Source organism: Neolamprologus brichardi, chromosome 22, assembly GCF_056152115.1.
Source record: "Neolamprologus brichardi isolate AB-2024 chromosome 22, ASM5615211v1, whole genome shotgun sequence".
Taxonomy (NCBI): Eukaryota; Metazoa; Chordata; class Actinopteri; order Cichliformes; family Cichlidae; genus Neolamprologus; species Neolamprologus brichardi.
The window spans coordinates 30,529,466-30,590,413 of NC_142124.1; the positions used below are offsets into that span (position 1 = coordinate 30,529,466).

At 41.3% G+C, this 60,948-nt stretch overlaps 2 protein-coding genes across 2 annotated transcripts; one reads left to right on the forward strand and one right to left on the reverse strand.

The window, feature by feature from the left end:
- Positions 1-27,306: 27,306 nt before the first annotated feature.
- med10 (mediator complex subunit 10) lies at positions 27,307-30,108 on the reverse strand. The gene is made up of 4 exons (XM_006806655.3): positions 29,849-30,108; positions 29,678-29,761; positions 28,431-28,533; positions 27,307-28,023 (listed from the first exon to the last, which is right to left on the reverse strand). The coding sequence occupies exons 1-4, from the start codon at positions 29,968-29,970 to the stop codon at positions 27,928-27,930; spliced, it is 405 nt and encodes a 134-aa protein (XP_006806718.1). The 5' UTR covers positions 29,971-30,108; the 3' UTR covers positions 27,307-27,927.
- Positions 30,109-32,571: 2,463 nt separating this feature from the next.
- Positions 32,572-49,363, forward strand: ube2ql1 (ubiquitin conjugating enzyme E2 QL1). The gene is made up of 3 exons (XM_006806656.3): positions 32,572-32,790; positions 33,481-34,444; positions 45,971-49,363. The coding sequence occupies exons 2-3, from the start codon at positions 33,698-33,700 to the stop codon at positions 46,100-46,102; spliced, it is 879 nt and encodes a 292-aa protein (XP_006806719.1). The 5' UTR covers positions 32,572-32,790; positions 33,481-33,697; the 3' UTR covers positions 46,103-49,363.
- Positions 49,364-60,948: the final 11,585 nt, after the last annotated feature.

Consider the following 60,948-nt stretch of genomic DNA (forward strand, 5'->3'; position numbering starts at 1 on the left):
GAGCACGTGAGTGCCTGTGTGTGCGCGTACCCGTATGCCTATGTGAGTGCACGTGACTCCCTGCCGGTAATAAAAGTCCATCTCCCTTCCAGACCACAGTTATCCAGTTACAAATGTTGAGACCCCCACCTTGGTATCCTCTGGGGAATTTCCACTCAGCATTAACTCCTCTTTGTCTTACTTTCACAGTTCAACTGGGGGAGGGTCTCCTACAATCTACTCCTAAGTTCATGACACAGTCAGGCCTCCAGGGCAGTGTCAGTGTCTCACAATTCTATATCCTATCTAACACATTCCTAAACTCTAAAATAAGCTAAACATTCCTACAGACTATAATCAAGTCAGTTTGTAAAAAGGGTCGCCAGCACCTTTACTGCCTCAGGAAACTTGCTCATTTCCACATTGACCAAAAAATTGTAACTTTGTTTTATTGTTCTTTTATTGAGTCTGTTTTATCCTTTTGTTTGGTGGCGTGGTTCAGTCAGACCTCTGTCACAGAGAAAAACTCTCTGAATCAGACAGTGAGACGGTCCAGTCGTCCGATAGCTGAGCCACAGTGTTGTTTAGCCTCCCTGTACTCTAAACAGGTACAGAGGATGGCTTTATCAGTCCTTAAAAATGGTTCCCATCCTCTACCGGGTGAATTTCAGCTTCTTTCCTCAGGACGGAGGTTTCTATTTCCGAGATGCAGGACAAAGCGTTATAAAAACAGCTTTGTCCCTGTTGCTGTCACTGAATTAAATAAAAACTATTTTTGTTTTTGATTCGAAACATTAAATTACTATATATGTGCTACAGTGAGGTTTATATTTATATTAGGTATGTGTGTTTTTGAAGGGATGCCAAATGCTATCATTTTTCTGTAAAGCAAATTTACCTTGCCTGTGGGTATAAAGAAAGTTACCTTGAACCTTGATGTTTTTTAGGCTGTTTTTTCAGGTAAGCAAAAAAACAAAACAATATATCAAACAGATGATATGGGCACTATCATCAAAATGCCCAAGTGGAGGATATACCTCCTGCGTTAGCTTAGGGAGTTCAGCCTGCCTCAGGTGGTGTTGCTCCATTTCTACTCTGCAATAATCCATTCTGTTCTCTGCTTATTCATCAATGTATGGTTTGAATAGGCCGCCAAACATGACAAGAACAGACTACAACGGACCATGAGAAACACAGAAAAAATATCATTGGTGTCAACTTGCTCTTTGATTCAGGATTCGTACAAATCCAGTAACTAATTATCTTATTTAGTCCATAATTTATATCTTTGCATATTTGCATCATAAATGTTCTATTCATGTTGTTTTTGTTTGTGTCATATTATCACTTTTGTTTGTCCACTCTGTTGGAGTAGACAGCTCCTGCTGGAGCCCAGTTCCTTTGCATGGTCTCCCCAATGTCTGCACGGGTTCTTTCCAAAGACATGTTAGTGGAGCGCAGTTAGTGCAGTTGTTACGGTAGCTAGACTTAGCAAAAGTACAGACATCCTGTACTTAAGTAGAAGTACAGATACTAGTGTTAAAATACACCAGTAAAAGTTGAAGTACTGATTTACTCAAGTGAAAAAAGCACTGGCACTGAAATGTACTCAAAGTCAGAAAGTAAAAGTAGCTCTATGGATGTGTCTACCAGCTATTTTTATGTGAAGCTAACTCAACCTTGTACTATATTAATAATGTAATAATAAAATAGTATGACTAGATAGGAATATAAACTTTATTTTAGTCTGAATGTTAATTCTAATAAAACTATTTAGCTTGAATCTGTTAAGCAGAACATCAGCAAAGAAGGAGCATTTTAAAAAACACTTTTCTGCTGCCATGATAGACGATGACTTTGCCTCTAAACAGGAAAATAAGCAGGGGAAAGGGAACCCTCAAATCAATGGCTTAGTGTGGAGAAGAGAATCACAAATCACAAGATTTTCTTAGTCACATTATTGTCTCCCCAAAAACACTTTAGTTGTACTTTGTGAGATGTTGAGTTTTTCCTACCTCTGCTGTGTTTTATTTAACATCCGACATGCTTTGTGTGCTTCTGCAGCATTTATTTATATGCTAGTGTTTTCCTAAGGTGCAGCATGTTTGATAGCTCGGAGCCTCCAAAGGTGAATTATAGGTTAATTGGTAATAAACGTGAATGTTAAGGTGAATGCTTTCTGTCTCTCTGTGTTAGCCCTACAGTAGATTGATAATCTGTCCTGGGTTCGTCTCTCCTCAAGACACCATGAATCCTCTGAGACTCTGAATTGGACAAATGGAAGAAAATGGATGGATGTTGTGAAGCAGCTCGTATGTTAGAGAGCTCTATGGTTTAATAAACCTTGTCACTAAACAACATGGGTTTACCCCCTGTGGCCCTCAGTAAAACTGAGTTTGACAGTTCAATATTGCATAAACCTACTAAGGATCCTATATCTGACTACGCTGTCACACACTGTTGATTACTTTTCAGTTTCAGATTAAAGATACGGGCCTTTAATAAAATCTGCCGTTATCTTATTGCACGCATTACCTGGATTTGAGGAATTGTTGCGCTCATGCTGCTGAAATGTTGATGTTACATGAAAGCAAATTACATCAGCTGTAGCCCGAAGGTAAGAGAAATCTGTTCGGCCCGTTTAAGAGCTACAGGTTCGGTGCCTCGGTGTAAAACACCAGCCTTCATCTTTCTCCGGAGCAGCATGGAGCCTGCTAATGTGAAAAAGGATGGCAGTGAATTTGAAGCAGGCTGCTGGAGAGCAGTGCACATCCTCATTATCTCTCTCTGGAGAGTTGTCTATCAATGCTCTCAAATCTCATTTTCACAACAACAACACTGACATGCGGCTCCTTACAATTAGCACAACTCCCCCACCAAGGCCAGCACTGGGAATGCTAGTGAGACTAATGCTAAGATGAGGTAAACAGGGTTTCGCTTGATCAATAAAGATTAGCCTAGTTTTCAACAAACCAGAATGAAGCCATGGCCCAGACACGCCTTCACCCAGTTAGCGTGGACTTCTGCTATTCCAGGAAGCTCAATGACGTATTTCCAACACGGGATGACTTTTTCTCGCTATTCATGACATCACCGTCTAATCCATTTTCATCCTGCTCTATTCCTGTCAGGGGAACGGCGTGCCGTAAAGGATGACCTCTGTGTAAAGACTTGCCGGCGGTCCTTTTTTTAGATGCAGACCTCAACGTCCAGCACATCATTGTGTTTGCTGGGATTTTCTGTGAACCACCAACTCAGGTCAAAGCTATTTCCAGTTGCTGCTTTCATCACCTGAGAATCTGATATTTTGTTGGAGGATTTATTTGTTTTTTTACATTATGATGAGAAACAGAGGCCAACAGATCAAAGATGGAGCTGCAGCAGCCAGCGGTGTCAGATTAAAGGATCACTTTTAATAAAAGGAATCGGGCTCTGAATAAATTTTATTTTGCGAGCGATGAATATTTATAATAAGATATTTGTGCAAAGCTCTTTTGTGCCTGTGTGTGTGTGTGTTATGGGAGAAAGGATTACAGTAGTCTCGACTCTAAAGAAGGCAGAGAGGCTGATATGAATGAGGTGTAGGAAAAAAACAATAAAACAAAAGGAACATCCGTAGAAAATCACCTGTGTTTAACACGAGGTCTTCATACTGTATTCGATCAGGAGCAGTAAAACCTACAAACCTAGGGAGATTTATTGCCTTAAATAAGCTCATGGACATGGATAAGAGCGGCTGAAGACACACTTACCGTGGCTCTGCTCCGGCTTTTTCATTGTGTGAAAGCATGAGGAGGGAGAAAGTGGGTTACGGGGAACGAAAGATGAAGGCAGAGGGTCTGAAAAATTAAATGCAAAGCTGTTAGGTCTTTGGGAAGAGATTAGTCCATATTCCCCGCACGCTCGCACATGAGCTCGGTTTAAGTCAAAGACATTGCATGAAAATTATTAAAAGGATGAATATATTATTGCACAAACACTTCACATCTTTTTGCCCCTTTTGCCTCAGGGTCCTATCTTTTGTTTTTAGCTTACCAGCTTTGGTTTTAGTAATTTACTTTTATATGCTGGTTGTGTGGAGCATTTTCTAGTTTTCCCCTCATCCCAGCCCCTAAAGGGGCACACCAAAGATCTGGTTTCTCTTTTCATAAAGCTGAAAGACCCACAAGGGGGAAGTTAGAAGAATATACCAGCCACGCGGTAGCTCTTTGAGGCTGCGCTGTGATTTTTGAGCTAAAAGCCAAAGTCGCATTAACATGGTCACAATGACAATGCCAGCATGATTACTTTAAGCAGGTAATGTTTGTGAGCGTCACCTTTCCAGTGTAGCAGCTTTTTGACCGTGCTGCCAGCTGACAATTCTCCAGTGTCAGCAGGGATAGCCGGGTTTGAATAAGCAGGTAAGAAAATGATTATGGTGTCAACGCATAACGGCAAAATAACTTCCTGTCAATTTATCACAAAGATAAAGGGTTTTCTCTGTTTTCTATCTTTTCTCACTCTTTCTCTCTCTCCTGAGAACCTGCAGCTCATCACCCTCATCTTAAAGATCGGTTGTTGCAGCATTTCAATAATAATATATGATATATATCATTATGTGAAAAACAGAGAGGGTGAGAGACGCGACAGTCAGGTGGAGAGTGCGTCTGTCCTCAGTAGACAGTAGACAGCCATGTGTGAGTGCATCGCAAATACACATAAATATGCCCGACACCCGTAAATGAAGCAGCATCTGGCTGCAGTTTAAAGACTTTTTTGTTTTGGTCTCGTCTCAACTTTGTCTTGGTCTTGACTCGGTCTGTGTTGGGCTTGTCTTGGTCTTGGTTTAGGCGGTCTTGACTACAAGTCTACCAACTGCAAGTAGCTCAGGTGACCAGCTGGTTATCCAGAGACTGAGCGTGCAACACCTTCAACCTCTGGGCGACCACTTTCAGTCACAAAGCATTTGCACACGTGGAAGGCAACCTGGCTCTAAACAAGCAGAATTACCAACACCTTTGCAGTCAGTCTGAGGCAGCCTGAGCTGATGACACAGTAGGGCTCGACTCGGCTGGTTGCCAATGGTTGCATTCTGGCAATATCCCTATATAAAAGCAAGGTTGCCAAGCGTCTCTGTCATTTTGCAGTTAAATTGGCATCCTGCATCAACTATGTTAATATTTGTGGAAGAAATTCTTAATTTCATTTTAAAGTCTATGATGTTCTGACTCTGAATGGAAGAAGTTAAGTTGAATTTCTATTTGTGAGTTTCTGTGAACGTAGAGAGTGACAGGGTTGCAGTTTTTGCTCTGTTATGACTGTTAACTGCTGCAATTGTTTTCCTTAGTGTAACTGTAGCTTTAGTTTTAGAAACATCTTGCCACTCTAAATGTAATGCTTTACAAATTTTGTGTTTCACAGCTGTTTTCTAGAGCAGGGGTGTCAAACATAAGCACCAGCGACCAGAATCGGCGCGCCAAAGACTCCAATCTGGCCCAGTGGACGGCTCTGGAAAATTTGAAGGAGTACACCAGGAGCTACACCAATGTAAATTTAATGACAGAAAGTTCCTGTTTTTTCATTTTTCACTATATGAATTTAGTTTCGTTTGGTTTTGTTTGTTTTTTTACAGTGGGTGCGCAGAAAAAAAGCACATTTTCTTTCAGTTAAAAAATGTTATATGTTGTATTTATAGGGCAGTCTGTAATTAAACCAGAACGTTTTTTGTAATTTTACACATATATAATTAGGGATGAGTACCGGTATCCGGTGCCATGATGGCACCGGTTCTGACATAAACGGTAGTAACCAGACGGAAAAGCAGCGCACATTTCGGTGCTTTATTTTTCCTGAGCTGTGATACACTTTGAATTCTAGCCAATCATTTTACGTTTCCGAGGATAGTAGGCGGGTCCAGGTACGTACGTTCTTTTAGAGCAGAGCTACAGATTAAAAATGCCCAAGGCGAAGCGGTCAAAAGTCTGGCTGTACTTCACAGCAAAATATGCAAACTCAGCAGCTGCAACAAGTGCTTTAAGCTGATACTGTGATACTGTGCAAAGGAGGTAACACCTCAAATCTGATGAAACACCTGGCGACGCATAGCGTTTTTTTTAAAAGCCGAGAAATGCACCGTATTTGATAGCTTGCTGCGAGACCTCACACCGAGCGCATCTACTGCAGGTGTGGTGCCTGTTATCGGACCCGGAGTTAGCAACATCCCCCAAAAACCCGAAGAGGAGAGTCCTGGCCCCTAGCCCTGCCAGTGTAGCAGAAATGATGAGGATGATGATGCAGCAGCAGCCGTTCTTCTCTGCGTGAGTAGCTTAATGTTGTTCGTGTGTAATTTACGTTGAGTAGGCTAACCACGTTATTAAATTAATGTGTATAAGGTGAACTAGCAAACACCATCATAGTTACATGCAGCTGTCTTCTTGTTTGATGGCAGATACTCCCTTCACCCTGGACAAAAGGGCTAAAATGACCAAAGAAAAAGTGGAAAACAGTTAAACATGAGAGGTTTTTGGACAAAGTTTGTGTTTTTTCCATTGTTTAAGCACTGCTTCCAGCCAAGTGATACCATATATGCCCTATAGCTGCAGAAAAGGCTAACATTGTTATCTTTTTACAAAAAAACAGCTGAACATGAGAGGTTTTTGGACCAACTTTGTGTTCTCCATTCTTTAAGCACCGGTTTGAGCACCGTTTAAGCACCGGCACCGTTTCAAAAGTACCGGTTTGGCACCGGTATCGGATAAAACCTAAACGATACCCATCCCTATATATAATGTAGTTTCACCGGTCAGGCCCACTTAAGATCAAAACAGTATGTCGCCAACACTGTAAAATGAGTTTGACATACCAGTTCTAGAGGCTAACTATCAATCAACTTACCTTTATGCTTCAAAAGCAGGTGAATTCTCTTTTCTCCCTTGGAGTAAAATTTAATGAGCATGTTTTTGATGGGGTTTTTTTCTTTAAAATCTGCTTCACCCACAGGGACCTACCTTACACCACCTCATTGCTCACCTTTCTCTGCTTGTGCCCCCTCTGGAGACAAAGAGCTGACGTTGAAGGAAAGTCAGCAGTCGGCTGTAAATATGGCCAACTCACGACCGCGCACTTGAATGTAACCCCCTCCTCTCCGTCCCCACACCCACCTACCTCGTTGTACTGTGATACTCAAGAGACCGAAGCCCGAGCAACTAGGCAATTATAAATTTCCTCACCGTGTAATTTTGTCACACAGGTAGACCTGGCAGTCAGAGCTGCAGCGACGTGCACACACACAGTCACACACAAGCCTAATCTCTCCTTTTAATGCACTGAGGTGACTGGTGTGCAGCAGCCATGTGAGGCAGCATCGAGGCCTACTTTCATCCTTGTCTAAAAGGATTGTTTCGGGCATGAATCATGACCGTGAACAGGTGTTGCTCCTTCTCTCTGCTGCTTTGCTAATTCACAGTCATCACTTTCTCCAGGCAGCACGGAAACGCTCTCAAAGCCGCTGCCATACATTCAGGAAGCAGGAATAATTTATACCCATTTAACCATTTCCAATCTGCAGCCCTGCGTGTGTGTGTAACTTATTTATGAAACCGAGTGAATGCGCTCTCTGCAGAGTGTTTGGATTTGGGCCTAAAATGTGAAAATGGTGCAACTAACATGAAATAATCTTAAATATTCGATGACCCTTTCTTCAACTTCTTTTCTCAGATCCAACTGAGTTTGGCTGTATTTCACCTCGGAGCTCACAGAGGTTCCTTCGCATCACAAATCTTAATTCCAGATTAACTTGTCCACCCGCTCAACACTGCCATAACACACGAATTATGACTCTAAATGTGTCTGCTCCAAAAACACTGGTCTCCCAGCTGTGAGGCTGAGAGAAACGCTACACCCAGCCCTGTGATGTGGTGTTATGTAACTCCCCGCCAGTGTTGCCAATGATGGTCTGACAGTCAGGACAAGCCAATAAGCTGCTTGCCCTACGAACACAAGTTAACTGGTCTAAATTCGACAGGCTTAGCTGATACGCTGACTGAAAGCAGTGTCTGGGGGCTGATTGGAGACTGTGTGTTTTACTCTGGGCGTAGGTTCACTCGGGCTTCAGCCACAGTGTAAGAGTGTACCGAGGGGGGTTGGATAACAGCAGGTGTGGAGGGCGATGTGCATCCGCCGTGAAGGTAACACGCAGCAGGATTTAGGTGTTTGTTGGCACCTGAGTCTGTTGGGCATCTCCGGTGATACTATTATGTGACATGGTGACAGCAGCGGTGTTACCTCCCTAAGCTGCTGCATTTCTGAATGTCTTGGTTTGATTCCAGGCTAAGCTCTTCTTGGTGTTGTCCTCCCAAAAAACATTCTATTTCTGCATCAATCTGCACTCAAGCTACTAAAAACAACTCAGTGCTCAAATAGGAATTAATGCTTTGATTGTATTTGCAAGGAACGAGATATTTAAAGAACAAATGTACTGCAGAGTGTGTCAGAAATCAGCTGGAGGGAGAACTAAGAGGTCCCACTAAAGAATAACTAAGTCCAGAAAATTTGAGAAAAAGACTGGTAATACCAGGCTGGACCCCCTTTTCCTGTAGAAATGCCTTAGTTCTTTGTGGCATGGATTCAACAAGGTGCTGGACTCGTGCTTTCATGGTGTTTACGCCAAATTCTAACCCTACACTCAGAATGTTGAAGCAGAAATTGTGACTCGACAGACCAGGCAACATTTTTCCAATCTTCTATTGTTCAATTTTGGTGAGCCCACATGAACTGCAACCTCAATTTCCTGAGAGAAATGGCACCCGGTGTGGTTTTCTGCTGCTGTAGCACATCTGCTTCAAGGTTCAATATGATGTGCCTCTTCTACATACCATGATTGAAACGAGCTGTTATTTGTCTTTGATATTTGAGATCAAAGACAACACACAAACCCAGTACCATGACAATAATTTCCCAAATTCTAGAAACCAATGTTATCTGTCAGATTTTTTATTTGAATAATTAAATTTTACATATTGCAGTCGACAAATCAACTTCAAATTAGTAACACTGAAAAAAGTATTAAAGCAATCAGTCTGGATCACTTGAAGACTTGTTACATGTTACTTAATATGGTTACATTTAAGTGAAAAGCCGACACCAGTTAAGGTGAATTGTGGTTATTAAGCAGTTCAAAATACAGAATCCGGTGAAGAGGAAGCAAACTGAATCGAACTGTCAGGAAACACACGGGTAATACAACATTGGGGCGATCGTGGCTCAAGAGTTGGGCGTTCGTCTTGTAATCGGAAGGTTGCTGGTTCGAGCCCCGGTTCCGACAGTCTCGTCATTGTGTCCTTGGGCAAGACACTTCACCCGTTGCCTACTGGTGGTGGTTAGAGGGCCCGGTGGTGCCAGTGTCCGGCAGCCTCGCCTCTGTCAGTGCGCCCCAGGGTGGCTGTGGCTACAATGTAGCTGCCATCACCTGTGTGTGAATGGGTGGATGATTGTGTACAGTGTAAAGCGCTTTGGGGTCCTTAGGACCAAGTAAAGCGCTATACAAATACCATTTACCATCCATGTCGCAACAAGAACAAAGGGAATACTGGAGCTATATTTACACAAACACAGGCGGGGGAGGGGGCATCAGGGGAAGTGGAAACAGCCGAGGAACAAGACACAGGTGAACAGAATCAGGAAATCAGACATCAGTGGAAACGAGAACCAGACTGAAGACACAGGAAGCAGCTACTGCCTAAATAAGACATAACTAACAGAGACCAGACACACAGATACACCCAGTATCTTTTTAAAAAGTGACTTCTTAGGCAATAAAAATGTTTTTTGAAAGAAATGTGACTCTTAATCATTTAACCCTTGCCTACTTGAGCCTAGCAGTGGGATTGAGGAGAGGTTGAAAACAGAGCTGTATTGGAGTGCTAGATCGATTCGTTTTATGAAGTGTTTTGGTGTGGTTAATTATACTGTGCAAGAGGGTGAAGCATCTAAAAAGTGAATCCGGATGTCGATGTCCAGTGAGACAAACAAACGAAACAAAATCTACTGTTTTAAATAAGTCTGTGGGGAAACGATTATTTGGTTCACTTGATCCCAGTGACCTTATGATTTTGGTCACTACATTCAAGGCTTTAGTGGGGAAATTACTATTTAAACAAAGATGATAAAGTAGGTAATATTTTAAGCGTGGGATCATGAAACTAATGTGTTAGTGTCCCTCAGTTTGTCAGTCAGTTCCACCTCTTACATGTCTAATTTTAAAACAGCTGAAGGCTTCACAGCAGGACTCCACTAACCAGTCTGTGATATCACGATGGCTAAGTTCATCCTTTATATATATAGTCTATGCGGTTAGCACAACGCAGATGAAGCTAGAAGTGTGTCATTCAATCACTGTGTGAGGAGAAAAAAAGTAAAACGAAGAGGCAGAGAGTAAGAGTGGGAGATCGAGAGGAAGGATGGGGGACGATTATGATTCCTATCTCCATTCACTGCTATGGATTAAGTCAAGTGGAGGTAGTAGGTGGGTCCAGGCAGTGTGGGTTTGACTCATCTGCGAGGTGGCGTGTAATGTGTGGGCACCAAACACTCTGACTTTATCAAATAGCTCACGTAATTGTAGAAACCAGAGAAAGGGCCTTCAACCAGCTTTGAAAACAATGTGTGAGTGTGTTGTTACGAAACGAGGAGTGTGTATATGTGTGTGTGTTGTGTGTAAGCAGAATCAATGGGTGGTGATAGCTGCCACTGCTGTTTTATGATACCAGTGTCACATACTGTAATAGACCCCCAACTAGGCTTTGAATTAGACCGACGTGAGGATCCTACCCCGTCCCGAGAGGCACACAAGAGCTCCGCGGAGTTCACACGCTGCTTCACACTTACATTCTTTAGCCCACGACGGGATCAGACTACTGACAAGTGGCTGTGCTTGCAAATATGAACATATATACACACGGACGCATTGAGGAGGTATGCAGAAAAAAAATGCATAAATGCAAAACAATCTTGTGGGGTAAGAACACACACCCGTCACAGACATTGATTAATGAGCTTTTGTTGTTGCTGTGTTGCTGTTTAACACAACATCTGCTGCCGCGGGGACTTCGGCACAAGACGAAAACAATATAGACTATTTGGCTCATTACACAGTGACCGGTCATATTAAAGCACACACGCTCATACACTTCTGCCCTTATTATGCTAGTGGCAACCTCAGTTTGTCCTCAAACCACCTCCCTTTCTACACACACACTGACACCTGAGCCCTGCCGTAACGCACACCCACCCCCTCCCCCGAATGACTGTACTGTAGTGTAGAATGACAACATCACTTTTTGGTTTTGACCTAAACTTTGGTTTCAGCTGAACTTATCTCGGCTCATTACCATCTTATAAAGAGCTAAAGGTTAAATACAGTGAATGCTAATCCTGGTGTCAGTGCACTTTCTTCTGGATTTTTGTTTATTTATTTGTTTTTTGGAAACAGCTCTGCTCTCTTCCTGTCTTTAAATTCCTTTCTCTTCACCTCTCTGGATGTACAGGGTGGACTGGGTCATAGTCAGCTGTGCGTGGGTGAAAGTTTGTCTGATGTGCATGTGCCCAGGTCACATGCGTTTGTGGAGTACGTTAGCGTACAGAGGAAGGGGTCACCCTGCTTGGCATTCATTTATGTGATGACCTCAGCGGGGGTCACATCAGAAGACCGGAGTCGAAGCCAAATGCTAAAACAAAGGCGGGACGTGGCTGCGGGTTTTATGGCGCCTGGCATATGTGTGTGTGTGTGTCCACAGGGATGATAGACACACCCTGAGGACAGCAGAGGTTATGTGTAGCAGCTGACTACAGGAGAAATTATTCAAGAAACAAATTAACATTTCACTCGACCACTTGGGACGCTTCCTGTTAATCTCGCACAGCCGTCATAAAAATATTTTCCTCACAGTATAGTTTCTGTGTTACATACTGTTATAATACAGCTGCATTTCATCCTGGTTTTCTAAAATGCTTCATCTTCACTGCTCACAAAAAACAGTGATTGCTGTTTCCTGCCCTGCTGGCTGCACATTTACTGATATATCTTTGATTTCAGGGAGTGCTAAAAGCAGCCACGCAGTTATAAGAAAGACACTAGCAACTCCACCAATGACATATTTGTAGCTTATGTTTGTATTATTTATGATTTTCTAAGCAATATAATGTATTATCGATTGTTTATGGCTGATGGTGTCCATCAGCAGCTGTACTATGAGACAGCTGTCACATAAATGGGAATGAAAATGGTCTCCCTATAGACCAGGAGTGTATTATTCAGCATGGGCTACGTTCACTCTGGTCTGAAGTGGGCTGGACCAGCAAAACTGTCCCTTTCTGGGAGTGTAAAGGTGTTTAACTGCATATTTAATCCCATTTAAAATCATAAAGAAGAAACGTAATTTCTACAGTACATGTCAGTTTAACTACATGATATAGAAATGCTGCTGTAGTAAATAAAACAAATCTTTCAGCCCACATAAATACAAAGTTCTTGTGACTCACTGTGATTCACATAAAATGTCCTTTTCTACAGTAGATAATGGAAAAAATAGGAACTTTTCTCTGTTTTAATTGTTATTGTTTATCTTTTACATAATTACTTTGCTGCATATATATAAATGGTTCTTATCAGCAGAAAAAGCTGTAAGACAGCTTCTAGAGAAGGGGTGTTAAAGGTCCCCAGACTGTATAAAGTTATGGCGGTACAACTTGGAGTGGTTGTACGCTGGGAGGAACAAAAAGCAGATCCATGGCTGAGGACTGCAGGGTCTGAGACTGGGTGTATGGGTGAAAGAAGTCAGACAGATGGGAGGGATTTGTAAGTGAGAAGAAGGATGTTGTAAGTAAATTAGTAATATGTAATGCTGGAGGGTCTAAACCTAACCAGAGAGACAGCGAAGTGAATGTAACACAAGCCAGGGTTCCAAGATCCACAGTTTTAGGATCCCCAGATCAAGCCCAAAGGCTGGGGAGCGAAATATAGGACGGGCATGTCCTCCATGTATCGTCAGGGCCTGTGAACAAGTCAAAACCTAAATGCACGCACAGCACAAGAAAACAACAGCAGCGCTAGTGATCCATAACAGAAGGAAAAACGATGTGTTGAAGATGTAAGCGGGCCGTGGGATGTCATTATTTTCTTATTACTGAGCAAGCATCTCTGCGCCATCAGCTGGAAGCAGATGAAAAATTAACTTATTGGACAGCATGTATTAAACCTGCCCATCAGACTGAATTGCTCATTAACTGAAGGTGCTGGAACATAATTCCAGATTGTTCTGGGGCACTTTAGCCCTTGCCTAGTAGTTTTTGTTTAGATTAAAATGGATCAAATAACATTTTTGTGGTTAGTTTAGATTGTTGTAGCACACAGGACCTGGCGCACATGGCGTTGCAGTGATGTTTATTTGTACTGTTCTGCTTTTTGTAGACCGTGCACAGCTTTGCAGCTGCCTTATGTTGCTCACTGCATCATACACAGCACTCTCCGCCGGGCTGCTGAAACAGGCAAGGCGTAGTTAGTGTGATGGATAACAGCTGTGCCCACCAGCCTCCCCTGGCACTGTCCATTGAACCCACTGCTCCACCCCTCCCCTGCAGATGAGCCACAAACCACACCCCACCACAACTCTATAGCTACAGGTGAATATAACCATTATTACATACATACATAGCATCGATTCAAGTGCTGTAATAGGATACCACTATTACAACAAGGTAGTTCATAATAAGTCAGTCAAGACAGTGGAAGCATGTACACAGCAGCTCAGCCACACAGCGACAGACTGGGTGAAATTACAGAGCCCAGTCACCATGTGTTGAGGCACGTAACGCGGCTGGAAGCTTCATGGTATGGTTTTCATGGCCAAACAGCTTCTGTGTAATGTGTCAATGGCCCAGTACTTGACCCATATAGTCTAAATGTCACTATAATGTCAGTCACAAGAAAGCCCAACAATAATCATACCCCACTTTATTGTCTATTTTTCTTTACGTGGTACCTTAATTTACTAAATGAACTCCATCTTCAGCTAAAGAAGACTCAAAACGTGTACTCAAGATGATAAACCCATGAGAGAAATGGTTACCAAAGTCATAGACCAGAAGACCAAAGGAAACTTCCGCTGCTGCAATTAAAACTTTTCCATGGAAGCTTCAAAATGTTAAAAAAAAATGACTTACTAACGCAAAATATTTATTTAATATTGAAATATTAGAGTTAACTCTGCCAATCAGGAAGCTCCGAGGAACGTTATTTCCTTCTTACCCAGAATCAGATGTTGAAGACACATGTGACACATTCGTTGTTACCTTCTTTGTTACCTTCTTTGTTGCCTTCTTTGTTGCCTTCTTGGCTCTAACAGCAGGTTTCTTCTTGGTAGACAGGGTCCGCTCTCGTATCAGGTCTTCTCTTCCGATGTCCACCATGTGGTCCTCCCACGACTTCATCTCATTCTTGTAGCGAATCTTGTCATCCTCAGCGAGCTGCGCGTAGACCTGTTTCTGATGGCTGAAGAGATTCAAAGACTCAAAATCGCTTTGCGACAGCATCAATGAGTTCCCAAGGTTTAGCAAACGTGATTAAATGGGCACCAGGTTCTCCAGATTTGACTGTCTTCTATCATAAAGGTAGAAGGATCATCTTGAAGCTGATTCTGTCTGATACCCAGGTGTTTGTGGCTAGTCTGTGCTTTTCATCACTTCCACTTTCCCACACTGTCAAGTTCATTGCTAACATCACTGCTCTAGTCCAAGCTAATCCAATCATCTTTCTGCCCACCAATCTTCAGGCCAATCAGCTTTCACTCCACAGTACTGTCACTGCTCATCTGTCATTCTCCTTTGCAGACTCCCTCAAGCAGCCCATCTCCACCTCTTTCACATTCAGCCGTGATGGGCCATCAAAGTCCAATCACCAAATAACTTGGCTGAATTCTGTTTATCGATTAACCCATCCATCCATCCTAACAATCTCTCCTTATTGAACTTTTATCTTCTAGTTAACGATAACTGCATAAAAGGTATTGAATCATATAAAACTGTTGGACAGCTGATGCTTTCCACCTTCTGTCTCTGCGTAACAAAGAAATGGCGTTCCTTCGCAGAGCTTCCTGTATGGAAGAGCTAGCTCAAAATATCGAGTTATTTTCTCAAAATTTCAAAAGATGGATCGAGACTTTCCAGACCTGCACAACTGGTCATCAATCAGAAATCATCTCTGAAGCCTTTTCACAGCAAAAATGTAAAAACTGTCACGTCACAGAAGGAGCACAGGTGCATTTGGGTTAGCCATTTCAAAGATCCTGGCGTGCCGTGCTCCGGCTAACTGGAACAATTAATTGGACTGTGCCCTCGCTGATGTCTTTACCTACAGCTGTGCTGCTTCAAGAGCCAAAATGTCTGCTGTGAGAAAAGGTAAGCTCCATCAATTTAATGCAGCCACCCCCTTCCAAAACACACAGTTTATGATAAACAGAACCTTCAGAGCTTTTCCTCAACATCCTGAAAATTCACAGCCCGAGGCTAAAACGGCCTCTGGCAATGGTCATCATCGCGACGGTGTGAGAATCTCCACAGAAAGCCTTCCCATGCCGTGTTTGAACAGAGAGAACAGTTTTAGATGCTCCACTCATACGATAAACGGTGCACCGGGGTGGGGAGGGGTTCTCACACAAGTGGATTGTAAATCTGAACCATGAATATGATGCTCACTGAGTTGAGTAATCACACGCTGACAGCAGGTGATGAAACTGATTGATTTGCTCTTTTCAGAGTGTAATGAGCAACATTTAAACATTACAGTGGGATGACACTTATTCCCTCTCTGCACTGCTGCCATGCCCGGCGGATTGTTGTGTGCCACACACATAGGGAAATGAAAAGTCGCTCGCACACACATGCATCTTACACACACGCTGCTCGTATTTTCACCTCTAACATTTAACAGCAGGGGAGAAAGAGTGTGTGTGTGTGTGTGTGTGTGTGTGTATGTGTGTTGGGGGGGGGGTTGGCTCAGATAATTAAACCAGAGGGAAATTCTAAATTCTCTCCTCCCCTCTCTTCTCTCTTGCTCTTTTTTCCGCTTCTTCCTTGCTAGTAAATCAACCTGGCCACAATTTCTTTTGAAAAAAGAAAAAACCTTAATGTACACACAGAAGCAACTGGGACACAAAATGAGTGAAAAATGAAAGGTTCTCCATCTATTCAGTTCCATCTTTTATAGCATAATAATTCAATGAGTGACAGTGTCATGCAGCACACATCACTGGGTAACTTTATGGATTTCATTTGGTGTCTTTACAGCCCCATAATTGAACACATGCGCACACACACATGTGCACATTCAAGCAGACACTAGCAGCCCCTGAGTGTGGCTGCCGGTGCTCATGCCACTATGAGCAATAGCTCAATCTCTGTAGATTCTCAGTAGTCGTGTTCCTCTGCAGCCTTTGTTTGCTGTGTCTCATTACAATCTAAAACACAATGAGGCCTCGCTCACCTCCTCGACTTGACTCACACTCTGTATGTGTGTGTATTTGTGTGTCTGCGTGGACTTAAGAGATGTTTGTAAAGCGGTATGGAGGAGCGTGGCTGTCCCGCTGTGTTTTGCAGTTCATATCTGAGCTCTGGAGGACTTTGGCATGAATCGCCACGATGACAAAAGACTTATTACCCCCAGCACAAGTACACATTTTTAACATTTAGCAGACAGCGCTGGCGCACGCTTCGCAAAGGCCATTGTCCAGGGAGAAGAGGGGCACAGGGTGGGTGATGGCAAATGGGAGGGGTGTTTCCATGGTGACCAGGGCGACAGAAGGAAGAGGGGATCCGCCTCCTGACCCTCGGTGAGAGGTGAATGTCTCTAAGCTGAGGCAAGACAGGCAGCGATCACAATAGCAGCGAGAAGAGCGAGGGAGAGGGCGATCAACAGCCATGTAAGCCCATCGTGGCCGTGGGGCGTGTAAGCTTCGGCGCTCAGTCCGAGGCACTTAGCATTAGCATCAGAAAGACATTATGCTAATAGCATCAAAGGCAGCAGCCTCCGCCTTTGTGTTTCCTGCACCAACTCAAGGGCACGGGAGGATTTTACATTTCAACTGCCTTCCCAGCCCTGAACACACAAAGCAAAAGAGAAAAATGTGACACATTACAGAAATGATGCAGCACAACCAAGCCTCTGCAGGCCTCAACAGTCAACAGGTACAAGGAGACAGGGCTGCACAACAGATGCTAAATGTTCTACAGAAGAAGACGGAAAAGTGATTCGAATTAAGATGAAGAAATGGAAAATGGATTTTAAAATCTCTAAAATTTCAACTTGCACATGGTCACTTGATTCTTTTCTTTTTCAGCCATTCTGATTGGCTGTTTGGGATCATTGTCTTGTTTAATGATCCAGTTCTGGTTAAGGTTTAGTTGTTGGACAGATGGCCCCATATTTGACTCTAAAGTACTTTGCCACATAAAGGAGTTCATGGTAACCTCAACGACTGCAAGGTTCCCAAGTCATCACCCTCCACCGCTGTGAGGTCTTTCCTCCTTGATTTAATTATGTAAACGGACACATGAATGCTTCAGGCTTGCAAACAAAGCTTCAGTTTTTAGCTGTTTTTAGAGTTCCTAACACTTGCTGATAATGAGTTAACCGAGTGGGTTTGATGAGCAATACATGTCTCCTCTTAATTTCTTTTGGATTGATTTTTGTTAAAACAAATAATGACAATGGTGTCATGTTCTGTAGTTCATTTAAAATTCTATTCATGTAATTTGAAGAGCTGCTGAAGCTCAGATGAGTGTTTATTGTTTCCTGATAAGACAAAATTCTTTTAGCATGACTCTGCATCACTTTGTTTTTGTCTATTTATGATTCAGATACTCAAAAATGTGATGTCATCCAAACAATTTGCTGAGGTTAAACAATCTGGTATTCCACAATAAAGCTGGATTTAAAAGCTGAAAAGCACATTTTCTGTGTTGATGACACTTTGTAAGAGTTGATTAGTGATTGGTTGAAAAGTTGACTTAAGCAAGATGACCACAAGTTCACCATGTTCACCATTTTTATTTATGTGGAGCCACTGCAAAACAACAGTCAGCTCAAGGCGTTTTATTTTAAACTCTACCACCCAACAGTCCCACAACCCCCTATGAGCAAAGACTTGGTGTAGTGGGATAGTGGGAAGGAAAAACTCCCTTTTAACAGGCTCAGCCTGGCTGCAGTACTGTGGCGGTTTCTACTTTCTTTCATTCTCCCACATTACTGATTGTTCCGTGTATTTTTGACGCTGCCCCTTGTAACATTAACATATAGTACATCTGCAAAGACAAGACACTACCATGTGGTACCTTAACTCTGTATGTGTTTCATCTCATCTCATCACAGCACAGAAACAGCTTTAGTGAAGGTTACAAATGATCTTCTTATGGCCTCTGACAGTGGACTCATCTCTGTGCTTGTCCTTCTTGACCTTAGTGCAGCATTCGATACTGTTGACCATAATATTCTATTAGAGCGATTAGAACATGCTGTAGGTATTACAGGTATTGCACTGCAGTGGTTTGTATCATATCTATCTAATAGACTCTAATTTGTGCATGTAAATGGAGAGTCCTCTTCACACACTGAGGTTAATTATGGAGTTCCACAGGGTTCAGTGCTAGGACCAATTCTGTTTACATTATACATGCTTCCCCTAGGCAGCATCATTAGAAGACATAGCATACATTTTCACTGCTATGCAGATGACACCCAGCTCTATCTGTCCATGAAGCCAGATAACACACACCAATTAGTTAAACTGCAGGAATGTCTTAAAGACATAAAAACTTGGATGGCCACTAACTTTCTGCTTCTCAACTCAGATAAAACTGAGGTCATTGTACTCGGCGCTGAAAAGCTTAGAAATATGGTATCTAACCAGATTCTTACTCTGGATGGCATTACCTTGGCCTCCAGTAACACTGTGAGGAACCTTGGAGTCATTTTTGACCAGGATATGTCCTTCAACGCACATATTAAACAAATATGTAAGACTGCGTTCTTCCATTTGCGCAACATCTCTAAAATTAGAAATATCCTGTCTCAGAGTGACGCTGAAAAACTAGTTCATGCATTTATTACTTCCAGGCTGGACTACTGCAATTCATTATTATCAGGATGTCCAAAAAACTCACTGAAAAGCCTTCAGTTAATCCAAAATGCTGCAGCAAGAGTACTGACAGGGACTAGAAAGAGAGAGCATATTTCTCCTGTTTTGGCTTCCCTTCATTGGCTTCCTGTTAAATCCAGAATTGAATTCAAAATCCTGCTCCTCACATACAAGGTCTTAAATAATCAGGCCCCATCTTATCTTAATGACCTTGTAGTACCATATCACCCTATTAGAGCACTTCGCTCTCGCTCTGCAGGCCTACTTGTTGTTCCTAGAGTATTTAAAAGTAGAATGGGAGGGAGAGCCTTCAGTTTTCAGGCCCCTCTTCTGTGGAACCAGCTTCCAGTTTGGATTCGGGAGACAGACACTATCTCTACTTTTAAGATTAGGCTTAAAACTTTCCTTTTTGCTAAAGCATATAGTTAGGGCTGGACCAGGTGACCCTGAATCCTCCCTTAGTTATGCTGCAATAGATGTAGGCTGCCGGGGGATTCCCATGATGCATTGAGTTTTTCCTTTCCAGTCACCTTTCTCACTCACTATGTATTAACAGACCTCTCTGTATTGAATCGTATCTGTTATTAATCTCTGTCTCTCTTCCACAGCATGTCTTTATCCTGTCTTCCTTCTCTCACCCCAACCGGTCGCAGCAGATGGCCGCCCCTCCCTGAGCCTGGTTCTGCCGGAGGTTTCTTCCTGTTAAAAGGGAGTTTTTCCTTCCCACTGTCGCCAAAGTGCTTGCTCATAGGGGGTCATATGATTGTTGGGCTTTTCTCTGTATCTATGAAGCGCCTTGAGGCGACATTTGTTGTGATTTGGCGCTATATAAATAAAATTGAATTGAATTGAATTGAATTGAATTGAATCTGTGCAGCAGTTGGTTAACTGCAACAGTAAGCTAATAGTGAACTTCTTTGTAACTTGGTCTGCCCCCATCCATGTAATTTGACCAGAGCTCTCATCCTCAGGACCTGTTTCCACAGCTGATGTGACAACTCTATACTTTTCTCCATAACGGCTAGAAGTATTATAATAATAATGGATTGCATTTATATAGCGCTTTTGGGGACCCCTCAAAGCGCTTTACAATACCACTATTCATTCACTCTCACATTCACACACTGGTGGAGGCAGCTACAGTTGTAGCCACAGCTGCCCTGGGGCAGACTGACAGAGGCGAGGCTGCCATATGGCACCATCAGCCGTTCTGGCCAACACCAGTAGGCAGTAGGGGAAGTGTCTTGTCCAAGGACACAACGACCGAGACTGTCCGAGCCGGGGCTCGAACTGGCAACCTTCCGATTACAAAACGAACACCCAACTCTTGAGCCACGATCGCCCTACTCTACTAGGTAAGAGTATAATAGGTCAAGAAGTGTGTGTCACTGTTTCATACTAAATACTAATAATACTTTCAGTGAATAAAACTGTAGTGTGAATATTTTGGATGGACTGTTGTTCAAAGGGTACTAACACCACTAACACAGTGAAGAGCTCCGCATCAGTGACCTGCGCTAATCGAGATGACCATCCACCTTTTATGGCCTTTAATGGCTTAAAAAAGCATGAATTGGGTCAGTTTGAATTCATTTTACATTTTCTCTCATTTACACAGTAATGAAATGAGAACGTTCTTCTTCTTATATCTTCACTGGGTTCCTTGGACTTACCTGATGTTCTGAGTATTGGTTAATCCAGTTAGTGCTGTCAAACAAATCCAAGTTTTTCATGCTTACAGAGAGAAACTGCCAGTCGTAGTCAATCACGATCCCCTTGACCTATGATAGCTTTGACCTTGTCAAGTAAAGATAATGTAGAACTCTCAGCACCTCTTACTCTCAGTGTATGTATATAGCTGAGCCTGTATAGTGTGGATGTGTGGATTATAGAAAATCTTAAATAAATTAAATATTGTGCACCAAATTCTTCTTTTTTAAAGTCATTAAAGATGTATGTTGTACAATCACTCTTCAAATAGATTATTAAAGGCTCTAAATTACTATGATATTCACGCCCATGATGAGTGCATATAAGCCTCTGACCACAGCTGCAGACTTTAAGAAATTGTTGCTTTATCTTGTGATGGTCACCGACTCTGCGTCATTATTTAACACCTTACTTTGACCAACATTCAGGTTTTCAAGGAACCAAATTAAGTATTTACAGACTGCAAAGGCCACAGAGAATGTGATATGCCAAACACCCTAACAATGCAATACCTGCAGGACTAAATCAAAGGCACGGGGCACTGACCGCTTAGCTTTTCGAAGGCAGTTTGTTGAGCATCCTATTTACACCATGAAATTGGAGGGCTGAGGGCTCTTCCAGGAGACAAAATAAAATATCACAGGCTCTGGCAATTACACTATTTACTCCACCCAGAGTGCTACATGAGCAATGTCCTCAGTGTTAAAGTACCATTTCAGGCTGTGAGATGACACATGGTAACGGGGGAAGAGGATCCACCTCCACATGAATCATTTCAATAAACCCCTCTCATATTCTTAAGACACACAGCTGCTCCTCTGCTAATTCAGAAAGTCAAGCCATCAAAAATACAAAAACTAATGTCCGCTGAAAAAGAGGGAAGACAATTTGCAGGAGAAGACCTTGATGCAAGAAAAAGGAGAAAAAGTCAATTCCAGTGAGTCATCCAACACACGTCAGTATTTCACAGAGACATATTTACAGTACAATAATCTCTGCCTCTGCTTTCCCCCTTCTCTGGTTAGTCAAACATCACGACACGCATACGCTCACACAGTGTCACCCAATGAAAGAGATGTCAAGGTGCACAGACACAAACACAAACTGGATTTTTTTAAAAAACCATTTAATTTAGTTTCTCGTCTCTCCAAACTGCCTCGTTATTGGATTGAAAAGGTGCCCTTGACCGCAGCCTCTGCAGTGAGGATGTTCGTCATCTGTGCACACAGAGAGTGGGGCGAGAAAAAGAGAAGAAGAAGAAGAAGCCTGAAACAAAGAGCGGAGGAACACAGGCAGCTGAAGGCTGCTCAGTGATGATCAGCGTGCTTTGAGTGACACAGTTTGAACGTCATTAACGTGACGTACCTGAGGTTGTTGCACTGCTCTAGTGACTTTGAGCATAAATAGAATTAATCAAGAAACACTATATAATTAGTGCTCCGATTACCTTTATGAATACTTGATTTGATTTGATTTATTGATTAGCATTCAAATATCTCAGTGAATACAGAATAAAGATTACCACAAAGCAAGAAAGCACGAGACAAGGCTAATCAAAAGGTATTGGCTGAAGCATTTGCTTATTACGCTTTAACAAAAGATCTTTTAGCATGCAGCTCCTGTACACAGGGCTCGAAGCAAAGCATAAAACAAAGCAAAAACAAACAAACAAACAAACAAACAAAGATAAGTAACTACATCAAAGCAAAACAATCAAGAGTTCCAGTATTATTATTTTTGCTCTTTTCATTCTTGATTTATATATTTTTCTAATACTCTATTTTTAAACATGTTTTTAAACAAGGAAAATGAACTCCACCTTTTTAAATCACTGTCATAACTATTCCACAGGTTAACTCCTCTAACAGAAACACATCTCTGCTTTATATTTGTCCTTATCTTGTTTTTTTTAAAAAGAAATCTGTTCCCCTTAAGTCATATTGACTCTCTCTGACTTTGAACAGCTTCTGAGTACTGGGGCAAAGCAAGTTATTTTGTGCTTTATACATTATTTGTGCCATTTTATATTCAACTAAATCATAAAATTTCAGGGTATTCAGATTAATAAACAAAATGTTAGTTGGTTCTATATAGTTTGATTGATTTATAATTCTTATAGCTCTTTTTTGTAACTTGAAAATAGGAAGAGTATTTGTTTTGTATGCATTACCCCATATCTCCAGATAGTAAGTCATATATGGAAGCAACAGAGAACAATAAAGTGTGTATAATGATTTCTTGTTCAGGACATGCTTTGTTTTGTAGAGAATATCGATTTTTTTTGTTTTCACATGGTTTATATGAGACTTCCAACTCAGCTTATCATCAATCATCACTCCAAGAAATTTATTTTCGTACACTCTTTCAATTTCAATTCCATTAACCCTGATTTTAGATACATTTTTCATTTGTCTAGTGCCAAAAATAATCAATTTTGTTTTCTTTATATTCAACTTACTTAACTTATTTATATCAAACCAGTTTTTTAATATATTTAATTCCTTTTCCGCTGTAGTCAGAAGCTGTTCTGGGTTTTTACCTGAGCAATACAGAGTGGTATCATCAGCAAACAATACACATTTTAACAGTTTGGAAACACTACATATGTCATTTATATATAATATGAATAATTTAGGGCCCAGCACAGAGCCCTGAGGAACACCACAAGTTACCAACTGCTTAGATTTTACATTATTGATTTCGACATATTGATATCTGTCATCCAGGTAACTTTTCATCCACTTGTATGCTATCCCTCTTATGCCATATCTCTCTAGTTTATTCATTAATATAGAATGATCAATTGTATCAAACGCCTTTTTTAAGTCTATAAAAACACCTTATTATCTATTGCATTAGGTATCCCAGTTTCATCACTGCCATCGAACTGGACCTTTTCGCTCTAAAGCCATATTGGTTATCACTTAGGAGATTATGCTTCTCCATATATTTATCAAGTCTATTAACAAATAACTTTTCTAAAATTTTTGAGAACTGTGGGAGCAGTGATATTGGCCTGTAATTGGTAAACTGACATCTCTCTGTTTTTATGGATTGGAATAACTTTTGCTATTTTCATTTGTGAGGGAAACCAGTTCGAAAGGACCGATTACAAATGTGTGCGAAAGGTTGCACTATATATTCTATAATACTTTTAACTAATATCATGTCAATACCAAAACAGTCAGTGGACTTTTTATTTTTAAATGTTTTCACAATGTTAATTATTTCTCTATGAGTTGCAGCACCAATAAACATGGAGGACACAATCTGAGTAATACGTTTATTTAGGTCGTTATTATTTCTTGACTCTGGAATTTCTTTTGCTAAATTAAAGTCAACATTTACAAAGAAATCATTAAATTCATTTGCAATGTCTTTAGTTTTATCAAGCACAATATCTTTGTCTTTTTTAAAATAGTCTGGATAATTCTTATTTTTTGAGCCCTTCTTGATTATACTATTTAATATCCTCCATGTTTCTTGTGTGTTACTTCTGCTTTGCTCCAATAATGTGTTAATATTCTTTCTTACTTGTTCTTATAATATTTACTAATCTATTTTTATATAACTTGTACTTTATTTCAGCATCTTTTGTCCTCTGTTTTATGAATCTCTTATAAATCCCCTTTGTGATCCATGGCTTCTTTGATCTGTGATGCTTTCTAGTGATTTTCATTAAAGGACAATGTTTTTCATATAGTGAAATTACAGTTGATAGGAATGCATCACATGCACTATTTGAATCTTCATTTGCAAAAACCTCATTCCAGTTGTGTTCCTTTAAGTCCACCTGGAGGGCAGCAATGGCTCTTGTTGTTCTAAGTCGTATCATATTGAATATTTGATTCTTTTGTTTAGTTTTGATCCCAAAATAATTTTGAAAAATTGCAAAAACAGGAAGATGATCGCTTATATCAGTTATAAGAAGTCCACCTACTATTTCATAGTCAATTTTATTTGTGAATATATTATCTATCAATGTAGCTGTATCAATTGTTATTCTACTTGGTTTTATAATTGCAGGGAAAAGGGAGTTACTATACATCTGTTGTTTTCTGATGTCCATTTGGGTTACTGAGACAAAGCCTGGGGGATAAGCCAGGTTTGGGCCAAATTGCATTTTTGTCTTATCTTAAAGAAATCCAGTTTATGAATAAGGTCTCTGTTATGAGGAAGCAGTGCATGATGTGCAGGAGTGACAGGAGTGTGTGACTCGTATTTCACCACAAGTGGTTACTGGTGCAAAGGGCTTACACAGCCTTTTCCTAATCAAGTAGTTATTGGTGCTAAAACCTCAGGAGAGAATGAAAACCGAACCAAAAAGCAAGTGAAAATGAAACAAAGCAGCAGGTTGGGGGGAAAGTGAAAGCAAACAGAAGTGACCCTGCCAGGACCATCTGACAAAACTGCATTATGTGACATCCGGGGATGAGAAGGTGTTGCCTCGTTAGGATAGGCTGGGTCCTAGGACTTGCTTTCAGCATATCTCATAAAATGAGAACAAGCTGTGATCATGTGGTGAGAAATATTCATTATTGGGAAGAAGACTGTGAACTGTGGGGAGGGACACGTTTCAGCTGTTTGGGTCTTTGGCTGCTCGCTGATTGGTGGCGTTCAAGTGGACTGTGTTTTGAATCTGGGCCTGTTTGGATAAACTCAATAGATGAACACTTTATAATACGGCCCCTGATGTAGGGTGTAATTCCCTTATAATTAAATCAAATTTCACTGATTTTATTTTAAATTAAAATTTAACTATATTTACCTACAAAAGTACAGTAGTAGTACAGTAGAATAAGGAGGTAACACTTCAGGTTTTTACAAGAAACAAAAATAAAATTATGCTGTAAGTACATTTAAGTAAATTTACTTACTAAATGGGTACTATAACGAGTACCATTAAAGTAACGAATGTTAAACAATGATGTAAATGTGCGAGATTCATCCACTCTATATTGCGGCGTACTTACCAGGTAAGATGGGGAAATATTGTTTGTTTTTTCTGCAAAAATAGAAGAAATCAAGAATTTGTGTCTCCTTTCCTGTTAAATATCTTAAGCTATGCAAAACGTACTACTTATGCATGTATAGTTACTTAGACATTACTTAAAATTTTAACTAATATTAGTTATATGGCTGAGAGCGACCGACCCGCGGCATTTTGCTGCATGTCTTCCCCTTTCTCTCTCTGCCCCTGCTTTCCTGTCCTCTCTCCACTGTATCTATCAAATAAAGTTGACAAAGGTCAAAAAGGGATTAAAAAAAAAAGCATGTGTAGGTGAATGTAATTATACTTAAATTGCAAATAAAATGCCGTGAAATTCCATTTAATTACATGGGAATTAAGCCCTTAGCCACATTTCTTCTTTTATTTAAATGTAAAAAGTAAAAAAATAAAAGACCTGTAATAACAGTTTCTAACCTTGGACACATCCATATCAATTATAAGTGGATCTGTTTAACAACACAGTTTACTGTGTTAACATCCGTCTACTGTTGTGTTAATACTGGCTAAACAAGGCATAAAGTGACTAATGCTTTCCTTTGTATTCTCGTCGTTTGTTACTGTTTTTACAATATCCTCAGCAAACACGTGTGACATTTCTTCCTGTTAAAAAGGAGTTTTTCTTCCTACTGTTGCCAAGTGTTAGATTACAGAGTTGCTGTGCTTTGGTGTTATATAAATAAAGCTGAACTGAACTGAATTAACAATGATTATTTGCGATGAGAAAATTGCATTTTGCATAGTCATTCTTACAGTAAATACAACAATCTTAAGCTGAGAAACCAAACAGAAATGGGTTCTCAGCATAACAATACTGCCTGCCCTGAAAAAGTGGAGGCTGAGTCCTCAGTAAATGAGACACGTGTTGAGAAATCTGCAGGGATGGCTGGCGAAGAAGGAGGGCTGGCAGTATTACCCCGCAGCATATATCACAAACCAATAACAGAGCTCATTTCCTTCCTTCAGCCTCAGAGTATTGGCCTCCAGGGGCACAAGGGCGTGACGCTGTGGTTAAGCCCCAGCAGGAGGAGGCGTGTCGGGCTGCGACCTACCACATGACACACCCCGTCTGTTTCTACAGCATGTCTACGTGAGTCAGACACTCCTATCCAGGCCGTGTAGTTGCATAAGATGCTCTGGAAGTGATACTTGATATGACTCCAAAGACGTCACTGATACTTTAACAGGTGCACACACGTGTCCCACTGACATAATTGCTCACATTTTAGTACTTTATTGCAGTCCCAGGATTTTAAGCCAAATTCCACACAGCTGATTGATTAGATTAATGAGAAAATTTCACTAAAAAAAAAAAAATGTATTCATGACACTTAAATTTATCAATAAAGATGCCTTTATTTCAAAGATAAAAACATAATTTGCTCCAACATTTTCTGCAAAATTATGACCCAAAATGTCTCAAACTAACAAAACAGACAAAAGACGAAAAATCCAAAAGGATCATTTATTTACAAATGTTATTATACAAAGTTACAAATACAGAGCAGACTCATTTCTGACCATCCTAAGTGATCAGGCATACAATTACCTTGCATTTGCATTCCGTTATCACGGCCAGTAGAAACCTGAGCTTAATACAAATCATCATGAACTGTGTGTGGTACAAAGAGATGTTGAACAATGTTTAGGATGCTTGTAAAACATAGAGAATTGAAGTATAAATAGACTGTATGTACATCTGATGGGATAAATTCCCTAAAGCAGAGTCAGGCAGGAGGTTTGGAAGTGTGTTTATTTTTTCTGGAAAAATATTAGGCTTGAGAATAAATGTGTACCTTTGCAGCAACTGATTCTTTTCCCCTTGCCTTTGATTTGTAACGTGAAGTTTAAATGTAAGGAAAGGACGGGGAATGGCTGAATCAAGGTGCCGAGCAAACATTACACCCTCTCCTTCGGGATCGGTGACAGCATCACATCATACATAAAGTAACAATTAGCATTCATGCGGGCAGCCACATCCTGCATGGCAAATCTTCACTCCGGCTTTTCATCTCAACAGTCACAGGTCGGAGGTCGGAGGAGGGGGTTGGCATGGTACAGTAGTCACTAGGAGGGGGCATCTTCTCCATGTATAGCCTTATACTTGGCCATCTCCTCTGGAAAAACTTTGCTGAGCTCGGAAACCAAAAGGCTCTTGAACTTCTGTAATAAAACAGAAATATGACAGTGGAAGTTACTTTAGTGTTGATGTATAAATACTTTATGTATAAAGAATAACTAGTGAGTTACAATCCAACAAGTACTGCCCAAAGTAAATCTGTCTCGTGTCTTTTTATGTGAACAAATAACTGGGACAGAGTTTTTACTGAAGCAGAAAAAAAAACCTTTTAAGCACTTTGTCCAAGGATACTATTTTATCACGATCAACAAGGCTGCCTTAACAGACAGCAGTATAACAAGTACAGGGTTGTTTGTGCAATGAAATGGGACCTTTATCTTTAAAACACTCTAAACACACTTGTTTAATCAGTGAAACGTGCTGATGGCTCTGCTTATTCTTGAAAAGTCATTGGCCGAGGAATCTCACTGCCCCTGGAACTATCTCTTACCGTCAAAGTGTCTATCTTCCCTTTGACCTGCTCGTTCCTCGCCAAGGCTCTCTCCAGACACTCCTTTGTGTACAGCTGAGGGTTCCGACCTTGGTCAATGTATCTGCAAATACAAATACAATGTATCAGCCTTCTTTGATAAAACTCCAGGAACTTGCCAAATAAATGTGATACATTTTTAATGACGCAATGAGATATTTTTGTTTTTGTTTATGTATTTACTTTAGTAATCAAAAATTCCTCGTTATTAGAGCGGCATCAAAACAAATGCATAGAACTGAAACGCTATAAGGACAAAGGTACTGGCCCACCTACACATTACACCTACAGGAGCTTTTATGACATCTCATTCTAAATCCACAGGTATTAATATGGAGGTGGTGCCCCTTTGCAGCTATGGATGCTTCCATTCCTCTGGGAAGGCTTCCATCAGGATTTTGGAGTGTGTCAGATTTGGATATTAGATGAGAGGGCCTGGCTTTGTGCACTGGGGCACAGACATGCTGGAACAGAAAAGGGACTTCTCCAAAAAATTTCACAAAGCTGGAAATGGAGAATTGTCCACAATATGCTGGTAAACTGAAGCACTTTGATTTCCTGTCACTTGAGCTAAGGAGTCCAGGCCGATCCAAGAAAAACAACCGCACAATCTTATTCCTCCTCCACTACACTTTACAATTGGCACGAAACAATCAGGCTGGTTATTGTAGAAAGAAGCATGATTTGTTCCACAGAACATGTTTCCACTGCTACAGTGGAGTCCAGTGGCTAAGTGCTGTACACCACTTCACCTGATGTTTGTTATTGTGTTTGCTGATGTAAGGCCTGCATGCACCTGCTTGACCACGGAGACGTTAAATCTATCTATTGAGAATGACAAATTTGTTCACAAATGTTTGTAAAGGCAGATTGCACAGCTGGGTGCTTGACTTTATACACCTGTGGCAATGGGTCTGAAAAAATAATTAATTTAAAGATTATGCCGAATGTAAAAGGGGCTCTCATCAATAACGAATTACTCATATGAAGCATGTAAGGCAAACGAAAATACAACCAATTGATTACATTTTAAAAATCAAGGACTTTTTAAATAGGGTATGGCCCAGTTACAAAAACGGCTATATTAAAGCTCGGTGGTCGGCACCTAGTATGCACTGCACCGTAAGTAAAATAAATATAACGAAAATACAGATATTTACGTAACAGAAGGTGACATACACAATAGTATAGGCACACATTGTACTCACTCAAAGACCTCCAGGGGTACGTTGATCTCATGAAGCTGCTGACGGCACTTCTCGATGTCCTGGAGCCCAGATATCATGAAATTTCTGCAGAGAAAAACGACCGGACACGTAAACACGGGGCTTATTTGCGAAATCTTAGCGGTGGAAGCAGCAAAGTGAAACATATCTCACAGTTTTTGGTTGAGTCCTGCCTGGCTGCTAGGCTGAAAGTCGCTCACGATGATTCCCAGCTGTCGAATATTCTCGATAAACTTCTCCAGGTGTTCTTCGAGGTTATCGAACTTTTCCGCCATTGTAATTAATCGTTACCGAACCACTAAAATGTCACATAAAATGCCTCCGCTTAAATTACTGTCTTTATTAGATAATCTCTGTTTACTGTTAGCTACAACTCTACAACATCCTCAACGCTGAAGTGCTTTACGGCTGTATTTCAGCCAATCGCTGCGGCTATTGCTCCGTTACCTAGGTAACAACCAATGGCAGACTGTCGTTTAATGACGCTAAAAGCTTCAAAGTGTCGCGAGACTAGCTTCTTTGTCGAGGAAAACCAGATGAATTATCTTAGTGGAGTTTAAACAGTTTATACACTACTAGGTAAACACAACATTTACTCGGTGCATGTAGTGCTGTGTATTTCGTGATGTTTAATGTCCTCTGTTCATACTGTACCTGCCCAGCTCAGTTTATACTGAAATTGCTGTAAATTTTCTCAAATAATCAGGTGTACTTTTGCTGTGTCATATCATTCTGGTACTGAAAGTAACAAAAAAGATGCACCTTTTTTAAAACAACAATAGCTGACCCAAAGTACTTTATATTCAGGCAAACATATCAAAATCCCAGGTATCCAAAAATACAAAGTAAATAAATAATAATAATCAAATCAATTTACATATATATGACTTAGTATTCACAGCACAGGCTGGAAAAAGCAATTTAGCTCACTACTTTAATAACAGAGAACCGTCTTTAGGAACAACAAACTCTTAAAACATTTCCTGTTACTGCATAGGAGAGTTCCTTAATGGTAAGAAGGACTCACACTCAATTTTGTGCTGTAAAATAGCCTGACACAGCAGTTAGCAGTGCTGCCTCACAGCAAGCCTTTCCTGGAGTCAGCTGGGGCCTTTCTGTGTGGAGTTTTCTGTCCCTGTGAATGCATGTGTTCCCCTGGGAACTCCAGCTTGCTTCCAAAAACATGCTTGTTAGTGATTCGAACTTTGCTGTAGGTGTGAATAGTTATCTGTGTCTGTGTGTTAGCCCCATAATAAGCATTTAAAAAATGGCTATTACTTCTTGCAGATCTTCCTGAGGTAGCAAAGCAGTTCAAATCACAATGCTACCTCCACTATGCGTCACAGTGGTGATGAGGTTTTGAGGTAGGTGGGTTTTTTTTCATGCAAACAAAGGGTCGTGCATTTTTTTCCAAACAAATAAAAACAAACTTTTGTCTCAGCTGTAAACAGAATATTGTCACAGAAATTCTGTGGTTTGAGCTGATTTTCCAGTAGCAGTCTTTAAATGTCTTCATTTATGATGCACCTATAAAATTCATACTTCTGACTCCTCACGGTGATCCCAATAGTGGAACTAACAAAATAGACAGGAGGCCGCGCTGGGGATAATAGGGGATAATTTTCTTTGGAAAACTGACATGGTTTTGTCATGTGCAGAGGAAGGATTGTGGATATACTGGAGAAAAGATGTTGAATATGGAGCTGCCAGGCAACAGGAAAAGAGGAAAACCACAGAGGAGGTTCATGGATTCAGTGAAGGAGCACATGCAGAGGGGTGGTGTGACAAGAAAAAAAAGATGCTTGGGATGAGGTGAGATGGAGCCTCTGTAGTGACACCTAAAGGGAGCAGCCAAAAGAAGAAGAAGACAGTGATCCCAACACCATTAACACCATTGAAAACAGCTCTGTTCTGTTTCACTGTAATAGTCTTTAATTTCATTTTACACTTGAGCTTCTCAAAAAAGCTCATCTCATCTTTCTAACTGGAACACCTGAGTTCAAGTTGCCTTTGGAGAAATCATTAGCACAGAGGTTCACTATTTTTTTCCAGAATCAGCTGTCACTGATCACTCAGGCTGTTTGTCTAAAACGAACCCTTACATAAAGATCTGACCACATTCAACAGATCGATGCAGAATCTGTGGTCCTAAAACTTTTGCGAAAGAACAAGAATCTTCTTGACCTCACTATGACCTCATGGTCCAGATATTCCACACACACACAAAAGAAGACAGCGAAAGAAAGCTGTTTAAAAACTCTCGTCTTCTCTGATTACACTCAGAAATAATGCTGAGCTCCGCTTAGGGCAACTTTACCCAGAATAAAAATACACTGTCGCTGACTTAGCTGGGGACAAAAGGCATCCATAAAGTGAAAGTAAAGGCCAGTGACGCAGGCGTTACACCATCCCGGCATCTTCCTTCTCCTTAACCTCTCCTCTCTCAGAACACCAAGTTAGCCAGAATAAACCAGGAAGTAATCAATTTTCCATCAAAATAGAAGCAATGTTGTGATAACAAATACGGCGCATTGCATAACAGTGGCTAAATTTGGAATATAATAATAAAAATGTGAATATTTAGTAACTTGAAAACTGTCCTCAAACCCGACCCTATATTTTTGTAATGGATTGCCACACACACACCTTATTCCCTGGCTTTTGAATTCACCATGAAAAGCAGATAAGCTGGACTATAAGAAATCGAGGTTGTTCATCGGATTTCTTGTGTTGCACCTGGCGCTCGTCAGCTGGAACACGGTGCCTTTACCCCTTCATACATGATCTCACACGGTTTGCTTCAAGCTGGGCTTTTATTTTGAAATGTAACGTCGCCGGTGCAGAGCAGACCGGCTGAAGAAGGATTACCGGGGGCTGGCTCGTCCTCGGCTGCATTAAAGCCGAAGCTACCGCAGCTGCACACACACATACACACACACACATCAAAGGCTCTCCTTCTCCTCCTCGCTGCAGCTCTCGCAGACAGCGGATCAGCTGGATGGTATAACCCTCTCTCCTTTTTTTGGTATTTTTGTTTCTTCCGTTTTTTTACGCACACAGAGCGGGACATTAAACGGAAATTTCAGCAGACCACGGTAAGAACAGGCTGAATTTTGTGTGTGTGTGTGCAGTGTCGGGTTTGTCTGTGGGCAGGAGTACACACATAAAGGAAAATTCGTTTTATTATGCACAGTGCGGGACTTCAAGTGTGCCCAGGTTCGGCTTTATGGAGACCTGTATCTGGTTGACATGGTAATTAGCCTGAGGGGTAACATATTCCACAGTGTTTATACCAGCTTGTGTGTCCTTATAGCGAAATGTTACGTCAACATATTTACATATATATATATATATATATATATGTGTGTGTGTGTGTGTGTGTGTGTGTGTGTGTGTTGATCCTCTCACAGTCGCTGTTCTATATCATGTCCTGTGGGGATCCAGTGTGTCCATTACATCAGGTTATAGCAACCTTGAAATGCAATGGCGTGTTTTTTCTTTCTACCTCTGCTCTCTGCGGCTTTTTGATTTTCCTCATACAGCCTCTTGTTTTTGACATGGTAATATGGATACTATGCAGCTTTCTCTTAAAATATCCCACACGATCACATATGTGCTTCTGCGTAACGCATCGTCCTATCACCGAACAACTGCAGTCACAGACGTGATGTCCGTCCACTTGTGGGAAACATGACTGGATTCCTCTGGTCTGTGTGAGGAAAGCGGTTTTATTCGATTGTCCATCTGGACTCATTTGTTGTCTCTCTGTTTTTCTTTGCTTTTAGTCGAAGATGAAGCACTGAGGAGAGAACTGCACAGGCTCCCCCCGGTTGTGTTCATCCTGAGGCTGCAGTGAACGGAGGAGGGGGGATTGCGGTATAAGAAGGTTAATAATCGGCATCAATAAAGGTCGTCTCTTTTAGCCCGGAACACAATCGAAAGGGTGAATCTCGCCCCTGTGCGGGGGGATCGGCGGAGCAACGTGAGTGTGTAAAAAAAATTATGGCCACCCTACTGCGAAAGATCGGTCTGATCCGTCTGCACGACCGAGACACCGAGGACCCAAAGCACCATCAGGGCTCGTTAAAGGGGAGCAAAGGAAACCAGAAAAACAACACCAGCAAACACTGTCAGACCGCCAACGAGACCAACATCCTGAGCACTCCGGAGATTAAAGCGAGGAAGCTGGACCAGCACGGCAAGGACAAGCCGTCCGGCAAGGATAAGCAGGTCAAGGATGCGAAGGAAAAGCAGCAGACGGGAGGAGGTGGTGGCGGCGGTGGAGGAGGAGGAGGAGGCGTAGGAGGAGGCGGCAGTAAAGCTACCAGTGCCTCCTCGATACCACCGCTGCCGCCTCATCGGCAACACTGCACCCAGGTCCGGACGCGACGGCTGATGAAGGAGCTGCAGGAGATCAGGAGGTTAGGAGACAACTTCATCACGGTGGAGCTGGTGGAGGACAACCTGTACGACTGGAACGTCAAGCTGCACCAGGTGGACAAGGACTCGGCGCTGTGGCAGGACATGAAGGAGACCAGCACAGAGTTCATACTGCTCAACGTCACCTTTCCCGATAATTTCCCCTTCTCGCCGCCGTTCATGCGGGTCCTGACGCCCCGGTTGGAGAACGGCTACGTGCTGGACGGCGGGGCCATATGCATGGAGCTGTTGACCCCCCGCGGATGGTCCAGTGCCTACACGGTGGAGGCCGTCATGAGACAGTTTGCTGCCAGCCTCGTAAAAGGACAGGTGAGGAGAAGCAGGGGCTGCTGGGTGAGGGTCCTTGCTTGGAATATCATCAACCATCTGTAGCAGATCTATTACTATTACTGATGCTGATTCGTGCGTAATTGTGGCACTTTTACGCTCAGGTGCAGCAGCTTTTAGACTTAGAGAGAGTTTGAAATCTGTGTTCTTGGCCATTCTTTGTTTTCTAACGTAAAACAGCCTCCGCTTAAGCTTCTCGAGGCATGTTTGTCACAAAGATTGCTGAATTAGCACATTTCTCTTTTAATTGCGTCGTGGAACTACACCCCACCGAACTACAATGTAATTCTATTTAAAAATAGTGTTCATTCTCTACATCCAGCCTATTTATAGCATGTTCTGTCATTTTCTGTCAATGCATGGCTGTGATGTCTTAGATCCTCACACCCCTCCTCTCTGCTGTGAGCAAACCCCTCATTGTCAGTATTATTCATCTTTATGTGACTTTCCTGCGGCCATTTCACGCAGTCTCTCCTTTATGCATCAGCTCTCCGTCTGCAGTTGTGCCGTGCTCTCCCTTTTTCCTTTTCCTTTTTTATCACCTCCGTGATAGCACCCTTTGACAACAAAGACCCGCTCCCGTGCGATGGAAAAGTCTCTTTGCATGCTCTAACGCGGTCTAACTCAACTCTGCAGTCCTGTTAGGCTTTTCTAATCTATCGTTCGCGATGGTGGGCAGGGAGATAAGTGGATGAACAAAACAGAGGCGGCAGGTTGCCTGCCTAGTAGACCTGAGTGACTTAGAGTGTCTGGATTATGTAATCCTGTCAAATCTGGGTTTTTTTTTTACATCCTCAGTGCACCGCAGCAGCAGCAGCTCTTCAATTCCAGCGGAAATGGCTGCTTCTCTAAACGCATCTGCCTGCTCTAACCGTTTAGTTTGAGTAGATATTCTGTTCTCCGGCCAGATAAGATTCGGTTTTTTCTTTAATGCGTTTCAGCTCTTTTTGATCTGTACACTCTACACCCCCCCCCCCCCCCCCCCCTTCTCGCTGACTCGGGCTCTTTTGGAATCAGCAGTGGGACATTGCTGATGTATTAAACCTTATGTAAACTGTCACTGCATTGGCCTGCGCTAACCCCCTTTTTTTTGCCTTTGATGACATAACAAAACGTCATTCCTGAGTCATTTGTGGTCATTTAGAATCTGTCATGAAGAGAGGTCCTGAGGTCAAAAATAGGCCTGCAGTGTGTGTGTGTGTGTGTGTGTGTGTCTGTGTGTACATCTTGATTTACTGCTTGATGAGAGGAGGTTGCAGCTCTGCAGTGTCTCCTAATTATGGTGCAGCGTCTTCCTTATCCGGCTTGCTAATGGAAACAATATTGATTAATTATTCCTGTGTGTGTGTGTGTGTGTGTGTGTGTGGCTCTTCTCCTCTTTTGTACATCTCCACAGGCACTCGTATGTACCCCGTCCTAGTTTTCAGAGAGGTGTAATGGTCTCTTACTCATGACAGACAGAACACACGCACGCGTGTCTATAAATAACTAAACACACAGGATATATTTATTTGTCCTTGGCCACCGGTTCCCTGTAACAACAGTGATGAGGCCAGTTTAGAAGCTTCCTCCCTATTTTTAGTGTTAGAGGATACACAGATGACACGGTGCTGAGCTGAGAGTCAACAGAGATACATGTGTCTCCACCTGCAGACGCGAGGAAGCACAGACACACACACACCATCACACCAGCTGGGATGGGGGGAAATCGAGCTTAATATAGGTGTTTTTGTAATGACATCCAATTGTGTAAATGATATGTTGCTGTTTGTGTAGTAGAGTTCAGGCAGTATACCGATGGTACTATAATCCATCCTCTTGCAAGTTCTCAAAGCAGACGTGCCTTTACTCTTAATTTGCAAACAAATCTGAAGTTCCACCAAATTTTCTCTTTCTCTGGGTCACTGTGCAAAATGTAAAGAAAAACCAAATGCACACACAAAAATAAAAAGAGAAATTTGACTTTGTTTTTTAAAAAATGTCTCTTTTTAAAGCAAGCAGTGAGTTTCGAAAAAGTTGTTGCATCATGTCTTCTTTTAAAGCTGTGTAAGTGTTTGGGAACTGGGGAGAACACCTGCTGTGGTTTTGACAGTGAACCGTTGTTTTCTCATTCTTGGTTAAAGTGAAGATCTCAGCTCCTCTGCAGTTCATGGCCTCCTTATTTTTTTGTTGTATAATAAGCCTTGTCCTTTCAGCTGCTCCTTTATTTCCCAAGTGGGCCCTACAGCAGATGGATTTGCATGTTTGATTTAGCACAGTTTTTATGGCAAATGCATTTCCCGATGAAACCCTGCCATTTATCAAGACTTGGGACTGGGACGAGTACACTGACCTGTGACCTCTTGGGTGTTTCCTCTCATTATTTAAAAAGGGGGCCTTTTACATGGAAGGCAAATGTGTTAACCAACTACACCTACAGGTGTGGATTGGAGGCACGTTTAACCTTTCCTGAAAAATGATGTAATCTGGATAACAACACATATGCTCCAACACCTGATTTTGTTCCATTGTCTATCCAGGTATACTTTTACTGCACTGGCAGTGTGTTTGGGCCATTGTCATGCTGAAAACTGAAGTCACTGCCAATCAGATGAAAGCCTGGCCATTGCAAGGCAAATCAAAATCTCATTTGACTTTTCCACATTCATAATTCCACCAATTTTGACAAGATTCCCAACACACACTGACTGAAATGCAGCCCCCAAACCACAACAGAGCCTCCACAATGGTTTACACATGGCTGTAGACTCATTGTTGTACATCTCTCCTGACCTCTGTACATGTTGATGATGATTTGAACCAACATAGGACCTGCTCTCACTGATTTTCAGAACTGTTTTTGTGTATCATTTTAAAAACCTCAAGACAGCCTAAACCTTCCACTTGGACCATTTCTGACCAGGCTTCAGTGAAGAGCAGATGGATGAACTGAATCCTCATGTCCTGTGTCAGGTCTTTGCTGGATTTTTTTTCCAGTTTCTAAGGACATGACTTTCAGATACAGTTCATCTCCTGTAGATAGTTTTTTAGGCCCACCACTTCTTCTTTTGTCCTCTACTTATGCAGTTTTCACAAGTTTTTTTAAGGACAATACAAACTTTGCCAAGTTTTCAGCTAATAGATCATTGGGAATCAACCTTGTTGGTACAAAAATAGCATTTTATGCCTCTCAATCTGTGCTACCATTGGTATTTTTTAATAGCATTAACTAAAAAAATTGGTACAAATTGCTGTGTTTTTGCTAGCAGCAAAGTGCCTAAGGACACTATTTAAAACTGGTTCTAGACACAACGACGGTGCATTTATATCGGCCAGTGTTAGATGTCTTAACAAACAAAAAACAAACATTCCTCTGAAAATGGTCGGATATAAGAAGTGGACTGAAAATAAGTGAAAAAGCAGCCAATGTTCAAAGAAAAGCTTTAAACGAACTTCAGAAATCCTAGAGAACTATTGCTCAACAGCTCTTTAAAAACTTATAAGAAATTCTGTCTCGTTGGAAACAAAATAAAAAGGAACAATGGGAACAAGGGGTGTCACAGCACTGCTCATACATACTGGATACATTTTTTAAAATTTTGAGAATTTCTTTGTTATTTTTCACCCTGTTTTTTCAATTGAATGAAGGATTTAACTTTACACCGTTTCCATGCTCTTGAAAAGAGGATTGTGTATTTTGCTGTCGAATTTAGTTTTAACCTGCATTATTTTAACTAAACCAGTCAAGGTTGGACAATTAATTAATTGGATTGAAGCATAATTGATAAATGATAAGAGTCTTCACTTGCAGACCTTGATTAAAGGACTATTCCAACAGTTTCACTGTTAATGTCATTTTACTAGAGATGTGGGAACCACAGGATTTTACAAAAAATATATAATTTATGAAAAAGAACTCTCCAAGCAAGAGATATTTTACTCCGCTGTCCGTGTTAGGCTTAGACAACCCTCAGATAGCACAGGTGACATCACCAGGTTGTTTGTTTAGCCCTCTGGAATCTGAAAATGCTGTTTTCACAGAATACGTCATCATCGACGTGAAGAGAAAGCGAAACTTTGTGTGTAAAATCAGGGGAATTCCCCTTTAAAACATCCCGTCTTCTTACACTGCTGCCTGCATTACGTAGTGTGGGATTCTGTGCAGATTGAGGAACCCAGCCTGGTGAAACTAGCAATCATTTACCCTTTACTGACCTCGCCATCAGTCCCACTGGGCTCCCCTTTGAGGATGATGTTGATGCCACTGATCCCCGTTTGTTTATCCCAACACTTTTTAGCACATGTCTGTGTTATGTAATCCCCCCCAGGCCTCAAAGCTGCTTCCCAACATCACTGGGGCCTTCCCTGGTCTGCCCATTGACTGATCTCTATTACGCGGCAGCCACTCTGCACAAGTGTGTCTCTCTCAATGAGCGAGTGCTTAGCTGAAATAGATAAACACTGACATGGCGCTGCATAGGCCCGGGGCACTCACCCAGACAGGCACACACCAATTTGATTGCCCACTGGTTCTCTCACGAGCAGACTTTTCTTTACTTCCTCTCTCCGTCCATCGTTGCCTGTGTCACACTGTGACTTTCTCCCAGATGACTGCAAGCACAATAGAGGTAATTGATACTCAATTTCCCTGTTTCATACTGGAGTCAAAAACCTTTAATACAGGCTTGTGCACCAGTGTACATTTCACAGTCTCCCATTCACACACTTCCTCTTTGCGCTTTGAGTATTTCGGGCTGGCGGCTGCAGACTTTCTTTATTTCGTCTCGCACAGACACACAAAAGCAGCTCATTTGCTCACAAATTCTTCCACATAACATCCAAACCAATCAGTTCACTTTGGGATAGCTTCTGCTCTGCCATCGATCTCCATGGTAATCTCACCTCTTTAACAATAGCCGGTTTCCTTTAACATATCCACCCGAGGAAGTAACCCGCCATTTTGATGTGGTGACAGCAACTATATGGCGGGACACATGGATAACGAGTCTGCATGTGATTTCAAAAGAGAATAACACCTCCCACCTCCCTGACAGAAGCCAACCGGAACATTATTTGTGCTTGTCAGCCTGGTTAATCTGTATTCAGGCCTCTGGCAGCAGAGGGAAGCTGAGCAGGTGAAACCCTGTCAGTTTGTTTTACATTTTAAAGGATGTGTTGATCCATTGTCTGAGAAAAGAAGAGAATGTCCTTTAAAGTGGGTTTTTTAGTTAAAGAGAAACAGAAAACAAATCCCAAGGCAACATTGCGTATAATATCTCATCTGAGTGAGTCACCCGGTGAGTCATGCATTCAGTTCTTCAAAACAAGTGGAATGATAAAAGATTCACCGTGATGGTAAAGTTTCTTCTACCAAAGCACTAATCAGCTTTAAAAATCACGATTGTCTTCAATGTTCAGATGAGATCAGCCGCATTCTCCTTGGTTCCAGCTGTCTGACTTCATTTCAAGTGTTTCAATATGAGATTAAATGACTTGTCATAATGGACATTTCTAATTGGGATCGATGTCGAGACTGATGAAAGTAATCGGACGAGGTTTTTTTAAACGTGTCTGCTGGAGAGACAGAGTGACAAACGTAGAGGCAGAGTGAGTGTCGCTAAGCCTCGCAGTGAAATGAGGCCACTGTTGCTACATGAATGGAAACTCTAACCCTAATCTCCAGATCATTCAGCGTTACCACCTCACCTCCCTTTAGCTATTCTTTATTGACCCAGAATAGCCGAGCAAGGATGCATGGCGCACGGTTACGGTTCACCAGATGTCAGGGGCGCTGAGAATTAATGTCCTAAATTCAGCATCTTGTTTAAGGACATGACCGTTTTCACAGGTTCCAAAGGTCCATTAGGTCCCCTTTAAATTTAAATGCTAGTGATGAGGCAGAAAAAGTAGCACGACCCGATATCTTTTGGCTCCTTGAGTAAGACGGTGCTACATGGGAACACGACGTCGAATGCAAGCTCCAAAAATGAATGCTTTTCTTTCTCGATGTTTTTTGCTAACACACAAGTTAAAAAAGCACCACAAGTACGAATCATGTAACTCATATTAACTGAAGCAACTCATAGAGGGTTTGTGTGTGTTTGTGTAGGTAAATTACTAAGAAGTGTTGGCATAGTATGGGTATAGCAAGAGTCCTGCTGGAGGTTTCTTCCTGTTAAAAGGGAGTTTTTCCTTCCCACTGTCGCCAAAGTGCTTGCTCATAGGGGGTCATATGATTGTTGGGTTTTTCTCTGTATCTATGAAGCACCTTGAGGCGACTTTTGTTGTGATTTGGCGCTATATAAATAAAATTGAATTGAATTGAGTTGAATTAACAAAAATGACTGTTAATTGCAAGTACTAACTTCTAACTTCTGGTAATTTATTGCTCAGACTGTCATGTAGTTATTATATTCACATTTATGATATATTTTTATTGTTTATCTGTAGTGTAGTATGACTGGGGGTTGGGTGGGCAAGAAAATACAATTTCAAAAATCTATGCACATCACATTTTCTTAAGCTGTCCAATGGGCTGGATTCGAGTGCTCACCAGGCTGATTCTGCCTCCGGGCTTTATGTTTGACACCCCTGCTATTAATGTTTTGTACCAATTAAAAGGAAGATAATTGGTGAGTGTCTGAGGTCTTAAAGAAGCATGTTAGCATGTTTCAGCGTTTGTGCTAAGCTAAACTAGCTAGCCACTAGCTGTTGCTTCACAAACTGTATGCAGAGAAGTATTAATCTTATTTTTTTACTCTTGGAAAGAACTCAAACAAGCCAAATTCCCAAAACTATTCAATTAAGCAGCAGACTGAAAAGGAATACTGAAAAAAAAAGATCACGGCCACTTTGTTCAGGCTCTCGGATGTCACGTTCCTACAACAATGACAACCGTCCTTAACTGCAGAAAACTGACTCCACAGAAGCGTAGTATACCTGACGGATTAATGTTCCGGCTATGGGGGTATAATTTTTCTGCACTGCACTGCAGCATGCAGAGGTGCTCACCAAGTGAGGGAATTGTGTTAGTATTGGTTTCAGTGGAAAGCCTCGGTGCCTCCCTGCCAAGAACAATGCTACGGGTAAAGGGAAGTGGTGCAGTGTGTCATAGTGTGTAGAGTACCCAGTATTTTCCTGTGAATCACCACAAAATTTAACCTACAGTTTGACCAGTGTACGTAGAGCCACTGTGCAGTCAAATTTGTGGCTCTCCCGTGTTTCTCAGGTGATTGTATTACATTAAAAAAAAAGCTAGTGACACTGGTATGAGTCACACCTTTGTCCAGGCTGTGGTGTCATGGCATTGAATGTCTCCCTATATATTTGTTTTTCAGCATTAAGTGAGTTGTTTCTTTTCCATTCATCCTCCTACACAGCTTTCTTCAGGGAAGACTTACTGCCAGTAACAGAAAAGGCAGCTTTATCATTTCAGTTGACGCCTACTCTTCTTTCCTCCATATCCCCCCTTCCACACACACACACACACACACACACACACACACACACACACACACACACACACACACACATTTATTATTAGTCGTGTGAAGGAGGAAGGGCCTCAGCAGCATGGTGCCTGGTGAAAATCCTTAAGTCAGATATCACAGTGCTTTTCATTATGCACAAGGCAGTTAAATGGCTCTTTGTGTATATGTTCTGTCGTATATACACACATTTTCATCATTTAGTGCCATAGGTGCTTCTGCTCCTCACTTATCTCCTCATTCCTCCGAGTACCAGAGGGTGTATTTTTACTTCTGATTGAACCTGACGTCTTAAAAGCTTTTTTTGCACGCTTTTAAACATTGATCTGTTGTTGGTCAGCCTGCTTTCAGACTATCTGTCTTGTCAACATCCCTCCTGCGGCTGTGCATTCACCATCAGCTTCATCCATGTGCATGTGTGGGCTGCGTTTCTGTCTTTCTGTGTATGGTTTGGAAAGATTTCAAAAAACTGTTTTCATGAAACGTTTGACAAGATTGCTGACAATTATGAACCTTTTGATCTGACGTTGTATATCCAAAGTATTGATATGTGCTTCTTTTTGAAGTTTTGCAAAATTATATTCTGCTTTTTAAAAATCAAAATGAATGTGCACAGGCAAAAATTATACCATAAATCAAGGATTTCTTTCATCTGCAATGAATTGGACTTGCGATAATACCACAAACAGCTGGAGGGAAATAAGCTGAAAGGTTTACGTCAGTTTTCACAGAGATTTTTGTTGCTAATCCTAAAAGTCCTTTTTTTCCTATGTGTATTATTTATTAGATGTTGAGTTTAGTTTGCTGACATATTAAACTGTTGCATTCTGCTAATCGCAGCTTTTTAAAATTTTCTATCATCATAAACTGAAACTCTTCTAGCTTTAAATCATTTTTTTCTTTTAACTTTTTCAAAAAAATATGTAAATGTCTATTATGTTACAACAATCTTCTGAATTTTATCATCAATGTCATCAAGGCTGGTTTTGTGGCACTACACATAGCTTGCGCATGCTTATTAAAAATGTAATGTAGAACTTTTGTCATAAAAAAAGAACATGAAAATATTTTATTTAAAAAAATAGCAGCATTCAAAATACATTGAAAGAAGAAAGCCTCCGTAAGTTTTATACTGCGGAAAAAAAATAGATTTGCCACCTAATGGCAAAGATCCTAGATTTAGATCATGGCTGGCGTCTAATCAATAGCTTTATAGCTCTGGATCTATCCAATTTAGTGAAAAGGAATTCATAAGTTGGGTGTTTCCTCTAGACAGCGAGCCAGTCAAACAAATGTACTGCATGAAAGTAGTGTCTTTGGCAGAGGCTGCACTTTAGCCATCAGAAAGTGAATACGTGAGTGCAACCTTTGCCAGCAGCTCGTAAATCGATATCGCTGTTTTAAAAAAAAATCACCACACTGCCAAATTTATAATTTCTTTACATTTGAAGACACACCTTTTTAATAGTCTACATTTACGACAAAATAATATCAGAAGCACATCTTGGTAGGTACCAATAAATATTTACTTTTTGGCCTTGAGTGTGAAACGCGACACAAAATAACACGAACACGTTAAATACAGTGTGAGGCTGCAGCTTAGTTTAATATAAAATATCAAACAAAACAGCAGCAAGCCTGTTTCTGTTCACAATTATGGCTAAAATATGGCTCATATATCTTGTATATTAATGTTCTCATTCTGTGGCAGGAAATACTGCTGCTGGCATCACAGAGATACACAGTAGTTTTCTTTTAAAGAGCGCCAAAGGCAGAGTTACACGGAAGAGGATTGGGACCATGGGGAAAAAAACAAAGTTGGCATGTCTTTTTTTTCTTCTTTTCCAGAATTCTGAGAAAAAAGTCAGAATTCAGAATTTGACCTTTTTTTCTGAGATTAATCTCAGAATTCTGGAAAAGAAAAAAAAAGATGTGCCCACTTTTTTTTTTTACCCCAGTGGCCCAAATCCTCTTCCGTTGAGTTACTTTAATTAGAGGAATGGTGAAGTCACAACTTTGCCTTCATTTATTGATTAAATTAGGTTTCACGTGTTGGTAACATGTAGGCATAAAAAACTGCTTGATTAGATTTAGGAAAATGTTGTGATTTGGGTTCAAAATATGTAGTTGTTTTAATATCTGTTTTGTCCAATAAGTTATTTGAGTTTTTTGATATAAAAATGCGATAGACATGCATACCAACACTGTCAGTAAAACATATCAAATGTTTCCATAAATTGTTGAAAATCACATCTGTTGCTGTCTACATGTGTAACCGGTGTGATTCTGCGTTGTGTCTGATAAAAAAGGTAAAAGAAAGAAAGACCTCCAAGTAAATAATTTGCCCACTCCAGCTCCTACGACCAAATACAAACAGTGGGGAAGAGGGTTAGCTCAACTCACCACAACTTCCAAGCTAGCAAGGAGTATATATTCATGCTAGCATTTATTCAATTCAATTCAATTCAATTCAATTCAATTTTATTTATATAGCGCCAAATCACAACAAAAGTCGCCTCAAGGCGCTTCATAGATACAGAGAAAAACCCAACAATCATATGACCCCCTATGAGCAAGCACTTTGGCGACAGTGGGAAGGAAAAACTCCCTTTTAACAGGAAGAAACCTCCGGCAGAACCAGGCTCAGGGAGGGGCGGGGCCATCTGCTGCGACCGGTTGGGGTGAGAGAAGGAAGACAGGATAAAAGACATGCTGACATTTATGGCGCCTAAAACACATTTATGATACACACATACTACACACTTATAACATCTAACAAAAACAGGCTTAATAATGACAATAATTGAACTAAAATCGCAATCAGAAACATCCAGGTGGCTAAATATGCATTATATGTGTGTTTTACAGTGTTGGAAAGAAATGACACCCACCTCTCCCACAGGGGAATTGTAGAAAAGGGGAGAGGCAAAAGGGGTACACTGTATTTATAGGATTGCACCAAAGAAGAAGAAGAAAAGAATGAGGAGGGGCTCTAACTGATAATGAACATAACTACAGGCTTGGAGGTCCTAAAAGTCAGGTATAAAAGGAATGGTTTGGGGGTTTAGAACACATTTTGGGTAATTATAACAATGTGATTTATGACCCTGTTACACATGGACTTGTTACGTTTGCACCGAACAACCATCTGTTCTATAGGAATATAGACAGAATACAGTGAGGTAAAAGCTACTCAAGTCCCCTCGGTTGTGCTTATTGACAAAGACTCATTCAGACTGATGGCAACATGTTGGCTATCTGCATTTTAAAATCAGACAGCAATTATTTGCAAACTGTTGACAGTCTCTCAGAGGGTAATTGCAGTCACTCCAAGTCAACTGATTGCAGAATGGTTGTTTCCAATCAGATGACCTCTGCAATCGCCTGAGATCACAAGTGGTCATAAGTGTGCAACACCCTCAAGCTCTAGGCAACCATTTACTTGAAGCTGCAACTCATACCAAAATGTGAAAATGTTCAATAAAATCACCAGTAGCCACCGGTTTGCTATTTTTGGTTTTTGTTTGGTTTGTTTTTTCCAATAATGTTGCTTTCCTGTTTTACTTGTGTGACTGACCAATTAGCTCTAAACTAGGAGGTAATGTTTAAGCTAAGTGTGTCTAGTTTGGACGCTTTTTCGGTTAATTTTATTTAAATTTGGTGCATGACATGAGCCCTTGTTAGTAGTGTTCCCAGCATATTTTCATTTATTTATTAAAATGTTGATATTTGGTGTCTCAGTATACAAAATAGCCACACAGAATACTGTGTTATTATGCTATATCAAGTTTTTTTTTTCCCCAGCTCTAATACCAAGACAATTTAAAGTTTTGCTACACCACTATCATTGTGTCGCTCATTGAAATTAAATTACACAACACTAATGTCTGTGTCCATCATGCCTGAAACGACAAACGTCATGTGATCAGACTCCTCATTAGTCGGCTGTTTAATTGCTTCTGTATTTTACTAATCTTTTACACATGGAGCTAACCTTATCCCCCCACCCTTTCCTTTCTCTTTGTTTCTTTATCTGTCGCAGGGCCGTATATGTAGGAAAGCCGGAAAATCTAAGAAAGCTTTCAGCCGCAAGGAAGCCGAGGCTACCTTCAAATCCCTGGTGAAGACCCACGAGAAGTACGGCTGGGTGTCTCCGCCCGTCTCTGACGGCTGAATGCCCCGGCACCGTCCCTCCGACCCCCGCGCTAGCCGGACAAACCCAGCTAGCCCCGACACGCAAAACGACACACCACGCTAACTCAACAATCTCTCATTTTCACCTTTTGCTGTTTCACTCAAGATTTTATTTTATTTTTCTGGTTTTATGTGTTATTTAATTATTTTTGTTATTTTGGATTTTGATCACCATCTCCAGAAGAGCTGACATCCAGTCATCACCGTCACTCCACCTACACCTAGAAAACAACTTTTGCTTCACCTCCCTCTCACCCAGGGATTCTTTCCCCTGTTTAGGAAAGACCTGAGAGGGCAGTGTTTGCTTGCGAGTGTGTGGGTGGGTAGGTGGGTGTGTGTATGTGTATGTCGCTGCATTGGACATCCGCTGGGAGTGTGTGCACGTGCATCGGAGTGTGCTCTACTGTGGGTGGATTTTTTTTTTCTTTTTTGAAATGCACACGCATGCATGTGCAGTGGGACAAATCGGACAGTGTGGACTTTTCCACCCATGTGAAAGACTACTGAATGAAGGAGACTCATCTCCCTCTCCTGTCCATGCAATCCCGCCCCCATTCTCCCCTCCCTTTTCCATCCCTCATTCCTTTCTTCTCTTGAACTGGCATTACGTCCCGCCATCTCTCTCTCTGTAGCTGTCGGGTCATTTACATATAAATGAAGCTGTTAATGTTTTATAGAAGGGCAGCGCACTGACGTTTAAACCCACTCATTCGCACCTTCATTTCCCCTTTTTTTTGACTGTGCCGTTGCTCACAGTTCAACGCAACATGAAGATTGTAATTTACATGGAGCTGTGCTCTCTCTTTCTCTCTCGCTCTCTCTATCTGTTTCTTTCTTTAGCTCGCTTTGTTTCCTTCTCTCCATCTCTTGTGGCTAAATTTAGAGCTCACTGTTGCGTAGATGGATATTGATTTTTAATGGAGAAAAAGAGTCACATGCTGCTTTATGCAGTAACTACTGTATGTATGATAAATAGAATGACACTCAGTCACCTCTCTCTCTCATGTTCTTGTTAGTGTGTGTGTGTGTGTAGGAGAGGAATGAAGACTATAATTCTCGCGATTTAGATACCAGATGGTACAGCTGAAGGCTAGGCCTCAGTGCGTGTGTATGTGTGCGCGTGTGAGTAAGGGAGACAACACTTAACAGAGAAAAATATGATTTACTGTGAATGACACTAAGACTTGAAGGGAGTGCTGGCTTTTTGCTAGATTACCTGCCTTCTTGTCCCGCCGTCGATGTCAGCTCCCGATTGTTATTAGCGTAAAACACGCGTGTAGCTGTGACCAAATATCTGCGCGCACACAGCCTCGTCTCTCTATTGGATGCACGCGATGGAGAAAAGGTCGGCAGAAAATACGCTTTGCCTCGCCCAGACGTTTTGCACAGCTCACACACTTGGAGCGTACACCTGCGGCCTTCGGCGGTAACACCTAGAAATTAAGACAGACAGGATGGCGTGCTGGGGTGGTGCTTTAAATTGAGTGCGCTTCAGGGCCGGATTGATGTCTGCTGAAAGCAAGAGACCGAAGGCAGGAGAACAGAGGGGTGGGAGGCAATCGCGAGAGCTTTGATCACCGCCGCCTGCTTCTTGGAAATGTCAGCTGGATTGAAAATGTCCGAAGACGGCCGCGATTACTTAAGAGGCATAGAGCTCCAACCTTTAGTATATATCTACTGTTAACTGTACGGCTGCAACAGCGTCGGTCTCAATCAGCCGAGGGGGCCCGCTAGCCGCAGACTAGCTATCTCTCCATTCTGTCCAGTGAGCTCTGTTTGTTTTGCTTGCCGCCAGTTAAATGTCAGAGGGAAGGCTGCTAATTGGTCTGACATTTCAGCAGAGCGTCATTAGAGGAGACCGCGAGCGCACACGGATGGACGATGTCAGAGCTCCCGCTCGGCTCTGACATTTTGTCACTTTCTTCTCCTGCCTTAATTTTTGGAGGGATGGGGGTTTGGCAAGGTGAAGGCAGGCAGGCAGGTGAGGGGTACTGGAGCCAGCTCCCAGCTCAGCGGTCCTCGACCATGGGATTTTCAAAAATCGCAGAGCCAGCGTGCCGCATTCGGATCAGGTCATATCTCGTCCCGACGCTCCCTTCGAGTCGCGGTCGACAGCAAGTCTGGGTTTGAGTGCACGTGTGAGCACATATGTGTGTCACACTCCCATCATGAAAAAAATAATAAAGAAACAGAAACATCACCATCTGGTATGTGATCATGTACGAAAGCGCGTTAGTCCTCTTTTGAATTTGGCTAGTCATTTCAGGGTCGGTCGTATAGTGATCTCTCGGCTTTGTCAGCAGAGAAAACTGTAAACTGAATTATTATGACAAAATATCTCAAACAGCTGAGTGTTTGCTGGTTTCAAGAGAATACTTTTGTGATATAGTTTAGATCGGTAGTTTGCAGACACTAACTGGGTGAACTGATTATGTTGTAATATATCTGCATGTGATGTGATTGGTAGCTAGCTACTGTATCTCTTTTTTTTTCAAGAAAAGTGAGAAAAATATGGGGAAAAAAACAAAAAAATGCAAATGCTTCTCTTTTCTTGGTATATATTTTCTCTCTCTTTTTGGTTCTGTACTGTATGTATTTTTCTTTTCTTTCTAAGCGTCCTAAAAATGTCACATTGTGTTATATGAATGTTTGTGTTTTAATTTATTTGTGGTTTGCCAAAATGAAGATTTGAAGCATGTTGCAGGTACTGTCACAAGAAAACGAGAAGAAAAAAAACCCTACTAAGAATGATAGCCTATGTATTTGTGTGATCAGAGATTTGGGGAGGGGGCTGGGGTGGAGGGCGGGTACAGGCAGCAAAGAAGGACAGAAGGCAGTGAAGCCTCGAGATTATAAAGGGAGTATTTTTGGGAGTGTGTCAAAGTGGAGTCAAGAAAGTGACATGGTGCTCCCTTGAATACTTTCTGGTGCCCTCCATGATGTCACTACTGTCCCTTTCCCCATTGATCCTGCTCTCTAAACAGCGATTTGGTTTGTGGGTAATGCAGTCAACACAAACATCTGAAGTCCCACGAGTCACAGATCGGAGCTCAGTGTGACCTCCCTATGCTTCAAATCAAACTTCTTAAGGGAATCTGACCTGTGATGAGTTACCCTGGGTCACTTCGTCCCACTTCTGACTTGAGTGTTTAGTCCAGACCGAGGTCTTACAAGTTCAAAAAGGTGAAAGGTCATTGCAAGACCAAACAGGAATGTGCAATAAAAGTTACAGCTTATTCAACCTCTGCTGATTTGTTGGTTTGTTTTTCGAGCTAATGTCACATCTGGGAGCTTTCTTAAACATCCTAAAGACACACTTCCATCTGCTGTGTCCTCAGCCTGGCCCCTGCATTGGCCTACTTTCATTTACTGCAGCTGACATTCATGGTAAGGACAGACTGTAATCACCCATCCTTGTCTCCTCGGCTAGTTCCTAGACAGTGTTCCCTCTGTATGGCCAAGTGTGGTTAACCGAATATGGCAGGTAGTGGACATCTGTAGATGGATGTGTTAAAGACAGTGCAAAGTTTGTTTAAGGTGAGATGGTTAAATGATACACACTGTAGAAAAGAATAACATAAAAAATCCTTTTATTTATTTACTTTTTACACTGGATCTCATTCCTGATCATTAGCTGTGATAATGATCAGAAATTGCACTTCTGGGCTTATGACAGTAAGAACATAAAGCAGAAGTGTTAGCCAACTTCAAATTAACTGTAAAATCAGACCTAATTCACTTCTCATTACAATTTTGCTGCCTGGGTTTGACCTCTTGTACTCTACCTATCGTAGCTGTGCAGCCACGTTTTCTTAGCAGTGATAAAATAATAGCATTCCTATCTTTGGTGTGTTCACATTTACTTTCACTTACAAAGAACGTAGAAAGCACAGCTAAGCACAGCAAAGACATTAATTAAAAAGAGTGACTTAAAACTCCATGAAAAACAGCTGATCTATCACAATAATCTATAACTAATACAGCACAACTAGTTCAAACAAACAGGAAATTTTACTCATTTTAGCTGATTTCAACTCTTTTTCAAAATATTTATTCCACAAATTTTATATAAATATTCATGATGTATTTCAATTCAGATACTTCTTTCAGTAGATTTTTTTATGTACTACACCATGTATGGTGTATTTTGACTATGTAGAGCTTCAAATCAAACATAGCAAATTTTGCAATTACCAGAACTTTGACTGTCATGCTAGTTAGTTGATTTTCAGGAAAATTTGCAACTTGCCAAGCCTTTAACTGCACATGATGCTCACTTTGTCCCTAATGAAGATGATAATTTTAATACAAAAACACCCAACCCAGTGTAATGTGTGGTTGTACCTTCAATAACAGAAAAAAGGCTCGTCACTGTTAGCTTGCTAGCTAGCTTCGGTACCAGATGCAGCAGGAAGATGTTTCTTTCTGCTGCATCTGAAAATTGGTTGGCGGACTCTCTATTTCCTCTACGTAGACAAGATAGTAACAGCTGAGGTTACCATTAAAAGTGTATAGCCTTTCACGCTTGGCTTTTTTACTGCGTATTGTAGTAATCATACAGGGAGTAGCTATAGTCGTTAGCGTTTATACATTTAGAAATATTAGCTTAACTATGGAAGTATGTGGGTTCACACAGCTAACTAAACAAGGTGACTTTCTTTTGATGTAGCTGCACTAACTTTTCTCATGACAGACAGACCAGAGAAAGCACAGGTGTAAAATGATTGTTGAATTCAAATTAGCTTTTTGAGTTTGAGGATTCTGGATTCTTATGATAGATATAAGTGGAATCAGTCATACCAGCCAGTTATTTATTCCATATTTAGCAGTGAGTCAAACAAAACTTTGTCATGTCATTAAGTTACGTGTGAGCTATTTACGTCAAATGACATGTGAAACAAAATCTGTGAACTAAACATAACATTTGCAGAGGGATGATGAAATTAATTAAACATATGAAAATTAGGGGTGCAACGATACACAAAATTCACGGTTCGGTTCGATATTTTTTCGATACAAAAAAATGTTCATGCTTTTTAAATTTGTCATTTATTAAAATTACAAATATATATTTTAACTCAAAAGTACAGTTTTTAAATTTAATGTTGCTGAAACAACAAAGTAATAAAAAAAATACATCTCTCTGATCGAGAAATCACTCATCTTTGGAAAAGAGAGTTTATTACAGAGAAATGTCTCTTTCCAAAATAAAAGCTATACTATACGCTTCTTCTCAGCAGCATATTAAACATATCAGGTCCCCATAAGGAGAATCATGTGCTAACGGCTGTCTAAATGACTCGGGTAAAGTTTGTAGCATGCGTTCTTGTTGTTTTTGTCTGCTTCCACTTGTCTTTGCACTAGGATGCTGTCGGAGTAAATGTGCAGTCATATCCATTGTGTTCCCACTAGTGCTGTCAGCGTTAATCTCGTTGAAATGAGGTTAACGCCACAACACGGCAAATCTCCGTTAACGAGGTACCGCGGAACGCCCCGTGCGCGGGGCTGGACGGCCAACACGTTAACGAGCTAACTGCGCTAACGCACTAGTTCCCACCAAGTTTGAGCATTGCGTGGCACATCCGACATACTGTTTTACTTTTGTCCATGACATGCTTACCTTCAGGGTCATACTTCACATGAAAACCAAAATAGTTCCAAAGGCCAGATCTGAATGAGGGTGGGGGAGGTTCAATTTGCCATGTTGCAAGGAGAGCTTAGCTTCTGTCTCGCTAGCTTGTCCTGCGCTCAGTGAATCTGCGTTCGACTACTCCGCCTAGGCTGCACTGTCGAGCGCAGATCCACTGAGCGCTCAACACAGACAGCACCGTCAGAAGGAAAGTTGATAAAATATATGTATCGAACGGTTCAATATCGATACCAGTATTGTTGCACCCCTAATGAAAATCAAAACAATTGTGATTTATGAAATGAAAAGACTGATATTTAATTTTCCTGAAACTATCTTTTTTCATGCGTATCTATATGTTTTTGTGTACAAGAAAAAGAACAGAGAGGTATCTGAGGAAATGAGGAGTAAGGTCAAGCTGAAGTATAAAAGGCCATTTCACGGATCTTAGTGAACCTGGATATATCCATAAAATTAAAACTGACCCCAGACTGAGCAGGGTGAGAATTTGATTGGTGGAAAAAGAAAAAAACAAAAGATACAAAATAACTTCCAAGATCATGTTACAAATGCTTTCCCAATAAAAGTGTAGCATAGAGTGAAAAATGCACATTGACAAACAATGATGCTTCCAGAAACCACAATGCATTGTTGTGCATTGAACACGGTGCCCTGAATAACTGCAGAGCACACTAAAATTTGTAGATTATCAAGGTGATCTGTAGTGAAATACCCTAGATCTGTCTCAGCTGCAGGCCAATTCTCCGTCAACAGAATAATGACCTGAATTTATAAAAACGCAACATTAGATTTCAAATCCTGATTTGTCCTGATCCTGGGGCGATCGTGGCTCAAGAGTTAGGAGTTCATCTTGTAATCGGAAGGTTGCCGGTTCGAGCCCCGGCTCAGACAGTCTCGGTCGTTGTGTCCTTGGGCAAGACGCTTCGCCTACTGGTGTTGGCCAGAAGGCACGATATTGCAGCCTCGCTTCTGTCAGTCTGCCCCAGGGCAGCTGTTTTTAGTTGAAGCTTCGAGGTTAGCTCCAAAACCTTTTTAAACCCTTTTTAAAATGCCCAACTTTACAATATTACAAAACATGTTTAGAAGCCTGACACAAGCAAGATTTCAGTTTTTATAATGTCTAATTTCACCCTTTGTAACAACTGCACATGGGTGCATGTCATTAAAACTCAGTATCGTGTGTCTGGATCTTGATAAGGCTTATATTTAGGGCCACTTTGATTGGCACCCTTGCCAAACAGCTGTCTGCCGGGTCTCACCTCAGCTCATTGAAGTCAGTAAAGTGGACCTCTTGGTACCTTCTGGAGCATTTTAATGCAAGGTAATATTGCCTTCAGACCGTTCCAGACATTTTCACAGAATTCTGGTAGTACTTTGATGCTAAACACTAATTAGCATGGATGTTTGTCTGTGTGATCTTCTCATCCAATCATGGCCACTTCTGGCTCCAAAACACCTACATAAATCCAGACATACAGGAAACCAACAATCCACTGCTTGACCTGCCAACATGGGGTTTGCATTACACAAAACCCAAAGTGTCAAATTGTCACATGATGTGCAAGAGCACAAAAAATTAAATCACACCTGCTGATTTATGCAAATTGACAACGAAATGAGCACATATACGCCTTATACTCACACACTGCTATCATCATTACTGACATATACTGGTTAATTGATCCCTCAGCTCTCTTGTTTTTGTCTGGTTGATATTTCCCTACTGCTCATTAGTCTGAGGGAAACACGGTGGAGCGCACAGATCAGAGAGAGCTCGCACAATATTGATGACACCATGCTGAATACTCTGAGGACACAGAGGCGAGCAAAGGAGCTTAATTTTCTGATTAGTTAACACCGCGAACGTCCAAAATGTACGTGTATGTGTTTGAGCGCACTCCTGCTTGAGTGACAAAAACAAAAAGACAAAAACATTCATTATTCAGCGGCGAGACAAGAAGACTGAATCCCCTGAAGGTTACCTTGACACAGAAAACATTCAAAACAACCTCAGCCAAGCTCGGAGACAAAACAAAAAGGAGAAAGAGAGGGGGGGGGGGGGGGGGGGGGGGGGTGTTTGTGTTATTTGTAAAGGCAGCGTGCAACAAGCTAAAGTAGCACCATGAAAATCTGGACGCTGCAGCTGTTTTCATGCTTTAACTCGTCTGAATGAGATTTTAATAGGAGGAAGGACACAGTGATAAGCTGTTTTATATGGGTGGTGTCACAGCTTTGTTTAGGCTTATGGGTGCAGTGTGTAGTATACAGTGTGCAGTGACGGTAACACCGCTGAAACAGTCCAGCTACTAGTTTGCCTTGCTTTTCTGTGGGAACATAAATCTTTATGATAAAGTGGGAGAAGAGGATATATCGCTGCAATAAGGATAGTGGAATATAGTTATGTTAGAAAAAAAATAGTTTGTTTCTCGGTGTATAAAGTAGGCTTTTATCTGTTTTATTTAAAGCTCTTTTACAGATTATAAAATATAGGAGTTTGACATCCTTCATGTATAAGTGTAACCTAAATATATACACGAAATCAATTTCCAGGCCAGTATGGGAATAGAAGTAGCAGCTATGCAAACTAAGCACAAAAAGTAAGGAAATTTGTGTTTGGTTGATGTTTTCTGTGTTGCAAAAATGCTTCTTGGAAATAAATCTTAAATAGAACTACAATTATGATCTGCTGTATCAGTTGAGGGTTATGAATTATGTGACTAATTTGAGAGTAAGAAAAAAGAAAGAAGATTAAGATTAATCTGATAATCAAAGGAGCTTGCAAGAAGTTGCTTGAAGACGTTTCACCTCTCATCCGAGAAGTTGCCTTTCCTCGACTGCGCTGTGCACATTGAAGAGAACGGCAACCTCAACATCGAAGTTTACCGGAAGCCCACACACACGGACCAGTACCTCCTGTTTGACTCCCATCACCCTCTGGAACACAAACTTGGAGTAATCAGGACCCTACACCACCGGGCAGAACATGTTCCCACTAAGCCTGAAGGGAAAAAGAAGGAACACACACATGTAAAGGAAGCACTCAAAACATGTGGTTATCCTAAATGGGCGTTCTTAAAGTCAGCAAAGAGGCACAGAAAAGAAGATCAGACACCAGCGAGGGAGGATAAGAAGGACAGACGCAACAACATTGTCATCCCCTATGTAGCCGGTGTATCAGAAAAACTCAGCTGTATCAGCAACACACTCAGACAAAAACTGGTTCACCCGAAAGACAAAACTCCAAAACACAGAATTAACAATGTGCTGTACAGTGCAGCGAGGAATGCCCAGACCTCTACATTGGAGAGACCAAACAGCCACTTCACAAGCGCATGGCACAACACAGAAGAGCCACCTCCACAGGACAAGACTCAGCTGTCCATCTGCATCTAAAGGTCAAAGGTCACTCTTTTGAGGATGCCAATGTTCACATTTTGGACAGAGAGGACAGATGGTTTGAAAGAGGAGTGAAAGAAGCATCTATGTCCACTGTGAGCGACCATCTTTGAACAGAGGCGGTGGTTTACGACACCAACTCTCTGCCATCTATAATCCAGTTTGAGTTCCCTCCCCAGACGCCTTAACGCCCACTCACACCCTGGGCCATCTGACCTCAGGAATTCGCATGATAAGGTGGGGCCAGGTTTCACAATGAACTCACCCGAAACCCTGGCTGATTGGGACCCACACCCAGTTCCACACCTTGGCTCAGGCGATTAGAGGATCATCAGGGGGTCCTTTTGTGCCTCTGTGGGGGGACACTCCCACTAGGGTTATATCTGGGACTCTCCACCATTTGACCTTAGAACTGAAGAAGCTTCTCGGATGAGAGGTGAAACGTCTTCAAGTAACTTAAAGAAGTCCAGACGCTTTTCTTTGCAAGCTCCTTTGACTACGATGACCTGGATGACTGAGAACCTTCACAGACATTAATCTGATAGCTTCGCTCCCATTAGTACCAGTAGACACTCCTGATGGTGTAACTGAAGAGGCTGTGTATACTCAGTAAAGTGCACTTTCCTCGATCTCACACGGTCCTGACTTAGCCATCCCATCTGGAACTCTATCTTATGCTTGGGGTTAGCATCTTGCCCAAGAATATTTGGCATGCAGACTATATCAAACCACCAACCTTCCCATTAGTAGATGACCTGCTCTGTCTTTTTAACTGTTCACTGCTGTACATAGTTTATTTTAGGCCTGCTATGCGTTCTTCTTCTTTAGTCCGCCTGGCTGTAGTTCAGGAGATATAACAGGTCATCTACTAAGTGCATGGTTGGTTGTGTGATCCCTGCCTCTCCAGTCTGCCTGCCAAAGTATCCTTAAGCAAGACAAACCTATGTTTGAACCCTATGTTGCTCTCAGATGTGTTCATGGGAGTGTGAATGCTAGATAGAAAGCACATAGGTGTAGAAAAAATGCCTTAAATGACTGTGGGTGAATGAGGCATGTCAAGTGTATAAAGTGCTTTGAGTGCTTGAGTAGAAGAGCGTTACATAAGAACCAGTCCATTTACCATTTACAGTCCAATTTCCCCAAATTTTTAACGGACACACTGCACACCATATTTCAAGTTTTCAGCTAATAGATTTTTGGGAATCATCCTGCTGGCACAAGAATACCTGTTATGTTTTGCATTTTTCAAAGATTCAACTAAAGAAAAGGAACAAAAATATTCCCCTGGAAATGATCAGGTACAAGGACTGGACTGAAAATGGGCGAAGAAGAAGCCCATGTCCAAAGAAATTCTTCAGACCTTCAAGTCTTCAAAAAGCCTGGAAAACCATTGTTAAAGACTGTTTGGAAGTTGAATATAAAAAAATGAGGGTAGACTCAGGACTTTTCAGAGTATTTTAAGTCACTCTGTGTGGTCTGCAACTAACCTGATACCACATATTCAATTATTTAAATTACACTCATATGAAGTATCTGGATCATCTATTAAAAGTTTTTTACTCACAAATTTACTTTGATCAAATTGTGTTTGCCTCTAACTTTAACAACTTGATGACTCGTGTACTATGGTTTTGTTTTTTTGTGTTTGATTTTCCAAGTTGTTCTGACTTGAGGGAAGCCAATATATTTTTTCTTTTTTTTTTGACAAATACTCCTGTTAACAAACCATTAAAACTCTAAAAGGTTGATTCTGTTCATCTGGATGTAGAGTTTTGTGGGAGAAACGTTTCGTCACTCATCCAAGTGACTTCTTCAGTCTCAGCTGACTGCAGGTTTCCCCAAATCTTATAAACAGTACATTTGCATAATGACTGAAACCAGCCCACTGAGGAACAATGGGCTGGGAGGTCACCTTCATCATAATTATGCAAATTCTCATGACCATTGATCAACAACCACTGATCAAAGACCACTAATCAATGGCCATGAGTATCGTTCACAGAGAGTTGGGGGATGGCTGCAATCACAGCATTGTACGATGGTGACAGATGTACCCTTAGGCCCCCTCCTCGATTCAGGGACGGTCTTTCCCTTTTCACGTAAACCATTAAAACATCCCCCTTTGTATAATCTGTGAATCTCTCTGATCTATAATTAAAACAGGGATAAAAGCCGACTGATAGCACGCTTATCTCTTTATCCCAAGTGTGGCAGCAGCCTCACAAAGTGACGGGTTACAAAAGTCAAGAGGTGCATGACCTGCAGAGTTTGCGAAGTACCACACAGGGTTTATATAATGGCACTAAGCTCACACTTCAGCCTCTACCTGCACCAAGTCTCTGCCTCGGGCAAACTTTTATAGTATTTTTCCAAATTATTCAGTGGTGGAGTCAAGCTAAGAACTGGGTTAAAGGTCAACTTTAATTCATGGTCCAATAAAATAAACAGACATGAAAACATTTTTTCTTTAACTAGACACACTGATTTTAGACTGATCCCTACTATAGATGGTATAAAAGATAGGCCTGGCTTCTGGGTCTGAGTAATGAAGCCCACACATTTGTTTTCATGCCCACTTGGGGGGCGATAGCTGCGGTTGCAAAAAGACTTCCAGTTATTTAGAAGTCTATGGGGACGGCCCTCATGCTTGACCTCTGTGAACACTTTTCTGATGAGTTTATGGACTCAGTCACTCATTTTGGGTTACACTAAATAAAACACTAACTTTATTTTGTATATTTTGATTATTCAAAGTAACAGAAAAGAGGATTATCCAGGGCAAATGACATAATGACATGACATGATTTAAAAAGGGGGGGCTCGCAAACAAGAAAGGAAGTAAGAGATATAAGAGAAGATGGGATGGCTATGCTGTCCAACCAAACCTACCCTAATTCTTACAATCAGTTGCCGCAGTCCCTAAGGCTGATCTGATCTAGCTAAGCAGTGATCCAAGGGCACCCAGCCAGGAGTGTAGGGGTTTGGCTTCTCATCTCTATCTCAATTATATTAGCATCATTAGATGAAATATGATTTGTGCCTCTTCCACTTCCTCTGCTCCATCCTCAGACGCACAGTACTGAGTAAATTTCCCAGAATGTGAGAGACAACACAAATACAAATACACCCTATTAGGCACATGGGCAGCGCATCAAACTCTATCAGCGTGCACAAAAACACTTGCTGTTGAAGTAGTGATGGCATTATTGTCAAGAGGATCCAGAGAGGCTGGGAAGGGCCTGAAATTAGAAGAATGAAAAGAGAAGAAGAGGAGCAGAAATCTGCGGGGAGATGCCATCAAAAAGCCTGTTTTGAATTATAGATCGCCTCTGCCTCAACATATGTGAGTCAATCCATGATTTCAAAAAGTATGAGCTATTGGAAGTGCATCAATGATTTACAGATCAAACATTATATATTATCTGTTGAACATGTTTCCCACAGGGTGTAATGAGATCCTGGGAAAAAAAATCTGATTTTGGAAGATGAAGAAGGCGTCCTTCACAGCAGGAGGAAAAATAGCAGGAGGTACAGCGAGATTCAGTGATGCTCAGCTCCATCCATGAAGCTTTACAGTGCCGACACTCTGGAGATCGGATTTTATTTGATGCAGGCTGCACACATTATCCTTCCATGTCCAACACACTGGTGTTTCACTTGGTAATGTGGTGTTAAATAATGGATTTGTTTCCCCTGTCAGTGTATCAGATGTATGGATAGGATGGTATGTGTGCACAGGGAAGGATTTGCTCATAGATCATGCATGCATTTTTGGATGTGTACGAATAACTGAGGCCATCAAAAATTGATTTTGTTCCATCTGGCAGATAAGTTAAAGACGGACACTTGAAGCAGTCTGAAGAGTGGAAACTCTGTCTACATCCTTTATCACCACAGCACGCTGGAGCTCATTTATATCACTGTATGTCACTTATCAAGCTAGGTAACTGCTTTCTTTAAATTAGCAGTTAACATTAACACTTTTCTTTTATCATTAACGTAGTGGATGCTCATAATAAGCAAGCTCAGGTTTAAGTGCTGAGTGTGTGTAGACAGTTGTTGTACGCACTTTTGGACACACAAGCCCCACTCATTTGCTGTTCATGCTAATTTGTGTGTGAGGGGCAGCCAATCAGAAGAGAGCTGGATTAAAGGGAGTTTAAAAAAAAGACTTAGGTTGAACTGGGGTTGGGGGTGCTGCATCAAGAGCCATTACAAAATAAACAAGGATTTATTTTGAACTGTAAACCATACAAAACAACTAAAGTCCAAGATTAATGATATGGAGCTGTCCCCCTTAAACCATTCAAACCATTTTTCTTAAATCACTGTTATTCTGTACGCAAACCAGTGTGTATTAAAATTTGTAGTTTTTACATTTTAAAATATGAGAATATTTTCTTTGTGCATCGGTATGTTTTTTTAAAATAACTTTTTATTCCATTTTATCACAGTTAGCACTGTAATGTCACAAAAACAAGGCTCTGGGTTCCAGTCTGCTGAACCTTTCTGTGTGGAGTTCGGATGTTCAGTCCAAAGACATGCCTGTTATGAAAGTACAGGGCCACCTACACGTTACACCAACAGGAGCTGCTTAGCCATGGAAACCCATGAAGCTCCCACCAGAGATGGGTAACGCGTTACTGTAATCTGATTAATTTTTTCAAATAACGAGTAAAGTAAGGGATTACTATTGCAAAAACGGTAATTAGATTACCGTTACTTTCCCGTAGGAACGCTGCGTTACTGCGTTACTAAAACCGTGATTTTTTTTGCGAGAATGTCTCATGACAGTGACGTAAGCGAGTGCGACGTTCGTGACAACAGCTGTGTGCAGATCAACAATGGATCATATATCGAGTGCGGGAGAGAGTATGAGCGTGCAGCGTTTAAAGCGTGGAAGTACTGACCTTACTTTGAGTTTGATTCCATAAAAAGTGACAAAAACATTAGTGTCCGTTGTGCGTGGGAAGAAAACTTCTTTTTACAGCAAAAAAACCCCTAAACTTCCGAGCAAGCACCGAGTAGCTACGACGTAATGGGAAACTCACAGAGAAACTCGCGGATTCTTCCACTGACCGCTGCGGCACACCTGCACCAGGGTAAACCTCCGCCTACCCCACTCCTGCTTTACAGGTGAAAATAGAGCAACAGGACCGCTAGTCTTTGACTTTATTTATTTTCTGCTGTGTTTTACTTGCATCTATTTGAAAGACTGAGTGTAAACACACAAAAAAATATTTTATGTGCTGAAATGTGCAGAAAATAGGTTTAAATGTTAAACAAATTTATTCAAGTCAGAGAATGTTGCATTTAATTAAATTTTTGCTTGATGCATAAAGTTAAAAGATTAAAACTAATAAAACAAGTTTTAAAAAGAGACTTTTCATTTGATTACATTTTGTATGATGGATTGTAGAAAAAGTAGAATTGGGCTGAAAGATCTATCACTTTATCACCTATTCAGGTTGTAAATCGTGTTTTAAAAAAGTAACTAAGTAACTAAGTAATTAATTACTTTTGAAAATAATTAATCAGTAAAGTAACAGGATTACGTTTTGGGGAAGTAATCAGTAATTAGTTACTGGTTACTTTTTTCAAGTAACTGGACCAACACTGGCTCCCACTGATGTTGATGGCAGTTTGTTGCTCTGCAGTTACTGAGACAGCAGAATGTTGGAGGCTTTTACTCAATGTATGCCTCCAAACTCTGCAAATCTGCTGTAACATGGTGTGACACTTTATGTCTGAGGAGCTATGGTTCCTAAACACCTGAATTC

Coding starts and splice junctions, on each gene's coding strand:
- ube2ql1 (XM_006806656.3), top strand. CDS start 33,698: ATGGCCACCCTACTGCGAAAGATCGGTCTGATCCGTCTGCACGACCGA. Junction 34,445..45,970: donor CCAGCCTCGTAAAAGGACAG/GTGAGGAGAAGC, acceptor TATCTGTCGCAG/GGCCGTATATGTAGGAAAGC.
- med10 (XM_006806655.3), bottom strand. CDS start 29,970: ATGGCGGAAAAGTTCGATAACCTCGAAGAACACCTGGAGAAGTTTATC. Junction 28,534..29,677: donor GTACCCCTGGAGGTCTTTGA/GTGAGTACAATG, acceptor TTGTATTTGCAG/ATACATTGACCAAGGTCGGA. Junction 28,024..28,430: donor GGAAGATAGACACTTTGACG/GTAAGAGATAGT, acceptor GTTTTATTACAG/AAGTTCAAGAGCCTTTTGGT.